The 60,948-nt window shown below is 42.2% G+C and overlaps 1 protein-coding gene across 1 annotated transcript; it reads left to right on the forward strand.

Moving 5' to 3' along the window:
- The first annotated feature begins 22,179 nt into the window (after positions 1–22,179).
- On the forward strand, positions 22,180–60,445 carry GORASP2 (golgi reassembly stacking protein 2). Its single transcript, XM_003824279.5, has 10 exons — positions 22,180–22,614; positions 41,557–41,637; positions 42,746–42,949; positions 43,406–43,492; positions 44,530–44,660; positions 47,846–47,978; positions 49,625–49,748; positions 54,855–54,941; positions 56,031–56,138; positions 59,100–60,445. The coding sequence occupies exons 1-10, from the start codon at positions 22,552–22,554 to the stop codon at positions 59,438–59,440; spliced, it is 1,359 nt and encodes a 452-aa protein (XP_003824327.1). The 5' UTR covers positions 22,180–22,551; the 3' UTR covers positions 59,441–60,445.
- Positions 60,446–60,948: the final 503 nt, after the last annotated feature.

Below are 60,948 nucleotides of genomic sequence, written 5' to 3' on the forward strand. Positions count from 1 at the left end.
TTTATCCATTACTAATGTTTTTTCTTTTCAATTCAGTCTATTACTCTTAACAATATACCTTAGGTAATTTATCTCTAGAACTCACTTATTATTTCCTGCCCCATACCTAGCCTTGACCATGAAAAGGATTTTTTTTCTGAGTAACAAAATAATTTCAGATTTCAAATAAGGTAATGATAATCTTATGGAAGGTCTGAGCTCAACTATTTGCCAGAAATCTTTTCTTGGAATGAAATACTACTGTCACCTGACCAGAAGTTTTGTTAAAATATTACTTGAGAATTGTTAGTGTACAGAGAAACCTTTAGGTTGAAAAAAAAAAAAAAAGAATTGTTAGGGCATTGCCTCCATAAATATTTGGCCTAAAATTTGGATAACTTGTTATTAAATTATTGGCTCTTTGTTAAACAGCTATACCATCACTAGGTGTCATTGTCTAAGAAAAATAGATCAGCATTCATTACCATTCAATTATCTTTGTCTTTAAAAACAAAACACTGGAGCTGGTTGTTCAATTTCCATGTAGTTGTGTGGTTTTGAGTGAGTTTCTTAATCTTGAGTTCCAATTTAATTGCGCTGTGGTCTGAGAGACTGTTATGATTTCAGTTCGTTTGCATTCGCTGAGAAGTGTTTTACTTTCAATTATGTGATCAATTTTAAAGTAAGTGCCATGTGGTGCCAAAATGGGCAAAGGACATGAACAGACGCTTCTCAAAATAAGACATTTATGCAGCCAACAAACATATGAAAAAAAGTTCAACATCACTGATCATTAGAGAAATGCAAATCAAAACCACAATGAGATACCACATCACACCAGTCAGAATGGCGATTATTAAAAAGTCAAGAAACAACTGATGCTGGCGAGGCTGTGGAGACATAGGAACGCTTTTACACTGTGGGTGGGAATGTAAATGAGTTCAACCATTGTGGAAGTCAGTGTGGTAATTTCTCAAAGACCTAGAACCAGAAATACCATTTGACCCAGCAATCCCATTACTGGGTATATATCCAAAGGAATATAAATCATTCTGTTATAAAGATATGTGCACGTGTATGTTCACTGAAGCACTATTCACAATAGTAAAGAAACGGAATCAACCCAGATGCCCATCAATGATAGACTGGATAAAGAAAATGTGGTAAATATATACCATGGAAATACTATGCAGTCATAAAGAGGAACAAGATCATGTCCTTTGCAGGGACATGGATGGAGCTGGAAGCCATTATCCTCAGCAAATTAACGCAGGAACAGAAAACCAAACACTGCATGTTCTCACTCATAAGCGGGAGCTAAACAATGAGAACACATGGACACAGGGAGGGGAACAACACACACTGGGGCCTGTCTGGAGTGGGGGAAGAGCGGGGAGGGAGAGCATCAGGAAAGATAGCTAAATCATGCAAGGCTTAATACCTAGGTGATGGGTTGATAGGTACAGCCAACCACCATGGCATATGTTTACCTATGTAACAAACCTGCACATCCTGCACATGTACCCTGGAACTTATACTTTTTAAAAAGTAAAAAAAAAAAAAACTCTGTAAAGAAAATGGTAATATAAACAGTAAAGAAGCTGTGTTTATATTTACTATCATATTTTTCAATAGAACAAGATTTTTGAAGCCAGGCACGGTGGCTGACACCTGTAATCCCAGCACTTTGGGAGGCTGAGGCAGGTGGATCACTTGAGGCCAGGAGTTCGAGACCAGCCTGGCCAACATGGCGAAACCCCATCTCTACAAAAAATACAAATATTGGCGGGGAATGGTAGTGGGTGGCTGTAGTCCCAGCTAATTGGAAGGCTGAGGAAGAAGGATCACCTGAGCCTGGGGTCCAGGCTACAGTGAGCTGTGATCTCACCACTGCACTCCAGCCTGGGTGACATAGTGGGACCCTGTCTCAAAAAAAAAAAAAAATTTTTTTTTGGAAATATGACCCATGAATGACAACTGCATCCCTCACTGATCCCTATTGTTACCACTGTGTATCTAGTTTATTGTTCTGCAAATTGGGGTAGACCTAACTCTAGAAATTTTGCAACAGTTTAAACTCTCTCCATCAGTAGTGCACATAATTTTGCTAACGCTGAGTTTATCACTAAAATGGTAAGCCAAAGCCGGGCACGGTGGCTCATGCCTGTAATCCCAGCACTTTGGGAGGCCGAGGCGGGTGGATCCTGAGGTCAGGAGTTCAAGACTAGCCTGGCCAAGTTGGTGAAACCCCGTCTCTACTAAAAATATTTTAACAAAATTAGCCGGGAGTGGTGGCAAGCACCTGTAATCCCAGCTACTCAGGAGGCTGAGGCAGAGAATTGCTTGAACCCAGGAGGCAGAGGTCGCAGTGAGCCAAAATCATGCCACTGCACTCCAGCCTGGGCGACACAGTGAGATTCCATCAAAAAAAAAGGTAAGCCAAAAAAAGGTAGTATCTATTTTTAAAAATTTATTGTGATATATATCTATGAAATAAATGTATATTTTTCTATTTTATATATATGTAAATTTACCACTTAAATAGTTTTAAGCATACAATTTTGTGGGATTAATTACATTCACAATGTTGTGCAACCCTATCACTATTTCCAAAGCTTTTATCTCATTAAGCAATAACTCTCCATTCTCCCCTCTCCCAAACCTCTCATTTACTTTGTCTCTATAAATTTGTCTATTCTAGATTGTTGATATGAGTGAAATCACCCAATATTTTTTTTGCATGTCTGGTTTATTTCACTTAGCATAATGTTTTCAAGGCTCATCCATATGTATCCATTCATCTGTTATGATCAATTGGGTTGTTTCCACCTTTTGGCTATTGTGAATAATGCTGCTATGAACATTCATGTACAAGCATCTGTTTGAGTCCCTGTTTTCAAATCCCTTGGATGTATACTCAGGAGTAAAGGTGCTAGGTTATATGGTAATTCTTTTTTTTGAGACAGAGTCTCACTCTGCTGCCCAGGCTGGAGTGCAGTGGTACTATCTCGGCTCACTGAAACCTCTGCCTCCCAGGTTCAAGCAATTCTCTTGCCTCAGCCTTTTGAGTAGCTGGGGAGTTGCCTTTGCTGAGGAGTGTGTGTGCACCACCATGCCTAGCTGATTTTTGTATTTTTAGTAGAGATGGGGTTTCGCCATGTTGGCCAGGCTGGTCTTGAACTCCTGACCTCAGGTGATACACCCACTTTGGCCTCCCAAAGTGTTGGGATTATAGGCATGAGCCACTGCGCCCAGCCGCAGGGTTATATGGTAATTCTATGCGTAACTTTTTGAGGAACCACTACACTGTGTTCCACAGTGGCTACACCATTCTACATTCCCAACAGCAACTCATGAGAGTTCTAGTTTCTCCATATCTTCAAGAATATTTGCTATTTATCTTTCTTTCTTTTCTTTTTGGCTTTTGGTTTTGGGGTATTTTAAATAATACCCACCCTAACTGGGTGTGAAGTGGTATCTTACTGGGGTTTGATTAGCATTTCCCTAATGACTAATGATGCGGAATACCTTTTCACATGCATTTTGGCCATTTGTTTACCTTCTTTAGAGAACTGTCCGTTTAAATTCTTCATCTATTTTTTATTGGGTTGTTTGTCTTTTTGTGATTGAGTTGCAGGAGTTCTCTATATATTCTGGATGTTAAACTTTTATCAGATATATTATTTTGTTTTCTCTTACTCTTTTTCTTTTCTTTAAAGACAGAGTCTTGCTCTGTCACCCAGCCTGGAGGGCAGTGGTACAATCATAGCTCATGATAACCTTGGGCTCACTATAACTCTTGGGCTCAAGGGATCTTTCTGCCTCAGCCTCCTAAGTAGCTAGGACTACAGGTGCACACAACCATGATCGGCTAATTTTTAAATCTTTTGTAGGGGTCTTGCTATGTTGCCCAGGCTGGTCTTGAACTCCTGGCCTCAAGTGATCCTCCCATCTCAGCCACCCAAGGTGTTGGGATTACAGACATAAGCCACTGAGCACAGCCCATTTTCTCCTATTGTATAGGTTTTTTCACTTTTTTTATAACATCCTTTGAGGTGCAAACGTTTTTCATTTTGACAAAGTGCAATTTATTTTTTTTTTGTTGCCTGTGCTTTTGGTATCATATCTAAGAATCTATTTCCAAATCCAAAGTCATGAAGGTTTCCCCATATGTTTTTTTCTAAGAGCTTTATGGTTTTAACTCTTATACTTAGGTTATTAATCTATTTTGAGTTAATTTTCATATATAGAGTGTGGTAAGAATCCAACTTCGTTCTTTTGCATTTGGTTATCCAGTTGTCCCAGCACAATTTGTTGAAGACTATTCCTTTGCCATTGAATGAACTTGGCATCCTTATCAAAAATCAACTGGCTATAGATGTATGGGTTTTTTTAGGGAGTCTCAATTATATTCCATTGGTTTATATGTCTATCCTTATGTTAGTATCACATTGTTTGATTAATGTATTTTTGTAGTAAGTTTTGAAATCAAGAAGTATGAGTCCTCTGATTTTGTTCTCTCTCCGTCTCTGTTTTTGAGACAAGGTCTCACTCTGTCACCTAGGCTGGAGTGCAATGATGCAATCATGGCTCACTGAAGCTTTGACCCTCTTGAATAGCTGAGACTATAGGCATGTGCCACCATGACTGGCTAATTTTTAAATTTTTTTTTGTAGAGATGAGGTCTCATTATGTTGCCCAGGCTGGTCTTGAACTCCCAGGTTTACACAATCGTCTACCTCAGCCTCCCAAAGTACTGGGATTATAGGCATAAACCACTGCTCCCAGCATTTTTTCTCAAGAGTTATTTGGCTATTGTGGGAGGTGGGATATGCAATGCATATGAATTGAATATCAGCTTTTCCATTTCTGCAATAAAAGGTTGTTGGAATTTTGATAGGTATTGCAGTGAATCTTTAGATTGCTTTGAGTAGTGTCGCTATCTTAACAATATTGTCTTCCAAGCTATGAACATGGTATTTTTTTCATTTAATTAGGTCTCCTTTAATTTCCTTCAGCAATATTTTATAGTTTTCACTATAGGTAGAACCTATTTTAATTGACTTTAAAAAATTTTTTCTGGAGATACTTGGGTTTTTTCATATTTCTATTGGGTATCTGATTTCATCTTCTATAATTACTTGTTTGAATTATTTGTCCTACTGCCTCTTGAGATGGCATCTTTTCCTTATTAATTTGCCTTCCCAGTCTTTCTCCTTCAAGTCATTTATTGTTTTGTCATCTGTGGGTTTCATATATGTATTGAGAATATTTCCTCCCATTCTGTGACTTTCCATTTTTAACAATTGTCTTTTGAAGAGCAAAAGCATTAAATTTTGGTAAGTCCAATTTACTGTGTTTTTGAAATCTATTTATAATTCTGTGCCAAATCCAAATTGCTAAGATTTCTTCTATTTTTTTTCTTGCAGTTTTATAACGTTTGTTTTTACACTTGGGTAAGAAAATGGTCTAGGACCCATTTCAAGTTAATTTTTATATGGTGTGGGAAGAGTTGAGGTTTATATTTTGCATTTGCCTATCCAATTGTTCCAGCATGATTTCTAGGGAAAAAAAATATTTCTTTTTTTTTTTTAGATGGATTATCTCTGTCTCCCAGGCTAAAGTGCAATGGTGCAATCTCGGCTCACTGCAACCTCTGCCTCCTGGGTTCAAGTAATTCTCCTGCCTCAGCCTCCTAAAAAGCTGGGACTACAGGCACCCGCCACCATGCCCGGCTAATTTTTGTATTTTTAGTAGAGACGGGGTTTCACCATATTGGCCAGGCTGGTCTCGAACTCCTGACCTTGTGATCCGCCCACCTCAGCCTCCCAAAGTGCTGGGATTACAGGTGTGAGCCACCGCACCCAGCCTGGAAAAAACATTTCTTTCCATCTAATCGCTTTGGTAACTTCATGCCATAGCTGAAAGAAAGGCACTAAGGTCACCCTTCCCCAAACAGGTTGATGTCCAGCCTGACAACATCTCTGTAGACATTATCTTAAATGCTCAAAGAGAAGTCCTAGGCACAGTTCCACTGACATGGTACCAGTGTGCCCTACTGTGTCCTGATCAGCCTCAAGGAGGTAGGGCCTGAGATGATCAGGTCAATTCCATTCTTTACCACCAGCTAAATAATTTTCCCTTCCTTAGTTCATTCTTTTTCTCCCTTTCTCATTCATTCTATCCCCAACATTGCCCTCATTTTCCCCTAGGTGCTATGTGGCTGCACTGTGAACATTTGTACCATGGATGGTCAAGCAATCCCTTGCATGCAATGATGGCATGAAAAGACTCCATAGGGAAGAGCTTCTTTTCCCCAGGATACCCACCCAATGGGAAAACCTCACTGTGGAGTTTAGTTTACTTCCAGACAGATTAACACTAAATAGACAACAAAGCTGCTATAAACAGTCATATATAGGTTTTTGTATGAACATTTTGGATGGACATTTATTTTCTGTAAATATCTAGGAGTGAGATCACTGGATCATATGTTAAGTGCTTGTTTAACTTCAAAAGAAACTGCCAAACTGTCCTCCAATGTGGCTGTACCATTTTGCATTTCCACCAGCAATGTTTGCGCATTCTAGGTGCTCTGCATCCTTGCTAGTGCTTAGTATTGTCAGCTTTTTAATTTAATTTTATTTTTTGAGACATGGTTTCCTGTCACCCAAGCTGGAGTGCAGTGGCACCACCATACCCAGCTAATTTTTTTTTTTTCGTATTTTTAGTACAGATGGAGCTTCACCATGTTGGCCAGGCTGGTCTCGAACTCCTGGCCTATACAGTGATCTGCTTGCCTCTGCCTCCCAAAGTGCTGGGATTACAGGCAGGAGCCACCACACCTGGCCATGATTACTGATATTTTTTAAATTGGTTGATTTCATAAGAGTACTGTAAGTTTCTAGATCTCTTGAAAAACAAAATTTGACAACACTAGACTCCAATTCCTTAACGTCCTCAATCAGGTGGAGATTAGCAGTAGCTAGCCCTTTTATGAGGGGCTTGAGATTTCCTATTTCCCACGGCCCCCACCACTCCCACATACTCAGCCCAACTTATTTCCCTCCGTGGACATATGAGTTTGTGACTCCTGGTTATGAAGCCATTCTCACAAGATTAGCAAGAATCCTGAACAGAAATGTACTTTTAATTGTTAATCAGAGACTGCACTTTGACCCACTTTTTAAAAACCTAAATAACACTAGATACTGATCATTTGCATCCCCATTGGTCCTAGAGACAGGATTCCTGATGTTAGAATCATGAGGCTTTTGTTTAAGAATTACTTAAGATGTACTTCAGGATTCTGAATTCTAGTGACCAGCTGACACCAAGTTTAAAGATCCCCACAGAGGAACCAAATCAGGATGAGAATACAGGTTCTTCATCTCCCTGTCCCATGACTTCACCCTGCACTTTTTGATCAATCAATGATCTCCACACTCCAGCCCACTCCAAAATCCTAGCCCCAAAATTCCTTGAGGAGATGAATTCGAGGTTTCCTCCAGTCTCCTTATTTGGCAGTCCTACCGCGTCTGCAATTGGTGGGTTCTTGGTCTCGCTGACTTCAAGAATAAAGCCACAGACCCACGTGGTGAGTGTTACAGTTTTTAAACATGGTGTGTCGGGAGTTTGTTCCTTCAGATGTTCAGATAGGTCCGGAGTTTATTCCTTCTGGTGGGTGCGCAGTCTCGCTGACTTCAGGAGTGAAGCTGCAGACCTTCGCGGTGAGTGTTAGAGCTCTTAAAGGCAGCGCATCTGGAGTTATTCATTTCTCCCAGTGGGTTGGTGGGTTGGTGGTCTCACTGGCTTCAGGAGCGAGGCTGCAAACCTTCACGGTGAGTGTTACAGCTCATAAAGGCAGCACGGACCCAAAGAGTGAGCAACAGCAAGATTTATTGCAAAGAGCCAAAAAAAAAAACCAACCCTCTACAGCATTCAATGGGAGGCTAGCCGGTTGCCCAGCCGGCCTGGGCAGCCTGCTTTTATTCCCTTATCTGACCCCACCCACATCCTGCTGATTGGTCCATTTTACAGAGAGCTGATTGACCCATTTTACAGACAGCTGATTGGTCCGTTTTGCCAGGGTGATGATTGGTGCATTTACAAACCTTGAGCTAGACACAGAGTGCTGATTGGTGCCTTTACAATCCTTTAGCTAGACACAAAAGTTCTCCAAGTCCCCACTAGATTAGCTAGACACAGAGCACTGATTGGTGTGTTTACAAACCTTGAGCTAGACACAGGATGCTGATTGGTGCATTTACAAACCTTGAGCTAGACACAGAGTGCTGATTGGTGCCTTTACAATCCTTTAGCTAGACACAAAAGTTCTCCAAGTCCCCACTAGATTAGCTAGACACAGAGCACTGATTGGTGTGTTTACAAACCTTGAGCTAGACACAGGATGCTGATTGGTGCATTTACAAACCTTGAGCTAGACACAAAGTGCTGATTGGTGCATTTACAAACCCTTAGCTAGACATAAAAGTTCTCTGGAGTCCCCACCCAACTCAGGAGCCCTGCTGGCTTCACCTAGTGGGTCCCGCGCCAAGCCAGCACCATGGGCGGTGCTGCCTGCCAGTCCTGCACTGGGAGCCGCACTCCTCAGCCCAAGCACACTCCTCAGCCCTTGAGTGGTCGATGGGACTGGGTGCTGCAGAGCAGGGGGCGGTGCCCATCGGGGAGGCTCAGGCGGTGCCAGAGGCCACCATGGGCAGTGGGGGATGGGTAATTGGGCATGGTGGGCTGCAGGTCATGAGCCCTGCCCCGCGGGGAGGCAGCTAAGGCTCAGCAAGAATTCAAGCGGGGCGGGCAAGCCGGTAATGCGGGGGCGGGGGGGACCCGGCACACTCTCCACAGCTGCTGGCCCGGGTGCTAAGCCCCTCACTGCCCGGGGTTGGGTTGCTCCGAGTGTGGGGCCTGCCGAGCCTGTGCCCATCTGGAACTGCGTGCAGCCCCATTCCTGCCCACGCCTCTCCCTCCACACCTCCCCGCAAGCAGAGGGAGCTGACTTCAGCCTTGACCAGCCCAGAGAGGGTCTCCCACAGTGCAGCGGTGGGCTGAAGGGGTTCTCAAGCGTGGCCAGAGTGGACGCCGAGGCTGAGGAAGCGCCCAAAGCGAGCAAGGGCTGTTAGCCCGTTGTCACTTCTCACTATGATTAAACCTCTTTCTCTGTTGCAACCCATATCTCAGCTTACAGATTTGCAATGTGTGGGCAGCAAGCCACCCAGATGCCGAGGCAAGAGACCAAGGGCATGAGCTGTTCCAGTATAATAAAATATAAAATAAGGATAGTTATACTAGATCTAGATCATAGACATGATTATATATGAATATCATTAATCATTAGTTTGTAGCAATTACTCTTTATTCCAATACTATAATAATCCTCGCTCTATAATCATAACCTAGGAAAAACCAGGCCATACAGAGATAGGAGCTGAGGGGACATAGTGAGGAGTGACCAGAAGACAAGAGTGTGAGCCTTCTGTTATGCCCAGACAGGGCCACCAGAGGACTCCTTGGTCTAGCGGTAATGCCAGCATCTGGGAAGACGCCCGTTGCCAAGCGGACTGTGGTCTAGCGGTAGTGTGTCTAGGAAAAACACCCACTACTTAGCAGACCGGGAAAGGGAGTCTCCCTTTCCCTGGGGGAGTTTGGAGAAGACTCTGCTCCTCCACCTCTTGTGGAGGGCCTGACATTAGTCAGGCTCACCCACAGTTATCTGGAGGCCTAACCATCTCCCTGTGATGCTGTGCTTCAGTGGTCATGCTCCTAGTCCGCCTTCATGTTCCATCCTGTACACCTGGCTCTGCCTTTTAGATAGCAGTAGCAAAATTAGTGAAAGTACTAAAAGTCTCTAATAAGCAGAAATAATGGCGTAAGCTGTCTCTCTCTCTGTCTCCTCTCTCTGTCTGCCTTGGCTGCCAGGCAGGGAAGGGCCCCCTGTCCAGTGGACACATGACCCACGTGGCCTTACCTATCATTGGACATGGCTCACTCTCCTTATCCTGCCCCTTTGTCTTGTATCCAATAAATATCAGTGCAGTCTGGCATTTGGGGCCACTACCAGTCTCCGCATCTTGGTGGTAGTGGTCCCCTGGGCCCAGATGCCTTTTCTTTTATCTCTTTGTCTTGTATCTTCTACACTCTTTCGTCTCCGCACATGGGGAGAAACCCACTGACCCTGTGGGGCTGGTCCCTACAGCAATGCACATAAGGCAATGGATCTATTACAGTTACAGTGACATCAGTAATATATTACTACTTAATAATGCATCATTTGCAAATGACATTTTCTCCACACTAAAGCAGGTTCAAAGTTTTCCTGTAATAATAGTATTATCATCCAGTTACATTACAATACATTTTTGATGCAGGATTTTTCTCAGTCGCTTTGCTAGCCAGAGACCACCAGCCAGTGACACCCCTGCCCAGGCCTTGCTTGGGCCTTGGTCTGCCACAGGAGATGCTCCATTTACTCAGCCACCTGGGCCACACCTGGCTTGCATTCCAGCGCAAATTCCATGGCTGCCACAACTGCGGGCTCAGCCCCTGGTGGGAGAGGGTGTGTGAGCAAGCAAGTACAGGATCCAGCCAGCCATTCCAAGTGCCAGCACAGGAGCGGGCTCCGTGCAGGGCTTGAGGCTGGACCAGGCATGTTGCAAGCCACCTCCACGGTGGACTCCAGTATCCAGATGAAAGGAAGTCGGTGACACCCAGGGAGGGATGCCTGCAACCCCAAAGCCCTAGAGGGGGTGTTACAGCATGCTAATAGCCCTTTCAGTCTCACCATCCACAGCCCAACAGATGGCGGCATGTTAACAGCTCTGTCAGTTCTGTTGCCCTGCTCCGGCCCATGGCTCTGGGGCTGGCTCCGCCCTACCGCTGCTTCCTATCACGTGGGGCAGCTGCCTTCTGCTGGCAGAGGGCAGAGGGTCACAGTGTTACAGGCTTCTTTGTACCTATGTTCTGCGGGTCCTGAGCTCTTGTCCCATGTCAAAGAAGAATGAGGATAGGCTGACAATCGAAGGGTGAGGAGGGCAGAGAAGAAGTTTATTGAGTGACAAAACAACTCTCAGCAGAGAGCAGATGTGAGGGTGGCCCCTTACCCAAAGTCAGATGGTTTCTCCCTCAGTGTGGCTAGGTCCAGGGCTTTTACAAGCTCAGAATGGGGAGTGTGTGCTGATTGGTTTGTGAGTTTCAAAAAAGGCTAAAACAAAGGCACCACTCAAAGATGGGCATGACAGTGTAAAAAAACAATTAGAGAAGGTTAGGTATATGTAAAATAGGTAAAGCAGGGGGATCAATCAGAGGAAAGCATGCCAGGCGGGAAGAGGCATTCTCACCAGTCCGTGGATTTATCCAAGACTTGTAGCTTGGCTTTCAGGCTTTAAACTGTTTTTGGTCTCACTGGGGGCCCCCCCATCTGCCTAGGATTTGTCTGCCTCCTGCTGCTATCACTTTCTTAAGAAAGGACTTGAATCACAGCTATCAAACTGAGAGTTTTGCATAATCCTAGATATGCCCCAGATGTGTGTGTCTTCCAAGTGAAAACCATCTGTTAACAGTGTCATGGAAGGGGAAAGAATTTATCTTAACATGAAACAGAGCTCTCCCCTTGGGGCAATTTCCAGGAGAAGTAAGGAATAATGTGTTACCAAGCCTTTTGTAGGCCTGGAAAGCCTCTTGAAATATGTGACCTTTAGACAAGAGACCTTTAGCAATCACCTCTTAACATCACATCACTGTATGTATCATGCTTTAACATGATTGACACTGTCCCATGATACAGCAGAGGGGGCAAGGAGAAATAAATTGCCTGAAATGGCAAGATAGGCTCCTCTCTATTGCCCAGAACCATATGGAACTACGCCAACTTCTTCCACATTCTGAGGAAGTAATTTGGTGCAGCTCATGGGTTTTGTAAACCAAAAAGTATCGGAGACAAGTCTCAATCAATTTATAAAGTGGATTTTGCCAAGGTTAAGGATATGACCATGACACAGCCTCAAGAGGTCCTGAGGACATGTGCTCATGGTTGTTGGGTTACAGCTTGCTTTTATACATTTTAAAGAGACATAACACATCAATCAATATATGGAAGATTTACATTGGTTTGATGTGGAAGAACAGGACAACTCCAAGGGTGGGGCTTCTAGGTCACAGGTAAATTTAAACATATTCTGATTGGCAATTGCTTGAAATAGTTATTTTCAACAGGAAGGAAATATCTGGATTAGGAAGATGTTGTAGAGACCTAGGTTTTATCAAGCAGATGAAGTCTCCAAGTAGCAGGCTTTAGAGAGAAGACTAAATGTTTCTTATCAGACTGAAGGTCTGTGTTGATGTTAATGCTGGAGGGGAATAATGAGGCATGTCCAACCCCCACTTCCAGTCGTGGCCTGAACCAGTCTTTCAGGTGAAATTTTGGAGTCCCCTGGCTAAGGAGGAAGTCCATTCAGATGGTTGCAGGGGTTCAAATTTTATTTTTCGTTTACATTCTCTATCTCTTCATAATATCAAGGGGAATTAAAGAAGTATCAAACAAGTCAGGCAGGCATCAAAAGGTGAATAGTGTTCTTAACTGCAGTAATTACTGACCCTACCAATATCTTTCATCTTCACAGGACCCACAGGTAACAATTAACCCAAGCAATTATTCCCTAAAATTAGGCACCTGCAAAGTTGCTAGAAGGACTCAACTGCAAGGAGACAGTTTGAGGCAGGTCCAGGAAGGCTGTGTTAAGAAGATTATTTTATCTGAAAAAAAAACAAAAAACAAAAAAAAAAACCCAAAAAACAGATGGGCAGCCTACCTTGAGTAATAGAGGTTTTAGTTAAATATATATATGTGTGGCCAGGCACAGTGGCTCACATCTGTAATCTCAGCACTTTGGAAGGCCAAGGCGGGCGGATCACAAGGTCAGGAGATCAAGACCATCCTGGCTAACATGGTGAAACCCCATCTCTACTAAAAACACAAAAAATTAGCCAGGCATGGTGGCGCACGCCTGCAGTCCCAGCTACTTGGGAGGCTGAGGCAGGAGAATCGCTTGAACCCGGGAGGCCGAGGTTGCAGTGAGCCAAGATTGTGCAACTGCACTCCAGCCTGGGCAACGGAGGGAGACTCTGTCTCAAAATAATAATAATAATTATATATATATGTTAATGAAGATGATGGAAATGTCAAAGAAATACAAGAATATCAGTAAAATTTGGGCCTTTTATTGAGTTTGCTTGCTGGGAAGATTGTATCCAGCTCCAGAGATTCTCTTTGACAGGAGGACAAAGACAATTCAATGGAGGAAGGATTGTCTTTTCAGCACATGGTGCTGGGAAAACTGGATATCCATCTGTGAAAGTAATCCACCTAAACACATATCTCACACCTATACAAAAATTAAGTCAACATGGATCATAGGCCTATAAATAAAATGTAAAACTGTAAAACTTCTAGAAGAAAACTTAGAAGAAAATCTGCATGGCCTTTGGTTTGGTGATAAGTTTTCAGATATAAAACCAAAAGCACATTCCATGGAAAATATTGATAAGTTGGACTTCATCAAAATTTAAAGCTTTTGCCCTGTGATTTACACTAAGAGAATGAAAAAATAAGCCAAATCTTGGTTTCTAAATACCATTCTCCATTCTAAGGAATTCAGGGTGCCTTAAAGAAATGGCTAACTCTAGGGCTAGAGCAAGAAAAAATACAAGATGAACCTGAGCATCCTATAGTGCCAGAAAGTACAGGCGTGCTCAAAATACAAAAGGATAATTGCACAACAATGTGAATGTATTTAATACCGCTTAACTGTACATGTAGAAATGATTAAGCTATTAAATATTATGTATGTATATTTTACCACAATTTTTTTTTTTTAAAAAAAGAATGGTGGTCTGTCAAAGGGACACAAAAGCCAACCTGAAAAGTGCTTCCCAGGTCAAAGCCAGTACCATTTAGCTACAAAATATTGCATTACCACCAGCAATGAGAGAATCTGTCTCAAACAACAACAACAAAAAACCAACAAAGGACAAAATACATATACATGAACCCGTATTGATATACAAATAAGTGATTTAATTAATTAATAAATGGGAGAGACGAGGCAAAAATCTTTACAGAATTCCAAATTATTTTTGTCATTGTTGTGTTTTTGTTTGTTTTGTTGTTGTTGTTGTTTTGAGACAGAGTCTCGCTGTGCTGCCCAGGCTGGGGTGCAGTGGCGCGATCTCAGCTCACTGCAACCTCCAACTCCCAGGTTCAAGTGATTCTTCTGCCTCAGCCTCCCAAGTAGCTGGGACTACAGGTGTGTGCCACCATGCCCAGCTAAATTTTTTTTGTATTTTTTAGTAGAGATGGGGTTTCACTATGTTGGCCAGGCTGGATTTGAACTCCAGACCTTGTGATCCGCCTGCCTCAGCCTCCCAAAGTTGGGTTTTTTTTTTTTTTTTTGGAGATTGGGTCTTACTCTGTTGCAGTTTGGAATGCAATGGCACTGGTCACGGCTCACTGCAGCCTCAGTCTTCCAGGCTCAAGTGATCCTCCCACCTCAGCCTCCTGAGTAGCTGGGACTACAGGTGTGTGCCACCATGCCGGGCTAATTTTTAAATTTTTTATAGAGACAGGGTCTTCCTATGTTGCCCAGGCTGGTTTCAAACTCCTGGCCTCAAGTGATCCTCTCTCCTCAGTCTCCCAAAGTGCTGGGATTACAGGTGTGAGTCACCACACCCCATCCCAAATTATTTGCATAGATAACCCCCTTCAGGAGGTGCAGCTTAATTCCCCTCCCCCAACACACACACACACCCTCTAGGATGCCTAGACACGGTGACTTGCTTCCATAGGAAAAAGGGGAACATAGTAACTTTACTATTAAAATGGACAGCATCTTAATGATCAAGGTTAAAATCACCATTAATAAGTCATGTTAATAGCACATACTCCTGATATGACCTGATAAGCATGGGCATTTCACCTCTGTGGTATTCCTCCCCAAAATCCATAACCTCAGTCTAATCATGACAACAGGCATACCCAACAGGAGGTATATTCTTTAAAATACCTGAGCAGGGCCAGGCGCGATGGCTCACATTTGTAGTCTCCGTACTTTGGGAGGCCAAGGCAGGTGGATCACTTGAGGTCAGGAGTTTGAGCACAGCCTGACCAACATGGTGAAACCCTGTCTCTACTAAAAATAAAAAAATTAGCTGGGCATGGTGGCGCATGCCTGTAGTCCCACCTACTCAGAGGCTGAGGAAGGAGAATCACTTGAACTCGGGAGGTGGAGGTTGCAGTGAGCTGAGAGATTGAGCCACTGCACTCCAGCCTGGGTGACAGAGAGACACTCCCTCTCAAAAATAAACAAACAAAGAAACAAAACCTGAACAGTGCTCTTTGAAACTCTCAAGGCCATGAAAAACAGGAAAGATTGAGAAACAGTCCCAAACCAGAGAAGACAAAGGAGACATGACAACTAATTGTGATGTAGGCCTGGACTGAATCCTGCAACAGAAAAAGAACATTAGTAGAAACACTTGTGAAATTTGAATAAAGTTTAGAGTTTAACTAATAATGTACAAATGTTGGTTTCTTGGTTTTAACAAATATACTGTGGTTGATGTAAGATGTTAACAATAGGAGAAACTGGGTAAAGGGGACCTATGGGAACTCTCTGTACTGGCTGCAACTTTTCCTTAAATCTAAAATTATTCCATGCTGGGGGTGGTGGCTCATGCCTGTAATCCCAGCACTTAGGGAGGCCAAAGCAGGAGGATCACTTGAGGCCAGGAGTTCGAGACCAGCCTGGGCAAACTAGCAAGATCCCTGTCTCTACCCAAATTTTTATTTAATTGAAAATTATTCCAAAATCAAAATTTTGTCTAGAAAATAGATAAAGACAAAGAAAAATTTGACAATAAAGGTGATGGAAACAACAAAGATATGTAAGAAACTGAGCACAATTTGGGTCTTTGTGGTCAAGTCTGATTGCTAAGAGGATTCCTCCCAGCTCTAGAGATTCTTATTCATTATCTGATTACCCACAAAAAAGCAGAAGTTTATTAAACATTGCTCTAATGGGGAAGTTCTCAAACGTGTGTATCAGAATCACCTGGAAACTAATGACAAATACTGGGACCAGGGTCATCAAAGTAGACTAGCACTGGGACTTCTGTATTTTTACCAGGTTCCCTGGTGAACCTGATACATACCCCAGCTTAAGAACCACTGTTCTAGTGCTTTTCTGTTGACATTGTCACAGGATCCTTAGGGTGTTGCTTTGCCAGCTGGAAACCTCTGTGATCAGCAGCACCTCTGCTTGAGTTTTGCTTGCGCCTGCTGGGCTTGTCCTGCCCACTTGGCCTGGCAGGCTACACTTGCTTTGCTGCCGGCCTGGATCCCACACTTGACAAGGTTGAGGCAGGTGTGGAGCAGTGAGGGGTATGTGAGCGAGTGAGCACAGGTTCTTGCCTCTTTGCACAGCCAGGCACACTGGCTGCTGTGGCAGGGTGGGCAGCTCCAGGCACTGGCACAGGCGCTGGCTCCATGTGACACTGCAGCTGGACCCGATATACCACAAGCGGCTTCCACTGTGGGCACCAGCATCTAGACAAGGGGAGTCCAGTGGCACCTAAAAGCTCAGAGATGCCAGGAACTACAGAGTGCCAAAGAAGGTGTTACAGTGTGTCACAGCCCTTGCTCAGGGAGCCCCAAGGTCTGGGCATCCAGAAGGGCCACAGCTCTTCTCTCCTTCTCATTGCCCGCAGCATGGTGAGTGGGGGGGTGTGTTTTGGGGGGCATGTTTCAGCCCATTTGTGTTACAGCTCTTTCAGTCCTGCTGCCACACTCTGGGCCACAGCTCCTGGGCTAGCCCAGCCCCACTGCTGCTTCCCATCGCATGGGGCAGCTGTCTGGTGCCAGCAGAGGGTGGGAGAGCTATAGTGTTGCAGCCCTTTAGCTCCCACCATAGCTCAGGGAACCAGCCAGGGAAGTGTTACAGCTCCTTTTGCTCCTGCCATTTGGTGGGTCCCAAGTTCTTGTCCCATATCCAGGAAGAATGAGGTTGCATGGGCAACTGGAGGGTGATCAAGGCAAAGAAGAGCTTTATTGGGCAACCAAACAGCTCTCAGCAGACAGGATACCCAAACTGGGTAGCTCCTATTCATAGGCAGGTATTCCCAATGAGTATAGAGGAGACCCAAAGTGGGTAGCTCCTATTCATAGGCAGGTATTCCCAACGAGTAAAGAGGAGACCCAAAGTGGGTAGCTCCTATCCACAAGCAGGTAATCCTGATGAGTCTCTGAGTCTGGCTGAGTCTGGGGTTTTTATGAGCTCGGAAGGGAGGAAGTACATGCTGATTGGTTCATGGAAAAGGCACCATCCAACTGGCCAAAAGGCATCAAGGAAGTTCTCACTCTGGGTCATGAACTCCACCTGGAACTGGGAGCCAGGCCCCTAGGTTTTAGGCCTGGCCTGAAGATGGGGTTTCACCAGGGACCTGCTTCTTCCCATCTAGGAACCTGTCTGCCTCCTGCCACCATCAACAGGCCATTTGCAGTGCCCAGGCTGTCTGCAGGCCCACGTCAAGCTGCCCTCAGCACCCCAGCCTTCCTCCCATGCTCATTAGTGCCCAAAGTCTGAAGGGGCCGAGGTAGCAGAGGGCTGGTGCCTCAGTACTGCCCCAAGCATACACACACCTGGCTGGGTTGCACCAGTACCTGGGCTCGGCCACAACTGTGTTCCACACCAGAGTGGGTGCTAGGGATAGGGAGAGGCCAGGGAGTGGGAGCAGGCACTTCTGAGCTTGTGGGGGAAGGAGGCTTCCTGAGCCCCTGAGAGCATAGGGATGCCTGGGTCTGGAGCCATAGCTGGGCAGCTGCAGCTGCACCCAAGAGTTGATGGGCTCCCACCCCACCAACTCGGTAGGGCATGGGGGCTCCCACTGGGATTCAACTGTTCCTGGCCCCCACGGGCCAACGAGTGCACAGCCCTGGCCACACCTCCCCCGCTACAGCTGGTGTCCTTGCAATGGCCACTCCATACGGATCGCCACTGCCATCAACATGACTACAAACACGACCATTCATACGTTCAACAGCCATTTATTAACTATTATGTGCCAATTCTTTGTCAGTACTAAGAGCACAGTAGTAAACACTCAGGCAAAGTCCATGCCCTAATGGAGCTTACATTCTAATATGCAAATAAATATACACTGATGGAGTCTCTCCTTGTATTTCCCAGTTCCAAGTCCCCAGAGAGAAAACCTGATTGGTGTAGCTGGTCACTACCATCCACTTGTGGGGGGAGAACCTTTTCTAAAGGCCACCTCATTCAGTGTGGGTATTGGCTGCCTGTATATCAGGGTTCCCCTCTAGTCCAGTCAGCTGTGACTGAGAGTGCATGACACATAACATGGTCTCTCATGTGGTCTCATGTGGTTAGCTCCCTCAGCAAAACAGGCTAGGTTAGGAGATCCTCATCTGCCCTATCCAATGTGGTTCTTATTCAAATATGGTAGGAACCAAACTTTCTCAGGGTAGTCTGAAGGCAAAAAGATAAGGCTGTACTAACCAATACCAAGCTGAGTATTACTAATCTAAAAATCCAAAATGCTCCAATTGGAAACTTTTTGAGTACTGATATAACACTCAAAGGAAATGCTCATTGGAGCACTTTGGATTTTGGATTTTTGGATTAGAGATTCTCAACCAGTAATGTTCCAAAATCCAAAATCCAAAACACTTCTGGTCTCAAGCATTTCAGATAAGGGATATTCAATGTGTATGATAAAAATGATCCCTCCATCATGAACAACTTATTTACAAGAACTCAGAATTGGCCAGGTGTGGTGGCTCACACTTTGGGAAGCTGAGGTGGGCAGATTGCTTGAGGCCAGGAGTTTGAGACCAGCCTGGCCAACACCGCAAAACCCTATCTCTACTAAATATATGAAAATTATCTGGGCATGGTGGCGCATGCCTGTAATCCCAGCTTCTTGGGAGGCTGAGACACAAGAATTGCTTGAACCTGGGAGGTGGAGGTTGCAGCAAGTTGAAATTATACCACTGCACTCCAGCCTGGGCAACAGAGAGAGACTCTATTAGAAGGAAAGACGGGAGGAGAGGGGAGGGGAGGGGAAGGGAAGGGAGGGGAAGGAAGAACTCAGAATTAATGTTAATGGAACTCAGAACACACACAAAATTGAGTACCAGATACTTCTTCCAGAAGAATAGATTACTTCCGGTTTTTTAGCCTGTAGACATTTGCTTCTGTTGGACTTCACTTTTCTGCTGCCTCTGATGTTTCAAAATACCAACCTGCCTGCAGCAGATTCTTACTCCAATTGAAGCTGACTTGACAATAATCTACCACGTGTTCCCTCCATCATGTTGTATTATTTATATTAGCTTTGGCAATATCCTTGAGATTTTATTCTTTGCCTTCTGTTGGAGCGTATTCTCCAACTAAAAGAGGAAACAACTGGCACCAGGAAAAATGGGGCAATCATTCTCACATTTTTTCAGTCCCAAACCAGGTGGGCCCTGTACCTCACCCTCACACCCCCCACCAACTGCTGCTAAAGAAATAACATGGGTTTTTACCATCACCCTGGGAATTAGGAAAAAAAAGAAAAAAAACCCACAGATTTTGATGAGACACAAATAGTAGCCACAGAGGTCACTTATTAACTGATTCTGAAAAAAAGGCTTTGAAGCTATTCATTACACACATTCAATTCAAATCAATAAACACTACTACCATGTTCCCAATACTCAACCACGAACTGGGGATCTCAAGATGAAAACACATGATTGGCTGGGTGTGGTGGCTCACACCTATAATCCCAGCACTTCGGGAGACTGAGGTGGGAGAATCATGTGAGCCCAGGAGTTCGAAACAAGCCTGGCAGCATAATGAGACGTCGTCTCTGCAAAAAATCAAAAAAATTAGCTGGGTGTGGTAGTGCGTGCCTGTAGTCTTAGCTACTCGGGAGGCTGAGGTAGGGATGATTTTGAGCCCAGGAGGTGGAGGCTGCAGTGAGCTGTGATCACACCCCTGCACTGCAGCCTGGGAGACAGAGTGAGACCCATTTCACAAGAAAGAAAGGAAAAAAAAGAAGGAAGGAAGGGAGGGAGCGAGGGAATGAGGGAAAGAGAAAGAGAGAAAGAAAAGAAAGAAAGAGAGAGAGAGAAAGAAAGAGAGAAAGAAAGAAAGAAAGAAGAAAAGAAAGAGAGAGAAAGGAAGGAAGGAAGGAAAAAAAAAATATGATCCTTGCTCTGAATGAATGGACCACGAATGGTGGAAGACAGGCCTGTGATGATGACGATGATGTCATAGAAATGAAGGAACTGTTTCATGGCAAGGAGAGAGTCACACTGACCTTAAGGATAAATAAGTAACATTTGAGATGGGACTTAAAGGATTAGGATTTTTTCAAAGTTAGGATTTTTTAAGTGGAAAATGTAAGGAAGGGCATTCCAGAAGTAGAGAATAGCATGAATAAAATCAAGAAGATAAGAAAGTAAATGGCTTGTGTGGAGAATAACAAGCAGCCACTCATGAGGCTGAAACATACACTACAGCTCTAAGGAAGGGCTGGACTTGCCCATGGACCACCAACGATCCATAGCCTGGGTTCTACAGGCCGCGGCTGCCATCAGACATATGGGAGACAACTGGTCCAAAAATTTTGACCACTGAACATGGCAGCAGCTTCCATCATAAAGAGGGTTATAATTGCCAAGCAGAATGAGAACATTATAATTAGATCTAGTTCTTCCATTTATTCTCTTGCATTAAATGTATTAATTTGTTGAATTAGCTGCTAGGCATTCTGGTAAATATCAAGAACATAGAGCCAACTCCACTGCAGACCCTGTCCTTGAGGAGCCTAATAACTGGAGATTTCATTTATGGATTTATGGATTCATTAGGCCTCCTAAAAATCTGCTATTCACTTACCGATAGCAAAGAAAATTATTTTTAAATTTTAAATAATATTTTCTTATTACAAAAGCACTTCATGAGCATCATAGAATATGGAACCAGCCAAAACAAAAAATAAAATATCTCTGTCACCACCCAGAGATCACCACTGTAACCCTTGGTTCATATTCTCCTCCCACATCTTCATATGCATACATACATATTAATCTGTATTTTGAGGACATGTTTTTCATTTTGTCTACAGACACATCCCGTCTTGTAACCAGCTTTTTAAAAAGACAATAATTTCCACGTTTCCATGTGAATAACTACTCTTCTAATACTCAGTACATATTCAAATTTCTCCAAATGAACCAAAAATGTCCTTTACGCTTATTTCTCCAAGTTGGCCCCCAACTCAAGCCCTTGCAATGTGTCTCTTGGTTATATTCTTCGGGTTCCTTTTAATCTGGCATAGGCCCTTTCATAGGACTCTGACTCGACAAAGAGAACTGGCCAGCTGTCCTGAAGGAAGGCCCACTTCCTGTATTTGCCTGGTTCCCTGTGGTGTCATTTTACTTGCTCCTCAATTCCCCTTACTTCCTGTAAACATCAAACTCAAGATGCCATAGAGGCAAGTTAACCACCTTGGGCTAGAATACTTCATGGGCGATAGCACGTACTTTACGTTGCATCACATAGGAATCCACATAATACCTGGTTGACGCAACATCAGTCCAACTGACCACAAAGCAACTAGGGGTTTCAGAGGGAGTACACGTAAGGGGCAAAAGCAGCAACGGAATACGACAACGGAATAAGCATGAATACGACCTGGCTACCTGAAGGAGGTAGGACGGGGAACCGAGCAGCAGCAGGTGGTGGAATGCCAGGGAAATCCAACCGTGCTTCCCACGCTGGCATCGCTCTGATTATGACCAATCCTCTAATCTTATTCTCACAATTAGGGAGGAAGAAAAAAAAAAACAAACCCAAACCAAAAAAGAAGTTGGTAGGTGACTCTGTGAGACTACTGTTTTATAAAGGGAGCGTTTCCTTTTATAAAATTTAGCTGAGCAGATGCTAGGCAGCCCACAGGAGGCCACTATTCCCCTCAGCTGTACAGTTTGGGAAAACACCTACACACCCGGAGAACACAGAGCTTGGTGTGTGTTGAGTTCGCTCCTGTTCATCAGCAGCCCTTTCCCCGCCTCTGGCCACCAGGGGGACCTGCAACCAAGTATGTGTTCTTTCAGGCGAGCGGGAACGCGTCTGCATAAATCTAGTCCAATCCAGGGCCCCGTAGCAAGGCGCCAAAGCTGGGGGAAGCGCATTTCTGTTCTCTCGCGAGCACGACGCGGTGCCTCCCAGTCCTCCTCCGGCCCTCCCTCTCCGCCCTCCCGGCCAGCGCGCGCTCGGGCCCCTTCCAGTGGCTCGCGGCAGGTGGCGCTGTCTGCGGCGTCGCAGCGGCCCGGGCTGCAGTAGAGACGATCTCCCGGCGGGCTGTGCGGCCCGGCTCTCCGGCGGCAGCGAGTGCCACGTCCCAAGTGCTACGCGGAGGATTAGAGCAGGCGGTGCGCTGGGGGCGGGAGCAGCGCGGAGCCCGGCTCGGCCACACCGATCGCCCGCCGCCATGGGCTCCTCGCAAAGCGTCGAGATCCCGGGCGGGGGCACCGAGGGCTACCACGTTCTGCGGGTAAGGGCTCCGACGGCGGCCGGGGAGCTGCGGGCTGGAGGCGGGGCCGGCCGCGGGGAGGCGGAGGCCCCCATGGGCTCCTTCACGGGGCAGCCAGGCCCGATCCCGCGAAGGAGCGGCGGTCGCGGGTGCTGCCTTGGTCGAGGCTGGTTCCGGAGGCCGCTCGCATCCCACCTCCGCGGAGCGCCCTGGGCACGGGGTCCGCGGCTGTAGGAGGACGGGCTGGAGCTGGAGGCGGCTGCCGGCGACTCGGCCGGGGGGCGGCCCTGGGAAGGGGGGACAACCTTGCTCTTTTTCCGCACGGCCTTCTCTCTCCTCCAGCCCCCCTCATTTTTAGCTTCCAAAGTTAGGAAGGGCGCGGAGGCAGCGTCTCCAAAGTGGTGACTGTGAAGGCAGCCTTTGCGCTTTCCTAGGAGAGGGATCCCGACCCGCAGTCCGGAGGCGGGGCCTGCGGCGGCAGGTGTTAAATCACCTCGGCGCCGGCCGAGTGGCCTGAAAGACCAGCAGGGCAGGAGACGGAAAACGAAATGGCCTGGAAGTAGGTTCGACGGACTTAAACAGACTTCATTTTGACCAGACTTTTCCTTTCCCGTGCCACTCCTGACCCTCCCAAACCTTCTCAAGATTTCCTGGAGTGGGAACTTCCGTTCTGTTCCGATTGCTGAGGGTGTGGTTTAGATTAAGGTTTAGATCCACAGTGGTAAAGAGGTAGTGCAGAGAAATTTTTTTTAAAAATCGGAGTATATAAAGGAAAACAACCCTAGCTTAACTTCCAGGACGCAGAGAAACATAGTATCTCAAAAGGCTTCAGCTAAGCCCCTACCTATGAACGGCCTGGGCCTGGGTGGTACAAAGCATGTGGTCTTTTCCTCGTGGAACCGGGCGACTTTAGAAGTAGCATTGATGGTTGTTTGCTGTGACACCTGTGTGAGTGTTAACATGAACTGTCAACAGAGTGGCCGCAGCGTGTAGCGCCATTTAGGGGTGTAATAGAGTGTCACTCAATATTAGCTCCTCACAGGCAAGAACGTTTTCACTGAAAGTAAGAGAGTGCACTTCCTGGTGCTACCTTCATTTCCTGCCCTGGGTCCCATGTTTTAGGTGAGACACATTCTTAAATTGCCCAGCTGTCTAGGTGATAGGGCTGAGACAGATCATCTTTCTGATCTTCCGGATTATTGTGTCTATTGCCTTTCCATTACAGTAAAAATCCCTCCTCTGCCATACTCTTAGTAGGAAAGGGTGATTTTTTTTCCCCGAAAGGAAAAGGGAGCCTATAAATAAACCGTATTATCTTCCTATCCCCTTCTGCTAACCAAACACCCAAGAGCCGCACTGAGAGAGGAAATGGAAGGAGAATTGTCAGTTCCCAAATGTGAGGTGAAAGCTGTGCTTTTCTTTCTATTATCTGGTCTGATTTTGAGTTCTCTACCCTGGGATGTTACCCAGTATTACCAGCTGTTTCTCACAGTGACCGATTGTGGTCATGAATCCTTGGGGATTCGTGATATTTTTATAATACATGCACTCAGGGAAACTCAGTAAAACACATTAGTGTTAATAAGCAAAAAAAAAAAAAAAAAAAAAAAGTCGCGTGTTTGAAAGAAAGCCATACACATCAAAAGGATTCCAACTTAGTGACTGCATTCCGACATAAAATGAGTTTGTATTTTCTTTATGTAAGTGCAGTCAAGTGAAACAGCATTCATACATATTCAGTAGTGCAGATGTGTTATTAATCTATAAATCTGATTTTTAGAAAAACGAGGGACAACCTTAGTTACCAATCTGCATCTGGAGCATTAATGTTGCACATGATGAAATAATTCTTATTTAGTTAGACTTTTACTAAAGAGAGCTTTAAAATAGTAATGATCTAGTTTAGGAGAATTTTGTGTCTGCCTTCCTAAGACCCTCTGCCCCTGATTCTGTAATTGGTTTTCTTATCTTTGTTTTTAGAGGGAAAAGTGCTGTGTTAAATCTTAACATGTAAAAATGTCTTCCTTTCATTTGTTATTGCCTAAATGGACAGCGATATATTTCATTGTTAGATTACCAAGCTTGTAAACTGGAGTAACTGTGGCAGGAAATTTTTGAATAAAATCACCCATATTCAACAAGTTCTAGAACGATTTAATTAGAAGTTAGTTTTCTTGAATAACCAATTCCCTGGCCAATCTTGTTGTAGTAAAAACTTAATATGATTGACTGGGTTTTGAAATACCAATTATAATAACGTTTATATCCTCTGCTGTCTTTTGATTTCATGAGTCCCTATAATTCAGATAGATTGAACTTTCCATTTTTTTCATTATTTTTCAATATCCATCTAAAAATATTTAGGGGACAGCCTTTAAATGGATTCAGAAGTTCTGCTATGAGCAGTGTAGTTCCTTTTTATGTATTCTGTATGTATGAGTGCATATTTTCAGATTGTGATCATATTGTGTACCCAACTTCTTATCCCCACTCCAGAGTAACCACTGTGGACAGTTTTTTACATAGCCTTTCAGATATATTTTATGCTTATAAAAAAGTCTCTTTGGCCGCGCACAGTGGCTCACACCTGTAATCCCCACTTTGGGAGGCCGAGGTGGGCGGATCATCTGAGGTCAGGAGTTCGAGACCAGCCTGACCAACATGGTGAAACCCCATCTCTATTAAAAATATAAAAAATTAGCCGAGCATGGTAGTGCACACCTGTAATCCCAGCTACTTGGGAGGCTGAGGCAGGAGAATCACTTGAACCTGGGAGGCGGAGGTTGCAGTGAGCTGAGATTGTGCCATTGCACTCTAGCCTAGGCAAAAAGCGTGAGACTTCGTTTAAAAAAAAAAAAAAAGAGTCTCTTCTTCTTCCACCCTTCTCTCTTTCTTTTTGTTACCTTGTAATCATGATCCATGCTGTTGCACACCTCAGTCTTCTCAGTTGTTGACCTATCTTGGCAGTCTTTCTGTAGTAGCAAGTGGCCATCTGCTTCATGCTTTCAGTTAGCTCACGGTAGTCTGTTGTACCATAGATTGGTTAAGGAGTACCTCCTGGTGTTGAACATTTGGTTATTTAGTCTTCTGTTATTATAAGTACATATTTACAACCTTAAATCCTACTTTTTGTTTTCCCATAACATACATCCTTTTCCCAGATTACTGTATTGAATTTTAATGGTAGCTGTCTGTATAAATGTTGATCTTTATTTTAGTAAATAACTACATTGTTTTCTGATCATCAACATGTGTCCATTAGAGAACATTTGGATGTGGTAAAAAAGTACAGCAAAGAACCTGAATTACCTGTAATCCCACCATCTAAAGGCAAATACTGTTGAAGTATTTCTCTTAGTCTCCTTTTTTTCCTGGGCCTAACATTGCCCCTTAGCCATGTTTCACAAAGATTTTGAATAATATGACGTATTCAAGGACTATATGGCCAAAAGTTATCTTAAGAGGTTAACATTACAACCAAAATAGCCAACAGCTGAGAAATTGTTAAACAAATCAGGGCCTAACCACAGATAGAATGCTATACATTCACTCAAAATTGTGTTTCAGACACCCTGTGTGTGTGCAGGTACATTTGAGTGCTTAGGAAAATAAAGCTGAAAGGTAATAAACAAGGTTGTCTAAAAAATTATTAGTGGATGGTGACTTTTTTTTTTAAACTTTAATATATTTTCTAGGATTTCTGAAGTGATCATTAAATACTTGTATAGTCACCCAAAGTGTAGATATGCAAAATTACTTTTAAAAAAGAAGTGGACTCCTAGTGGAGGATTTAAAAATTTGTGTAGAAGTCTTTTTTTAAAAAATAGCATTTCAGATTTCCTTATATAGTGGGTCAGATTTGTGCTCACTATGAATGGCACTTTTATTTTGGTCCTCCAATCCTAATGTAAGGCAGGAAAAATGTTAGGGCTTCTCAGTTTTTGAAGTTATTGTAAGTTACCCCCTACATGTGAACTATGTTTAATATCAAATTTTTGCCTATATTTTCCATTAATTATCCAGTGAACCCAACAAGACCATTTTCAAAATTAAATTAAACCAAAATATCCAACAGGTGAGAAATTGTTAAACAAATCAGGGCCTAACCACAGATAGAATGCTATACATTCGCTCAAAATTGTGTTTCAAACACCCTGTGTATGTGCAGGTACATTTGAGTGCTCAGGAAAATAAAGCTGAAAGGTAATAAACAGGGTTGTCTAAAAAATTATTAGTGACATAGTTCACAAAATTAAATTTTTGGAGTGACCTCACAGATGCCTATTATAGGATCTGCTTTTAAATTAAAATATTCATATTCTGTTCCACACTTAAAAGAGATGGGGAATAGCTGAGGGCATACTTTCTGGAGCAAGTATTCAGTGTGGAGACTGTGTGGAGTGTGGAGACATGGAAAATCGCATTTTCATTCTTTCTCATGCTTTCTTCTGGGAGAGATTTTGAGGTGATGGATATTTTGAAGGAAGGGTCATTGACATGAAGTGTGTCACGAGTGTAATAACAGGTTTTTATCTTCTGAGCTATTTGCTGCAGACTGGGTAGCATTTAGGTGTTCTCAGAGAAGCAAGTGACTGCAAGTGGAATTACTTCTATAGAAAATGCAATGCCTACACCATATCTTCTATCATATGGAACTGCTCTTTTTATATATTTTTTTCTATTTTGTCAGAGATGAGGTCTCCCAAAGGTACTGCTCTTTTTAAATGGTGCCTAACTAACCTACCTGCAATCCTGTTGTGATGGGATTTCAATTTAGTACTTATTTTGAAAAAATTAATTTCTGATATTCAATAGTCATTGTTTTCTTTATTCTTCTAACACTGTCTTTCTCAAACTTTTGAAACTCATACCCTGTTTTTTTTTTTTTTGTTGTTGTTGTTGTTGTTGTTTTGAGATGGAGTTTCGCTTTTGTTGCCCAGGCTGGAGTACAATGGCGCGTCTCGGCTCACTGCAACCTCCCGGGTTCTCCTGCCTCAGCCTCCCAAGTAGCTGGGATTACAGGCACCTGTCATCACGCCCAGCTAATTTTTGTATTTTTAGTAGAGATGGGGTTTCACCATGTTGGCCAGGCTGTTCTCGAACTCCTGACCTCAAGTGATCCTCCCGCCTCCACCTCCGACAAGTGCTTGGATTACAGGTGTTAGCCACCACGCCCTACCTCATCCCCTAACACAGAAATCTCACTCTGGCTCCCTTCTCACTCATTCTGGAAACAATGCGTAAAAAGAAAACAGTAGGGTTATTTGGTATTGTTTTCTATATATAAAGTTATAATTGTGAAACCTGAAGAGTCTGACCCTGCCCCCAGAATTGATCTCTCCTTTTCTTTCTTTTTTGTTTGTTTGTTTGTTTGTGAGATGGAGTCTCGCTCTGTTGCCACGGCTGGAGTGCCGTTGTGCAATCTCAGCTCACTGCAGCCTCCGCCTCCGAAGTCCAAGCAATTCTCCTGCCTCGGCCTCCAGAGTGGCTGGGATTACAGGTGCCTGCCACCGTGCCCGGCTAATTTTTGTATTTTTAGTAGAGATGGGCTTTCACCCTATTGGTCAAGCTGGTCTCGAACTGCTGACCTCAGCTGATCCACAGGCCTCGGCCTCCCAAAGTGCTGGTATTACAGGCATGAGCCACTGTGCCAGGCCCAAAATTGATCTTTTCTAATAAAAGGCCCAGAAGTTGTTTAATAAACATTCTTTTAAATTGCTTTCAAATGTAGGAATCAGGATGTCTCAGTTTATTAAAGCCATGGAATACAAGTATATAAATCTTGGGATACTTTTAGGAATTATATCATTGAACATAAACTTTTTCTAATATTAATAGGCCTTGAACCAATTAGTAGTTTCATGTTGATTATATACACTTTTTTTTTCCTTTGAGATGGAGTCTTGCTCTGTCACCCAGGCTGGAGTGCAGTGGCGTGATCTCAGCTCACTGCAACTTCCGCCACTCCAGTTCAAGTGATTCTCCTGCCTCAGCCTCCCAAGTGGCTGGGATTATAGGCACCCACCACCACACCCAACTAATTTTTGTATTTTTAGTAGAGACGGGGTTTCACCCTATTGGCCAGGTTGGTCTAGAACTTCAGACCTCAAGTCATCTGCCCACCTCAGCCTCCCAAAGTGTAGGGATTTCAGGTGGGAGCCACTGCACCCAGCACCCCCAACCCCCCACCTCTTTTTTTTTTTTTTTCTTTTTTTGACACAGGGTCTCACTCTAGGCTGGAATGCAGTAGCACAGTCTCCACTCACTGCAGCCTCCAACTCCCAGGCTCAAGTGATCCTCCCCCCTCTCAGCCTCCCCAGTAGCTGGGACTACAGGCACACACCACCATGCCCAGCTAATTTTTTGTATTTTCGGTAGAGATGGGGTTTTGCCATGTTGCCCAGGCTGCCCTCGAACTCCTGAGTTCAAGCAATCCACCCACCTCAGCCTCACAAAGTGCTGGGGTTACAGGCATGAGCCACTGCGCCCGGCCTGTATATGCTTTCGTACCTATGTGATGAGGTGTGTTTTAATGCCTGCGCTATCATCCTCAGGATTCTCACTGGGGGAGATCTGCTGTTAGTGGTTAATTATGGTTTCAGTAAGTAGTAGAGTGTACAACACTGATTCTTCTGCCTTCTGGGTCAGATACTAACAGGGCTTTTTAATAATTCCTCTGCAAATTTTATAAAAGTTGAGCTTAGAATAACCGTTAACATCAGTGTGTTCATTTTGCTTACTTTAATATTCTATTGAAAGGATTATATATATTGATTGATTCACTATAAAATACTAATGTAAACTAGGAAATATAAAGTTTGATATGTGCTTTTGAAACTGACTCTTTTTTTTTTTTTGAAGCAGGGTCTCACTCTGTCACTATGGCTGCAGTGTTGTGGTGTGGTCATGGCCCACTGCAGCCTTGAACTCCTGGGCTCAATTAATCCTTTCATCTCAGCCTCCTGAGTAGCTTACAGGCATATGCTGCCACGTCTAGCCAATTTTAAAATTTTTTTGTAGAGAGATCTTTCTATGTTGCCCAGGCTGGTCTTGAACTCCTGGGCTCAAGCGATCCTCTCGTCTTGGCTTCCCAAAGTGTTGGGATTACACTTATGAGCCACCACACCTAGTCCTAAGTAGTTACTTTGAGAAACTGTACATTTCCCTGTTGGCATTGCAAATAAATTTACTGTAGCATGAAGATAATTATTCTGGGGTTTTGTTTTCTCTTTTAAGCATCAATGAGAGAAGGCTCAAGCACATTGTCAGAAATAAGGAAGCTTAAGCCGGGCATAATGGTGTGCACCTGTAATCCCAGCTACTCCAATCAGGAGACTGAGGTGAGGTGGGGGCCCAAGAGTTTAAGACCACGCTGGGCAACATAATGAGATCCGGTCTCAATAAAAGCAAAATTGTCACTTGACCAAGGACTTTGAGGCTGCAGCGAGCTGTCCTCACACCACTGCACTCCAGCCTGGGTAACAGCAGCATCTCTAAAATTAGTTAATTAATTCGTTAATTTTTTTAAAAAAATTTTAAGGCTAGGTGCGGTGGCTCACGCCTGTAATCCCAGCACTTTGGGAGGCTGAGGCGGGTGGACCACCGAGGTCAGGAGTTCAAGACCAGTCTGGCCAACATGGTGAAACCCCCTATCTACAAAAAATACAAAAATTAGACCGGCGTGATGGCGCATGCCTGTAATCCCAGCTACTCAGGAGGCTGAGGCAGGAGAATCGCTTGAACCCTGGAGGTGGAGGTTGCAGTGAGCTGAGATGGTGCCACTGTGTACTCCAGCCTGGGCGACAGAGTGAGACTCCATCACAAAAAAAAAAATTCTTTTAGAGACCCGGTTTTGCTCTGTTGCCCAGGCTGGAGTGCAGTGTCACAGTCCCAGCTCACCGCAGCCTCGACTTCATGGGCTCCAGCAGTTCTCCCTCCCTAGCCTTCCAAGTAGTTGGGACTACAGGTGCGTACCACCACAGCTGGCTGATTTTTTGAAGGGACAAGGTCTCGCCACATTGCCCAGGCTGGTCTCAAACTCCCGGGCTCAAGTGATCCTCCTGCTTTAGCCTCCCAACGTGCTGGGACTATAGCTGTGAGCCACATCCCAGCCCTAATTAATTAAATAAAAGTAAAATCCAGGCTTTGTGGCATGTGCCTGTAGTCCCAGGTACTCAGGAGGCTGAGGTGGAAGGACCGCTTGAGCCCAGGAGTTCAAGAGTAGCCGTGGCAAAATATTGAGAGCTTGAGAAAGAAAAAGAAAGAGAGAGGGAAGGAGGCAGGGAAGGGAAAGAGGGAAACAAAGGAGGAAGCACCTGGTACAGTGACTGTCACCTGTAATCCTAACACTTTGGGAGGCCGAGGCAGAGTATTACTTGAAGCCAGGAGTTTGAGACCAGCCTAGACAGTAAAGTGAGATCCTGTCTCTAAAAAAAATAAAGACAGAAGGAAAGAATCTTGTTATCTTTGTGGACATGAGTACACTGAGAAACTATCATAGTCAACCACCAGAGACCACCTTTGGGAACTGGATTCTAGTGCCAGCTCTATCACTTCATTCTGTTTCCTTGAGCAACCCTTTGAACTGCTTTGAAAAGCTTCAGTCTTTGTATCTGAAAAGTGCAGATAATAGCAGAGCCACTTCTACCTTTTCCACTAAAAAACACTTTAGATACTGTGTATGAAAATAATGAAAACAATTGAGCATTATTAAATCTCTTTCTTAAAACAACACTATCTACCTCCTTGATTATCCTGTGGGTTAAATGTGATATTCCATGTAAAGCACTTAACTTAGAATGTGGAATATAATAAGGATTCAAATGTTAGCTGATGCCTTTATTACTAGCATTTGCATTATTGTGTAGAACCAGTATCGTGGCAATACTAGCTAAAATATACTACTGTAGTTGTAAACATTTTTAGTATTTTTATTTGATTAAGCAACAGTTACTTTTTGTCTGTGTACCTAACCTGTACTTTACTGCTGTTTAAAACGTAAGTTTGAGGTCAGATCTGACCCATTAATTTTAGTCATATAGGCACACACATAAATGGTGCCTGTTAATTTCCTCCGATCCTCATTTTTAAGGAAATTGTTTTTTAATTTTAAATGGGGAGTGCCAGTATCCTTTTCATTGCATTGCTACAGTGTTACTACACACATTAATTAAAATGGCTGAAAGAGTCTATGCAATTAAAATGATCTTGCTGTATTTGATTTTCTTCATTGTAGAATCTATAGATAGCTTAGCAACAGTTAGACTTACTTCATGGTGGGTCATTCAGGCTTACAGATTACATAGTTAGCCTCCTCATTTTTGCAGCTAAAGAAAAGAAGCACAGGCCTGTAATCCCAGCACTTTGGGAGGCCGAGGCGGTGATCACCTGAGGTCAGGAGTTTGCGACTAGCCTGGCCAACATGGTGAAACCTTGTCTCTGCTAAAATGTACAGAAACTTAGCCAGGCATGGCGATGGGCGCCTGTAATCCCAGCTACTTGGGAGGCTGAAGCAGGAGAATTACTTAAACCCAGGAGGCGGAGGTTGCTGTGAGCTGAGATTGCATCACTGTACTCCAACCTGGGAACAAGAGGGAAACTCCATCTCAAAAAAAAGAAAAAAAGCACAGAGAAGTCAATCTGATTTGCCCAAGGTCACAGAGCAAGTTTTCTTTCCCTAAGAAACAAATCCCTAAGTTATTTGAAGAATATAAAATGTGTTCAGAAGTTGTCAGAGTTTTTGCTTCTTTTAGAGCAAACTTCAATTTCTTTCGATGTTGTTTTTCTAATGTACAGATCTTTTCTGGAAAACTATTATGCAATAATGGGTTTTTATTTCCTTTTAGTTGCCATTACAATTTTATTTTAAATTGCTTGAATGTTAAAAATTATGTCAGGGTTAGTGTCAGGAGAACATGTACTTTGCTTTGTTTTGGAAGAACATGTGAAGAAAATGTTTTAGCAGGTGAGGCTTGAACTCTTCTAGTCTACTGCAAAATTATTTACCACACATTTGTGTCAAGACCCAAATAAGGAAACTTACCCATTTGCAGACATAGAATATAGTAGTCTCTCCTTATCCACAGTTTGACTTTCTGTGGCTTCAGTTACCTTTGGTCAACTGAGGTCCAAAAATATCAGATGGAAAATTCCAGAAATAAACAGTTCATAAGTGGTAGATTGTTCTGTTTTATATTATTAGTTATTGTTGTTAATCTCTTACTATGCCTAGCATATAAATTAAGCTTTATGATAAGTGTTTGCATATGGGAAAAAATATAGTACAGTATATGTAGGGTTTGGTACTCTGCAATTTCAAGCATCCATGGGAGGTCTTGGAACATATCCCCTGCAGATAACGGGGACTACTATAGCTCCCTCACCCTCCTCACTAAAAAAATGCTTATTATAACCACGGAGGATTTAGGATTTCTTTTTATTATATCACATTCCCAGATCTTTTCCCATCATTTTGATCACCTACGCACACATATAGTGCATGAGGATTTATGTTTATAGTTGAGGTGGGTCATCATTTAGGTATTGCTTGGATTGAATTTATTTTCTAGTCTTGTTTAACATCTCCACTGTTTTTAAAAGCAGTACAAGAGGGAGAGTGTTAGAAGAGATGATAGTGTAGATAGTCATTCAATGGGGCTTTTCTGCATTTTATGTGTGGAAAAGGAATATATGGTGTAGTAATAAAAAGGAGACAGTTATACATTCTAGTAAGCCAATTTTATGGTAAAATTTTCATTGTTAGAAAACTTAAGGAAGATAATTTACATATCAGCCAGAAACATGGATAAGTGTGTCTTTGTGTATCACCTAGTGCAGCATGTAGTCTGGTGATATCCTGTGTGCTGCAAGTTGCCTTGTGGTTTACTTTCTTTGTTACTTTAAGGTAGAAGGTCTGTATACCTCAACTGAAGGTATGTAAGTCAGTAGACCAGTGCAGTTGGGAGAATGCCCCCTGACACCCAGCTCCACCCAAACACTTCTTCCCTCTTACTCTGCCATTCCTCCCTCCCCCAAGTGAAGAATTAAAGAGAGAAAGAGATAATGTGAAATGACCCAAACCTAGCATAAGTAGTAGTAGTTGAACATTCTTAATCCTGGAAGAAGAGATGAATGCTTCACTGGAAAGCAATAGTTAGGTCTGTGTGTTAAAAGAAAAGAAAAGTTTAGGCTAAATCTGGTAAAACTTTTAATGATACGGGATCAGAAGTGGAGGGAAAAGTCAAGAAGTGAATTGCTTTTTTTTTTTTTTTTTTACCAGGAACTTGATGGAGCAAAAGTATTAACGGTATCTTGTAGGACAGCTTTTCCTAACTTTATTTTTATTGTAGCTCAAACCAAAAAATGTATTTTCCATTGCAACCAGTACATACTACATTTCATGAAGAATATAGGCCTTTATTATATCATGCATTTTTGACAGATTTTCTATTGTGATATTGTGTTTTGATACTTGTCTTTTGTGACACACTAAATTGATTTCAGAACCTACTGAAATCATCCACTGTAGTTGAATGACACCACTTTAGGGATTATTTCTATAAAGTTGGTGATTAAAAAATCCAGCTTCTAATCATTGATGCAAATTTTTTTATGTAATAGAGATGCCCCTTTACTGTGCAGTTTCATCATAAGCTTCTCATTTTTGCTTGTTGTCTAGCAAATATCATCTTGTTTATTGCAGCCTTTTTTTCTAGAATGTTAGGAGAGAAGCATTTCTTTCACGCTGCTGTAGTTTTTATTTTGTAAGCTAACCTCAGATGTATAGTTTGAACCTTACAACTGCCAGTTAGTGTGTTCATAATTTCTTCTACCTGTCCATGTTTTGGTAATATATCTTTTTATAATTATTATTTTGTAAGCATAATTGCTCTTTAGTATTTTCAGCTGCTTTATTATGTTTCTTAATTGTCAAAGTAAATCGTGTGGCCCTAAGAAGAATTGGAAAAAAAGGCATTGGAAAAAGTGTAACCTCAGTATACTTGTTTTGATACAGGGAGCATCTTTTAAGGCTTTATATTAAAAGAGTGCACACAAGTGTATAGCTTGGTGAATTTTCACAAGCAACACACTTAATGTAACCAGCCTCTTATCCCTTTCCAGTGACATCCTGCACAACTCCCACCTCCGCAGGATGAATATCCTGATTTCTAACAGCATAGATTAGTTTGGCCTGTTCTTGTACTTTGTATAAGGGGAACCATGTGCTAGGTACTCATTTGTATCTGGCTTCTTTTGCTCAGATATTGCTTGTGAGATTGATTCATGTATATTATTGTAGACCTTTCATGTCATTAATGTATTTGGTGCCATTGAGAGAATATGCCAATATTTATTAACCTGTTGATGGGGATTTTTGTAGTTTTCAGTTTGGGGCTTTTATAAATAGTGCTACTATGAACATTATAGTGTATTGCTTTTAGAGAACATGTGTATACCCATTTCTGTTGGGTATATACCCAAGGTTGGAATATACGATCAAAAGGTGTGCATATTTTCAATATTAATAGATATCGCCAAGTCATTTACTAGTTTGCATTCTAACTAGCAGTAATTGAGGTTTCTAAATGTCCTACGTCCTCACTAACACTTAATATTTTTCATCTTTTTAATTTCATTCATTCTGATAGATGTGTAGTAGTGTTGCATTGTGGTTTTAATTTGCATTTCCTTGATGACCATTGAAGTTGAGCACATTTTCATATTTATAGATCACTTCAGTATCCTGTTTGTTTAGTGTCTGCTAAAATCTTTTCTCCATTTCTCTATTGGGTTGTCTTTTTTTCTGTTTTAAGCAACTTTATTGTGATAAAAGTTACATACCAGAAAGTTCAGACTTCTAAAGTATACAGTTTGGTGGGTTTTTAGTATATTCATAGAGTTCTGCAACCATCACCACTGCCTAATTCCAGAATCTGTGTATTACTCCAGAAAGAAACCCGTATGTATTAGTAGCCATTCCCCCATTCTTCCACCCACAACCCCTCATAACAACTAATCTGCTTTCTGTCTCTATGGATTTGTCTATTGCGGACATTTCATATTAATTGAATCAAACAATATGTGGTCTTCTGTGCCTAGCTTCTTTCACTTAGCATAATGTTTTCAAGATTTATCCATGTCATAGCGTGCATTGGTACTTCATCCTTTCTTATGGGTATACCACATTTTCTGTATCCATTTATCAGTTGGGGGACATTTGGGCTGTTTCTACGTTAGGGATATTATGAATAATGCTGCTATGAAATTTGTGTACAGGTTTTTGCATGGAGATATATTTTCATTTTCCTTGGTTATTTGTATACCTGGAGTGGAATTGCTGGATCATGTGATAACTTTGTGTGTAACATTTTGAGGATCTGCCAAACTGTTTTCCACAGCGGCTACACCATTTTACATTCCCACCAGCAAATGTATGAGTGTTCCATTTTCTCCACATCCTTGCCAATGCTTGTTACTCTCTTTTTAATTATGGTCATTCCAGTGGACAAGAAATAGTATCTTGCAGTTTTATTGTCTGTCTTTCTGAACGCTTTACAGTAGTTCAAGATTTCTTCTGGATACAGATCCTTTGTTGGATATGTATTATATCTTTTTACTTTCTTAATTATACCTTTTGATGAGCAGAAGTTCTTAGTGTAGTTCACTTTATCAATTTATTTTAGTTTATGGTTAGTGCATTTTGTGTCCAGTTTATTAGGAAGCCTTCGCAAACTTGAAGGTCTCAAAGATATTCTCTTATGTTTTTCTCTACAGCGTTTATTGTTTTACCCTTGACCTTTTAGAGCTACCATCCATCTGGAATTGATTTGTGGGAGGCAACATTTGAAAAAATGGTTTGTCTCTCTTTCCTGCTAACACTTTACAAGTTTTATTTTTTCTTTTTAAGAGTAAAAGGTATTTAATATGGTTGTAAAAATAATGTCGTGTCCAGGAATTGGTTAGCTATAAAGATTTACCCTCAGATGGTGATTGCAGAGTTAGGAGGATGAGCTTAAGATTTCTTGGCCTTCTATCATAGGCTTGAGACTTAGCTAGGCATTTCATAAACTTAACTCATTGAATCTTTACAACATTCTTGTGAAGAAGATGGCGTTATCCCTTACTTGCAAATGAGAAAATTGAGGCCCAGCGTGGTAAATAAACTTTACCAAGCTCACACAGCTAATAACTGGACAAAATCATGGCTTAAAACCAACTCAGTCTGGCTCTAAAAGTCTATTATTTTTTCACTGTATATAATCTTTTAAAATCTTATTTATTTATTTATTTGTGAGATGGAGCCTTGCTCTGTCGCCCAGGCTGAAGTGCAGTGGCGTGATCCTGACTCACTGTAGTCTCGACCTCCTGGGCTCGAGCAATCCTCCCGCCTTAGCTTCCTGAGTTGCTGGGACTACAGGCACTTGCCACTATGCCTGGCTAATTTTTTAAAAAATTTTTGTAGAGATGGAGTCTCACTTTGTTGCCCAAGCTGGTCTTGAACTCCTAGCCTCAGGAGATCCTCTCACCTCTGCCTCCCAAAGTGCTGGGATAACAAGTGTGAGCCACCGTGCCTGGCCTTAATTATTAAATTTACAAATTTAACCTGTTCATTGTAAATTGCTTTGATATTTGGCCCAGTAATAAATGTTAAATGGTCTGTGGAGCCAAGTATATATAGACTTTTAGTTAAGATGACTTGAAGAAAGCGAAGATAAATTAATAATCAGGAGATCTCATAGGGGATAGAAAGTATTGAAGTGGTAATCTGATGCTTGAGAGATTACGTGCCAGGAGATTCTTGTCAGTGGATAACATTGCAAGAGAAACTTACCTGTGTCAGTGTTTGGTTTGCTATGTTGTAGATCATATTTTCCATGCTACAAAATATAGGAAATTTCCTTTAGGTATATGAGGGTCAAAGAGAGGATTTTTCTAGGGCACTCTCTGCTGACTTCCTAGCAGTAATTAAGATACCTACCTATGTAATTGTGCAGATACTAATGATGTAAATAAATTTAGGAAAGAAGTTAATTTCAAGGGCCATTAGAAACAGAGAGGAAATCGATGTTAGTAACAAATGAAATAGAAAAATAGAGCTAGGGAAAGGATCAAGTTTATTTTAGAATTCAAATTTAGCTATTGAATCATTTTTGAATTATAGGAAAAATACTTCTGATATTGGAAAATTTCCATTTCAGACAAATAGTTTAAACTTTATACTCTGAAGTTTATACTTTAAACTTTATAAGGGTGGCCTAGTAAGAATCAGTATGCAGGGTCAGCTTTCTACATGAGTGATTACCTTATAAAAGTGCTGTCTTTAGCCCTTTTTAACTAAAAGGTAAACTTCTGGCAGTCTCAGTGGCAAAGTCTGAAATTGATCAGTGACCTAGTTGAGTTCTAGATAAAATGCTATTAATAGTTTTTTAGAAACATTCAGATTCAGAGAATTAGATGATTAGATGTGGGCTTTATTAGATGAGAAACTCCACTCTGAGGAGGCGCCTAAGGATCTGTGCTGTTCATTCCCTTTCACACCTGAGGCCTTTCACATCTAATTGATAACCACCTAATAGGCATTTCACATCTAGTTGATCTGACTTTGTCCCCAGTAGCTGTGACTTGACCTCACTTTTCTTGTGACTCCAGGCAGCCACTACTTTACCTTTCAGAGTTGCCATTTGAGAAGAAATATGCTATTTTGAGCCCTAGACATTTTATTTGATAACATACAGAATATGAAATAACCCCCATAGAAAACTGAGTATACAGAAACTAAAAGCTGGGTATGGTGACGTGCCCCTGTAATCCTAGTGCTTTGGGAGGCTGAGATGGGAGGATCACTTGAGACTAGGAGTTCGAGACCTGCATTGGCAACATAGCAAGACCCCCATCTCTATAAAAAATTAAAAAATTAGCTGAGCATGGTGGTGCACTAGAAAAAATTTAAAAATTAGCTGCGCGTGGTGGTGCACTAGAAAAAATTTAAAAATTAGCTGGGCATGGTGGTGCACACATGTAGTCCCAGCTGCTTGGGAGGCCAGGAGTAAGCTATGGATGCACCCCACTCCACTACAGCCTGAGTGACAGAGTGGGACCTTGTCTCCAAAAAAAAAAAAGAAGAAGAAGAAGAAGAAACTGAACACCTTTAATAGATCCCTTTGATATTTAACTTATTTAATTTACAAAATGATTTGGTCCCAAATTTGCAGGGAAACATAAAAAACATGATCAAACAGTTTTAGGGAGTTAGACATTGAACCGTCTATATAGGGCAACTATTCTTTACTGTTATCAAAAGAAGAATATCAAGTTTTACTTCTTCTGAGACAATACTATAATTTGGCTTAAATAAAAGGTAACATTAAGAGGTAATGAACAATTCTGATTGACACTGGTATTAGAAGGATGTATTTTAGGAACAATCTGGGTTCCATTTTGAAAGTATTAAAATGACTTGTTACTGTATAAATAGCTGTAGCTTTGTGTATGGTTGAAAGTGTATCTGTCATTTGCTGCTGTTATTTGCAAAACTGACTATAGAACTATTTGGACTATTACAGAAAGTCAACCTATAAATATCAATGCAAACTTTTGTTCTTGTGGAATAGATTTTTTTTGTTTTGTTTTATTTTGAGACAGGGTCTCGCCCTGTCGCCTATGCCGGAGTGCAGTGGTGCGACCTGGACTCATTGCAGCCTCAATCTCCTGGGTGCGAGTGATCCTCCCAGCTCAGCCTTCCAAGTAGCTGGGACTACAGAAGCATACCCCCATACCTGGCTAATTTTTTTGTAGAAACAGGGGTCTCCCTATATTGCCCAGGCTAGTCTCAAACTCCTGGACTCCAATCCTCCTGCCTTGTCCTCCTAAAGTTCTGGGATTACAGGCATGAGCCACTGCACCTGGCCATGGAATAGTTTTGACAGCACTTAATAATATCAAGCAGAATAAAAATTCCTTAGGAAAATATTTTGGAAAAAAAATGTGGAGTGGATTATATTTTTTACTTTTTTGTCATATTTCTGTTACTAGCTACTAACATTTTACTACTGTAAATTTTGAAAATTTGACAGTCCATTATCAAATATGGGATGATAAACATTTGAGTTGTTGAGAAGCTAAGTAATCTTTTTTATTCTATGAACCTATGAATTATATTAAAAGTAATCTCACTCTTTCATTTAAAGGCCAGTAAATGTAGCTCTACCCCTTCTTTCCAGCCTTTTGTTAGACTAATAGTTTCAAGATGGACTTTTGGCCGGATGCAGTGGCTCACACCTGTAATCCCAACACATTGGGAGGCCGAGGCGGGCAGATCACTTGAGGCCAGGAGTTTGAGACCAGCCTGGCCAACATGGTGAAACCATGCCTCTACAAAAAAAAAAAAAAAAAAAAAAAATTAGGCGGTGTGATGGTGGTGCACACCTGTAATCCCAGCTACTTGGGAGGCTGAGGCACAAGAATTGCTTGAACCCGGGAGATGGAGGTTGCAGTAAGCCGAGATTGTGTCACTGCACTCCAGCCTAGGCAACAGAGCAAGACTCTTGTCTCAAAAAATAAAAATAAAAAAGATGAATTTTTGAGTTTAACTTCCACCATTAGGCAGCTATGGAATCATAAGCAAGACATGATAATTTTTTTTAACCTATCAAATGAAAGAATTGCACAAAATCCCTGGTTTTTAAACCTTCTTGGAGTTATGGAGAAACCCTTTGAGAATCTGATGAAAGCCACCAATATTTACACCCTGAAAACTGCTTATTCATATAAAAGATAGTGTGTAATTTCAGGAGCTGTAGTATTCTCTGAAGCCATCCACAGACCTCAATTTAAGATCCCTGGATTAGAGGATTTCTGGGTTAATCCTAGTTTTCAAAGTCTATAATTCTCTATTTCTGTCCACACTACTCTGTTGTCTAGCTACACATGCTGTGATCCTCATTCTTCAGACTCCTGCTTCGGGTGTTTACTCATACTGTTTTGTCCATTTTCAGATGTCCTTCCTACCCCCTTGACCATCTTTACCTTTGAATGTTCTACCCTCTTTTTAAACCACAATTCCTTATCACTTTTTATGTCTGAAGCTTCTTCAGTCAGAATTAATCTTTCCCTTAGAACCTTATACCAAATAGCCTTTAGCCTGTTTGGTTTTACATTATAGTGATTAGAGGGCTGTGTATCCATTGCCCCTTCCTCTTCTCACCTATTCCTCAACAGATTATAAATGTCTTGACATAGGTGACTATGTGCCTGTATTTGCTTTGTAACTGAGTGGTGCCTTGCTAGTAGTAGTCAAGGAATAATTGCTTGAATTTGTCACTTAATTGTAGTGACTAACTGTCTGCTGTGTCCCCTGCTAATTGCTGAGAGGATTAGCCCCTTTCTCCCAAAAAAGGAGAAAGTGGTGCAGAAATAGAACCACAGAGGGAAAACCTCATGTAGAAGATGAACTAGGCCCGGTGCAGTGGCTCACACCTGTAATCCCAGCACTTTGGGAGGTTGAGGCGGGTGGATCCCTTGAGCCCAGGAGTTCAGGACCAGCCTGGGCAACAAGGCGAAACCCTGTCTCTACAAAAAATACAAAAATTAGTTGGACATGGTGGTACGCACCTATAGTCCTCCCAGGTACTCGGCAGGCTGAGGCACAAGAATCGCTTGAATCAGGGAGGCAGAGGTTGCAGTGAACCGAGATTGTGCCACTGCATTCCAGCCTGGGCAACAGAGGTGGAGTCTGTCTCAAAGAAATAAAATAAAAATATAAATAGAAGATTAACTTAAAGAATGGGTAGAGTTTAGGGAGCTGGACGGGCATTATCTGGGAGAGATGAAGAGAAATGAGAGAACTAGCGTGTACTGTATTTCATTATCAGTGAAATTGGTCTATTTTTACTGAAAAGAGAGATTCGGCTTACAATTTTCACCTAAGCTTTACATTTTTTATTTTTGTCGTTTTTGTTTCCGCAGGTACAAGAAAATTCCCCAGGACACAGAGCTGGTTTGGAGCCTTTCTTTGATTTTATTGTTTCTATTAATGGTTCAAGATTAGTAAGTTCAACTTTTTGTAGTTTTGTCTATAGTATTTGTAATCTCTCAAAAATGGAATTTTTCAGATGACCTGAGATGGGTATTTATTAGTTACAATCATTATGTGTAGTATGCCAATTTATAGAAATAATCATGTATTAATAAACATTGAAATATCTAGAATATTATACCTTATGCTCCACTGATTATCTTAGGGAAGTCTCTAGAATCAGTGGAGTCTTTTATATGTTAAATATTTAATTTTTATAAGCAGAAAGAAATAATTAAGATGTAAAAGATTGCTTTTTAAAGATGTCAGACTTCTGTTGGTTGTTGACAAATGGATTACTAGAAAGATTCATTCTCTCATCTCATTCTCTCAAACTTGTCAGTTTTCTTGGTGCTAAGTTTCACAATATATGAATAATGTTATTAGAACCAGACAGAGAGATGTGCTCCAAAGTACCAAATTAAAACCACTTTTTATACCTTGTTTAGAGTTTACCTGTAATAAAGTTCTAAGATAAAGAAATTATATAATCTCAGCAAATTCTTAGGACAGTAGCCACTTGGTTGGTTTAATTTTTCATAACAGTCTTAAGTTTTCGTTCATTACTTACAACATCTCTGACATATAAATAAAGGCCAACATCTGGCCTTTATTTGTTTATGAAATGAAATATTTAATATGCTGTTTCTACTTTCTTTTCTATCCAGCTCTTAATAAAGCATGTATTTAGAAATAGAGTCCAAAATTAAACGTTAACCCCAGTAAATGTTTTAGATTTTTATAATCAAAGTCATCACAACTTCGTTAGTAATGTGACTTCTTATGGCATATTTTGTTTTTACACATTGAAGCCCTAGATCATTCTAAATAATGTTGGGTTGTAAATTCCATAATCCATAATGAGCTATTAGAAAAAAGTCAGTTTCAAGTTGTTGCTAACATAAGAGTTCTTAATTTCTTGACATTCTTTTACATAGAAGAAAATTTAAATGTTGGTGAAACCTTTGTTGAATGTTTTATTTATGTTGATTATTAATATTACTCTTATAGGGCCATAGGATGCTTAAGCTAACATTAAATTTTTATTTACTAAGGAATGTGATTTCTATGTGTTCACAGAATAAAGACAATGACACTCTTAAGGATCTGCTGAAAGCAAATGTTGAAAAGCCTGTAAAGATGCTTATCTATAGCAGCAAAACATTGGAACTGCGAGAGACCTCAGTCACACCAAGTAACCTGTGGGGCGGCCAGGGCTTATTGGGAGTGAGCATTCGTTTCTGCAGCTTTGATGGGGCAAATGAAAATGTTTGGCATGTGCTGGTACGTATCAACTGTGAACTGTTACTGGAGGTTCATGAAGCAGTGTGGAAAGATGTTTTAACAATGGTTGTTTCTGGCTTAATAAGATTGTAAGGATATTATTAATAGGCAATTTTTGCCAAAAATCAGCGTTCATTGCTTTTTAAGTATGGATCAATTTTTTTTTAAGTTGAGAAAGAGAAGCAAATGTACAAGTTTAAGAACTTTTTCTAATGATTTATTCATTATAAGATATGTTAGAGTAGATAGCTACAAAAATATTTTAAATATTTGTTAAATATGTAATTTTTATGCTCAGAAGTTTAAAATATATTCTGTAGTTTCTGACATCTGACACATCTCTAGCAAGACAGAAGTATACAGATTTTAAAAATCAACATAATTAAAAATTGGACTATAAACCTTGGAAGATTATTTTATATACATTAATTTGAGGGTGTGTTTATGTCATTCTAGGAGGTGGAATCAAATTCTCCTGCAGCACTGGCAGGTCTTAGACCACACAGTGATTATATAATTGGAGCAGATACAGTCATGAATGAGGTAATTCGTGTGTTTATTCATAGTGAGAACTATATAAAATTTTCTCATTGAGGTTTGAGTTGAGAAAGATATTTGCATGCTTTGCATTTAGAGTTAAAATTTCAGTCTTTGCTGATCAAGAATAACTTAAGCCTCAGGGTGTTAAATGGAACATCTGGTAGGTGTCTTATTAGGTATAGCTGTGAGGAAAAACACATACTGTGCGGCAATTGCACAGATTTTATGTGTAATATACAGAAATCTTTGCATACCTCAAGTCTAAATCAAATTCTCATTTTCAATTGTTCATTGATTTCATTTTCTCTTCCCCTTTTTGTTCAGTGACAGCATTAGCTCAGCTATATTACATCCTTTTCCTTGTCTCTTAGCTAGCGGAAGTATACATTGCTAAATCAAAAATGAGAGAAAAGGCTGGGCACAGTGGCTCATGCCCATAATCTCAGCACTTTGGGAGGCCGAGATGGGAGAATTACTTGAGCTCAGGAGTTCGAGACCAGTCTGGGCAGCATAGTGAGACCTTGTCTCTACAACAAATACAAAAATTAGCCAGGCATGGTGGTGCATGCCTATAGTCCCAGCTACCTGGGAGGCTGAGGTGGAAGGATCACTTGAGCCTGAGAGGTTGAGGCTGCAGTGAGGCAAAATCATGCCACTGCACTCTAGCCCAGGCAACAGTTAGAGAGACCCTGTCTCAAAAAAAGAAGAAAAAAAAAAGAGTGAGAAATGAGGTGCCCAGACAACCAGGTCTTAATAATGGGAAGTAAAAGCAGAATATGTAGAACTCGGGTGTAAAAGAATTGTACTAAGAGTGCCAACTAGATCTTAAGGAACTGGCCATAAAGCCTTGTATGTAGTAAGTAGGCTTTGCTTGAATTAATATATTGAATTAAACCTGCTTGTGATTTTTATGTCTGGGGCAGGGCCCAGAATCTGTATTTTTTTCTTAGATTTCTCAGGTGATTCTGATAGCCAGGTTTGAGACACACTGTTCCAAAGTATGGTAACGTGAAACATTTTCTCCTGTGACACTTTTGCAGTCTGAAGATCTATTCAGCCTTATCGAAACACATGAAGCAAAACCATTGAAACTGTATGTGTACAACACAGACACTGATAACTGTCGAGAAGTGATTATTACACCAAATTCTGCATGGGGTGGAGAAGGCAGGTAAGGTCATTTTTTAGACTAAGTTATGACTGCTTAAACATACCAGTCAGATATGTTGCAGACATTGATTGTTTTTATTTTGAAAGAAGTTACTGGTTTATTTTAAGACTCCTCTTAAAAAAAAGGGAAGAGCTAGTCTAGAATATTGAAACCAATTTTTTTGAAGTACATATCTAGGGAACATAGTATATATACTATAGTCCTTTTCTTTACTAACCTAAGAGCTAACAGCATTTCTTTTTAATTGAGAAATTATTGCGCATAAGCCATAATTATAGAAAAGCCTAGAATTTGGAAACTTTCCACATGTTTTCAAAAGTTCTAATCCCATGCTGGGAAAAGGATAACTTAGTTGCTGCAGGCAGGAAAAGCCTCCGTTTGCTCACAGTATCTTTACCCACACTACCTGAGATTCTCCAGCTGAATGTTTCGCCACAAGTATTCTAACTTGTTGCAGTTTGAGAAAAGTAAGATAGATGTGTCATCCAAGAGTCTGGCCTATATGGGGCAATACTTGATCAAATTATCATTGTCCATTGCCCAGGTTTGTAAATGCCCAGAAATAGGATCTATTCGAGGCATTCAAAATTTATTCATTACAAGAGGCACTTCCTCATATAAACTACATTTGCAGAGAAGCTGCTGTATTTGAATGACAAATTTTCAGTTTGCAATAGAAAAATACCCCCTCTCTAGTTAGAAGAATACTCAGGTCAGATTAGTACCACAAGAGTGCCTGCTGAGCATGGAATCAAACTGGAGGAAGAGATTCTGTGGACAGTGAAGACCAACAGCAAAGAACATCACATATTCTTTCATTTTTAATTATGTTAACTAAATTTGGCTACATTCTTTGGAAGACATTTTTTCTTTTGATGTGTTTAATACTGTCAGTTGGCCATTGCATTAGCTAGGCCCATACAGAACATTTTCGTCAGTCTGCCTCTGACCATGCATTTGGTCTTTTTGTGCTTCTGTTTTTATTCCTTCCTCAGAGGCTGACCACATTTCATTTATTAAATCTTATTTCTCTTAATTTCATTCTTAGGCTGTCTTTAAGTTTGCCCAGGGTCTTGCTGTTGCCTCAAGTGCATTGTCTATTACCACTTAATTACTTTGACCAGTAAGCACCTTGTTTTCAAATGTAGCTACCTCTGAAAGGCCATAATTGATCAATATAAATTATTTAATCTTTATTTCTCTAAATCCCAGTCCAGTGAGAATTGCAGGGTTTTGTTTGTTTGTTTGGAGACAGCGTCTTGCTCTCTGGGCTGGAGCACAATCATAGTTCACTGCAGCCTTTAACTCCTGGGCTCAAGCTGTCCTCCCGCCTCAGCTTCCTGAGTACCTGGGACTACAGGTGTACACACTGTACTCGGCTAATTTAGAAACTCTTTTTTAGAGATGGGGCCTTGCTTTGTTTCCCAGGCTGGTCTTGAACTCTTCGCTTCAAGCAATCTTCCCACCTTGGCCTCCCAAAGTCCTGAGATTATAGGTGTGATCTTCCATGCCTGGCTGAATTGCAGTTTTGATTGTGAGGGAAGAAGGGAAGAAGGAACAAATAATTGTGAGATGAAGCATCATTGTGCATATCAGACTGGTAAAGGAGGAGCTAGGCCTGGCATGGTGGCTCACGCCTGTAGTACTACCGCTTTGGGAGGCTGAGGCGGGTGGATCACTTGAATTCAGGAGTTCAGTACCAGCCTGGGCAACCTGAAGAACCGTTGTCTCTACAAAAAATACAAAAATTAGCCAGATGTGGTGGCATGCACCTATAGTCCTAGCTACTCAGGAGGCTCAGGCGGGAGGATTGCTTGAGCCCAGGAGGCAGAGGTCGCAGTGAGCCAAGATCATGCCACTGCGCTACAGCCTGGGCAACAGAATAATAAATTGTCTTAATAAATAAATAAATAAATAAAATTAAAAAGGCTGAAGTTGGCCACTGCCTGCTCACCCAGCTTTTGGTGGCAGTGGAGATAATAGATGATGTGGCAAGAGAAAGGCACAGAGGTATTCATGCATGGCCTACTCTGAAATTGTCAAGTTGTTTGGGAAATAAAAGACATCATGATGGAAACATAAGTTGGAACCTCATTATGGAGAGCCTTAAATACCACGGTCAGGACTTCTGATATATTTTGAGCAGTTGAGGCTGTGATAATTGTATCAGTAAGGGGTTTTGGGTTCAAATGGTAAAAACTAGCTGTCACCATCATAAGCAGATAACATACTTAATGATATGGATTAGCTCATATAATCAAGGAAACAGCTGAAGAACCAGATGTAGAAAGGACAGGACTCAGAAAACCTCTAGGGATTTAGATAGGAAGAAGTATTTGGCAATGTCATCAGCATTCATTCTACTAAACCCATTTTTGTTTTTTCTCTGACTCCCAAGGTTTGCAGCCATGGGCAAGAGAAATTGGCCTGGCTTTGACCATGAGCCATTCCCTTGGTTTGGGCAGGGCAGACACTCTGATTGACAATCCTACCAGCACTGCACACAACAGCAGAGAAGTAATTCCCCAAAGGGAGGAAAGAGAAAGGAATGTTGAGAAGACATCAGACTAGAAAGAAGCAATGTGATCACATCTTACTAGAAAAATGCCTCTGGTGGCAGTGGGAGGATGAAATAGAAGAGATCTGGGTTGAACATACATGACTGATTTGTGTCAGGTTCTGAAAGAGAACTATGGAATGTGTAAATGATGTCATCATACAGACGAGCTTAGAGCTCTTCAGTGGAAAGGCTGTATCGATGTCATTTGTTTAGCAAGTAATCATCAAATGTCTGCCATGTGCCGGCAGCTATGAAGGCAGTAAACAGTCAAGGTCTCTGCCCTTCAGGACCTTAACATTTTGTTGGGGGAGAGAGATAGTAAATAAATATGTAGTGTGTTGGATGGTGATGAATTCTTGAAAAATAAAGGAGTAAGGGTGATATCCACAGTGGAGGGCAGGGTGTTGTTTTCTGTGGGGTGGTCTGGGAGACCTCTGCTTAGATGACATTATCTAAAAGAATAGAAATTTGTTTGTTTTTATCTTTTAAAATCTCAAAGAAGGGAGTGCATGTTCAGGGCAACTTGAATCTATGCTCTTGGGTTACCCCCTCCCCCAAAAAAAAACACCTCAAAGAAATACAAGCTGTGATAGATAACAATGTTAAGAAAAAAATGTTTTTATAGCCTAGGATGTGGCATTGGATATGGTTATTTGCATCGAATACCTACACGCCCATTTGAGGAAGGAAAGAAAATTTCTCTTCCAGGACAAATGGCTGGTACACCTATTACACCTCTTAAAGATGGGTTTACAGAGGTAAGATCACGTTCCTACCTGAGTATATCATAAAGTTTTTACCAAAACGAGTCACGTGTTTCAGTGCTACTATATGGCAGTAGCACTATGAAAATAGGGTAGACGATGAGTTAAGTATTGATTGTGTTACATTTGAGGTTCCTGTAAAATACCTAGATAGAGGTTAGATATGTGAGTCTGGATTTTAGGAAAAAGGACAGGGCTAGAGATGCAGATTTGGGAATCATCAGCAAAGAGAGGGTAATGTAACCCAATGGCTGTTAGGAAACCTGTACTGCTAGGGATTGGGTCTGGGTGGGTCGCCATCTTGAAAATCTGGATGGGCAGAGATCTAGCAAAGGAAGCTCATCAGGAGGCCAGAGGGAAAACCAAGCTTCAAGAAATCGAACACAGTCAGCCATGTCAGGTAGTGCAGAGAAGTCAGGTGAAAGGAGTGAAAAAAACCATGTCCTGGGCGAGAGCAATTTCAGAGACTTGCCAGGGGACAAACACAAACTGCAGGTCAGCAGAGTGAATAGGTGAAAAGGTGCTGCTAGCTGTTGCTTATTGTTTCAAGAAACGATTGAGAAAACAAGGAGAGCTATGTGTGTGGGGGTCATGAGGGGAGTGAAGGGGCTATTACAGAATCAAAGTAAGACTTTTTAAGGAATAAGAGATATTTGAGCAGGCTTACAGGGCTTTTGAATGTTTCTTAAGGAGGTATCTCAGGGCAGTTAACTCTTGTCTGCACAACTAAATAAAAACCAAATACCCAAAAAGAAAATGCTGCTGTTGTAAAGACAAGGCTGCTGCCACTGTGGTTTTGTCTACACAGTTTGGCCATCTTCAGTTCTAGAGGAAGGAAAGAAGAGCTGCTGGGAAGTTTCACCTCCAACATTGGCTCATGGCCAGAGCCAATATAGTTACATGTTCAGACCCCAACCACCATATCCACTGGCCCTAATCAGGGCTTTCCCAGTTGAACCTCTTTGGGTAGTCTGAGAAGATGACAGTGACTAGCAGCTAGGCAAAGGGCCAGAATACAGGTTGTCTCGGAATGTACTGAAGGGCACTGGAGCTGCAGAAGGTGGGTTATTCAGAAATGAAACCACCCATCTGTAGAGTCCATATAGACTCCTTTTTTTCTTCTCTTGAAAAGTGGAGATCTGGCTGCCACATTTATTCACTGATGAGAAAATATTAAATGCACTCATGAGGTTGGAAATCTTGAGAAGTCTATCATGTATTAAGACTTCCAGCTGATTTCTTTCCTGAGCAATGAAAGTTAAAACAAATAAACCAGCTGGGAATTCAGGAAAGCAGTGGTGGTTTAAAGGTTGAATAAAATGATTTCCAGGTGGTGAGGAAAGAGGAGAGAGTAGAATCTCTTCTAGTGTGGAAGTATGAAGAACAGCATGTGCAACTTGGGGTAGAAGCCATGTGTCTCAAGACTAGAAGTGACAGGACAGAGGGATGCTTACAGTGCATGGTCCGTGACATGTACCAAAATTAGGAGGGAGTGTCTGGAGGCAGACATGCCAGATGAAGCTTGTGACAGCTCATGTGTGAACAAAATATGTATCTGCAGGGCAAGTAAGAGCCAATATTTATATTTTCTTTTAAATAAACTTAAGTAATCTCTGTGTTTTTTTTTCTTTTTTTGGAAGGTCCAGCTGTCCTCAGTTAATCCCCCGTCTTTGTCACCACCAGGAACTACAGGAATTGAACAGAGTCTGGCTGGACTTTCTATTAGCTCAACTCCACCAGCTGTCAGTAGTGTTCTCAGTACAGGTGTGCAGAAAAATATATTCTGTTTTCAGTCTATTTTATGTAATATTATTGCATAGAATTTTAAAAATTGACCAGACACAGTGGCTCACACCTATAATCCCAGCACTTTGGGAGGCCAAGGCAGGATTGCTTGAGCTCAGGAGTTCTAAACCAGCATGGGCAATATAGTGGAACCACGTCTCTAAAAAAAAAAAAAATTTTTTTTAATTAGCCAGGTGTGGTGGTGTGCACCTGTAGTCCCAGCTCCTCGAGAACCTGAGATGGGAGGATTGCTTGAGCCTTGGAGGTTGTGGCAACAGTGAGCCGTGATTGTGCCACTGCATTCCAGCCTGGTCAACAGAGTGAAAAATTTAAAGAATTTTAAAAAATTATTTAAAAAAAATTTTTTTTAAAGAATTTAAAAAATTAATGCCAGTGTACCTTGAAAACTGCATATGTACTCTGTGTTGACAGGTCCTGGCTGTGAAAGCTTGTTCTAAATCACCATGTGGATACACACGGGGTTTAAACTTCTTCCCTGCATATTTTAGACCCTGAGCTTTCCTTAGATTCTACAACTTGTAAAGCCAGGACTCTGAGTTGAAATTCTGTTTAACTGCTCTGGTTACTCAACACGTTTGCGTGTTTCTGAAGTAGTAGGCACTGAGGATGCAAAAGTGAGTAGGAACTCCTTTCTGAGGAGCTCAGTCTTGCTTAGGGGACATGTGCCTGTCTCCTTCCTTTTCTTTTTTTTTTTTGAAACAGAGTTTCACTCTTTTTGCCGAGGCCGGAGTACAATGGCATGGTCTTGGCTCACTGCAACCTCTGCCTCCCGGGTTCAAGTGATTCTCATGCCTCAGCCTCCCAAGTGGCAGGGATTACAAGCACGTGCCACCATACGGCAGCCAATTTTTGTATTTTTAGTGGAGACGGTTTTGCCATGTTGGCCAGGCTGGTCTTGAACTCCTGACCTCAGGTGATCTGCCCTCCTCGGCCTTCCATAGTGCTGGGATTATAGGCGTGAGCCACTGCACCCAGCCTCCTTCCTTTTCTTCATCCCTTGTTCTACCTGATATAGTCCTTTTTGTTTGTTTTGGGTTTTATTTATTTATTTTAAAGCTTTCTCAAGATAAAATGCATATTACCATACAATTCACCTGCTTAAAGTATACAATCCAGTGTTTTTTTAGTGTATTTGTAGAGTTGTACAACCAATAACCTCAACCAATTTCAGAATATTTTATCACACCAAAAGAAACCCTGTACGCATTATCAGTTTTTCTGAAGTTTTAGTTTTTATGTTTTTGTAGGGCTGGGGTCTCTCTGTTGCCCAGGCTGGTCCCTAACTCCTGGCCTCAAGTGATCATCGTGCCTTGGCCTCCCAAATTGTTGGGATTACAGGTGCGAGTCATGGCTCCTAGCCTCATTAATACCTTTTATTTCTGGGCTGTCTTAAATATTCACAATTTGTTTATATCCCACTTTGTTCTGTAATGGACTTAAAACAGCCTACCAAGATGCAGTAGTAAGGTTGACAGTTTGGTGTCTAGAATTGGTCTCCTAGGTTCTCATCCCAGCTCTTTAGTCCTGGTTTTATTTCTCTAGATGAAATTTAAAATTTCAAACATACACAAAAGAGCTGGAATTGTATAATGAACCCCATCACCCAACTTTATCAATTATCAATATTGGGATATACTTCCCTTTGCCTTCTTTGCTGGTTTTCTTTTTTTCCAGCTTTATCGATAAATAATTTGCCTACCATAAATTAACTCACAATAAGTAAACAACTAAATGATTTTTAGTAAATTCATAGAATTGTGCAGTCATCACCACAATCCAGTTTTAGAATGCTTCCTAGATGAAATTAAGTATTAATGTCATCAGTCTCTAATCATAGAGTTGGAAGGGAACTTAAAGTTTATTTCATTCAAGCAGTATGAGTCCTTTTTATGATATTATGATTTTTTGCCTACATCTCATCACATAATTCTCTAGTTTATTCCTGAATAGACTTAGTAAGGGTAGGGTAGTGTACTTCCCAAGGCAGCAGCCCATTTGAGTCTGAATTGTTCATATTTGTTTTAGAGTAAGCGTGTTTCCAGATGCTCTTTTTTTTTTTTTTTTTTTTAAAAAAAACAGACTCTGTTGCCCAGGAAGGCTAGAGTACAGTGGCACTATCTCTGCCCACTGCAACCTCTGGCTCCCAGGTTCAAGCAGTTCTCCTGCCTCAGCCTAACCAAGTAGCTGTGATTGATTACAGGCACGTGCCACCACACCCAGCTAATTTTTGTATTTTTAGCAGAGATGGGGTTTTGCCATGTTGGCCAGGCTGGTCTCAAACTCCTGACCTCAAGCGACCCGCCCGCCTCTGCTGCCCCAAGTGCTGGGATTACAGGTGTGAGCCACTGTGCCCGGCCCTTTTTTTGAGGCAGAGTTTCACTCTTGTTGCCCAGGCTGGAGTGCAATGGCGCTATCTCAGCTCACTGCAACCTCCGCCTCCTGGGTTCAAGCGATTTTCCTGCCCCAGCCTCCCGAGTAGCTGGGACTACAGGCGCACGCCATCATGCCCGGCTGATTGTTTGTATTTTTAGTAGAGACAGGGTTTCACCATGTTGGCCAGGCTGGTCTCAAACTCCTGACCTCAGGTGATTCACCCGCCTCAGCCTCCCAAAGTGCTGGGATTACAGGCATGAGCCATCGTGCCCGGCCCCAGATGCGCTTCTGATTTTAGGCGATAGTTGACATGTCTCTTCAAGCCCCAGTTTCTCTTCGACATTTTAAATCTTTCCTCATTACGTTGTAGTTATACTTGTATTGTCTGATAAACACATGCACGGAGCTCCCTGGCTTATGGCACTGCAGAGAAATGGCTTCTTGACTGTTAAAGACAAATGTAAATAAAGCACTAATTGCTCAAAAGAGACTGAAAGAAATTGACATCATCACTTTTGAGTAAATAAATTTAAAAAGACTAAAATGTTCTAGCATCACAACACGTGAGAAACAACTTTTTGATGGGCATTTTTCAGTTTTCACTTTTCATTATATTGTTTGCAAAGTAGCCTATACATTGTAACAGTGTAATATAGTAGCCTATATAATGTAACTGTAGAGACATAAAAGTAACTATAGAGAAATAAAAATATATGTATTTTTAAACTTTTTTGTGGATTTGAAGATTTTTGGATTATAAAATTTTTAGAAAAGATTTTGATGTGGCATCGATCATTGTGACCTGCTTGATTTTTGTGCAGTGTATCACCTTTTTCTTTTTCTTTTTTTTTTTTTTTTGAGATGGAGTCTTGCTCTGTCGCTCAGGCTGGAGTGCAGTGGTGTGATCTTGGCTCACTGTAACCTCCACCTCCTGGGTTCAAGTGATTCTCCTGCCTCAGCCTCCTAAGTAGCTGGGATTATAGGTGCTCACCACCATGCCCAGTTAATTTTGTATTTTTAGTAGAGACAGGGTTTCACCATGTTTTCCAAGCTGGTCTTGAACCCCTGACCTCAGGTGATCCACCTGCCTCAGCTTCCCAAAGTGCTGGGATTACAGGCATGAGCCGCCGTGCCTGGCCCAAGTGTATCACCATTTTACATGCTATGTATTTTACTTATTTGATCTTTCTCCTTTTTCCTGCCCCTCATTAGAACGTAAATTTCCTAAAGGTTCTGATTTCTTCATGTTGTAAAGTGCCTCAGTGCCTAGAACAATGTGTAACATACAGTAGGTGCCCCCCAAAAAACTCGAATGAATGACCACACTCAACTATCCATTCAACTCCACTGAGAATCTGATGAAAGCAAAGAACCTGCCTTCCAAAAATTGTTGTATACAATTTTAGGAGCTTCACAGACCCCCTGAAGCCCACTTGTGGGCCCTAGATTTAGAATTCCTGTCTTAGATTGAGTCTTCCTGGCTTAGATTTAGTCAGTTATTTTTGAAACTTGTGAATGTATCTCTCCTTTAAGAATGAAAAGAAACTTATGTGAAAGACTTTATTGGGAAAGAGAAGAAATTGGCTTAACCAATCCAAGCTGCTTCTGTTTTCTTAAAACCGAGATTTCAAAACAAATGTAAAAAAATTATAGCATTGCTATTGTGTGTGACCATTAACAAAGCACACACTCACTAACATTTTGGTACAGAGTAGAGAACAGCTTCTTTTATTTCAGTGAAATTATGCAGTCTGGGATCCAGTAGAGCATTTGCCAGTGCTTCAGTTAGACTTTTCTTATTTTTGCTTGCCTCTGAATTCCGCAGAAAAGTAGATAAATGAATAAATAATAGACTGCCTGCATGGTTGGTTCATACTTTTAGGCATAATTTATTCCCGCTACCATATGTAAGCAGATCTGTAAGACAAAATCTGGAATCTGTATGCTAGATAAATGAAAATGAGTGCTAAATAAGTGAAAGGTGTGCTTTCATTTATTGTTTCGACGTCAGCAAAACGTCCCACTGGGGTAGGTGGTAAACGTGATTAGGTGGTATCCTGAGGCTTACTTGTACATGAGGAACGTAACCTCCTCAAGCTAATGTTAGTACACGTTTGTGTTAGACTTCAAAGGACTGTCACAGAACCTAAGGTCAAAAGGAAATGGACATTCAGGAAGCCAAGTCATTCTCTCCATCCTAGAGGTTCATCTGCTCTTTTGTCTCTTTCAGGCCATCTATGTCATTCTTTTCTTTCACAGACTAGCATTCACTGTTTCACAGGGCACATGGTCCCCCTGCAACCCCTGGCTTACGTGGCATCTTAGTTTAGGAGCCCAGTTGAGATTGACTAGAATCCTTGTGTCCCATATACAAATTTCTAAGACAGTTTTCTAATCTAGCCCTGCTTGGGTCAGGTGTAAACCTCTTGTCCAGTGAGCTGGGCTGGGGTGGGACTGCACGGCCTCCTGCCCTCTTGTCACAGGCTCTGGTAACAGCCTTTGTTGAGAGCTGTGGGCAGAGTTAGTGAATCTGCCGTAAAGGGTGATGGACAGTCAGTTGCAGCTGGAAATCGGGACCAAATGAAGACCTGACCACGGGGCAAGGAGGGACTGCAGATTGTCCTAATGTGTTCTGTTCATTTCTTGTCGAGTAAATTTGTTAGAAATGAAAAGATTGTGCTTTCTTTTTAGGTGTACCAACAGTACCGTTATTGCCACCACAAGTAAACCAGTCCCTCACTTCTGTGCCACCAATGAATCCAGCTACTACATTACCAGGTAACCACCAGGGGACTAGAGATGTGGCTAATAATAACAGTATTACTGATATTTGCATCTTAAAAACAATGAAAAATATTATACCTATGTGGTAACTTTTTATGTCTTTTAATCTCAGTTTATCTCTGCAATAAGTTTGTGATAAATGAGAGCTAGGGCAACTCTCCTTAGTAAACAAGGAACCAGAGATGTCATTTACCATCTAGTTAGCTGCCGAGCCTAGTGCTCCTTACCCCCAGCCAGCGGCCACCTACTGCCCCTGCAGCTCTACAGTGCAGCATCGGCCAGGAATAAGGAATCTGCAGAAGTCCATTCTCCACTGTCTCCTTAGTGAGGACTTCCTGGCAGTCATTCGTGTGAGCCTGAAGAGAAGGCTTCTTATTTGGTCTTCAGTAGCTCTAACATTAAATTAAATTTTTGTGGTTTTCTCTTCATATTCCCAGTGAAGACCAAGTCCCTTTATCCAGCCAATAATAATCAAATACTATTTTAGTGATCAAATATACTTTCATTGTGAGGGCTTTTAATGTATGGCTAAAAATGTCATTATCCAAGCATATTAAGCCATGAACCAAATGTGTGCACACACAGAATGATGAAGCAAGTGTGCTGATATGTGGACATGTGGGAATTTGGGTGAAAGGTGGATTCTTTTTACTACTTTTGCAACTGTAAGTCTGCAATTATTTTTCAGAATAAGAAATTTTAAAAGTCATAGAGACTGTAAACCTCAACCATCAAAGAAAAATTCAGTTTCATTATCTGCCATATCTACTGAAACAAATCAGCCTTTTCTCCAAGGCACTCGGGCCATCATCGTTCTTACTCCAGAGTGTTAAGAGTATTAGTTATTTATTTTCATCTTCACCCAGTTAGCCACCTAATCTATCTAATCACTTAGGTAGATAAATATATTTTAATTAAGTGAAATTTTGTTATTTATATTGTTATGATACACAACTGCCACACATTAGGTGGACTTCTGGTACTGTCACTTAGAAGTGGCTGGGATTGTTTTTAATACACGAGGATTTATTTCTTCCCCAGGTCAAGTGATTTCTCTTTTTTTCTTTTCTGCCTTCTCTTCAGGTCTGATGCCTTTACCAGCGGGACTGCCCAACCTCCCCAACCTCAACCTCAACCTCCCAGCACCACACATCATGCCAGGGGTTGGCTTACCAGAACTTGTAAACCCAGGTATGTTGCAGATCTCACCCTCCTAGGACTCTAATAAAAGTTTTATTCAGGAATGCCCATCCTCTTCAGTTTTTTCTGGAGAGAGCAAATCAGTTTAACAGATTTCAGCTACTTCAAATAAATATTCATCTTTTTTGTTTAAAAAGCTTAAGAGGATCACGCCTGTAATCCCAGCACTTTGGGAGGCCAAAGTGGGTGGATCACCTGAGGTTAGGAGTTCAAGACCAGCCTGGCCAACATGGCAAAACCCCATCTCTACTGAAAAAATATAAACATTAGCCAGGCATGGTGGCAGGTGCCTGTAGTCCCAGCTACGCAGGAGGCTGAGACAGAAGAATCGCTTGAACCCAGGAGGTGGAGGTTGCAATGAGCTGAGATCACACTACTGCACTCCAGCCTGGGCAACAGAGCAAGACTTCATCTCAAAAAAAAAAAAAAAAAAAAAAAAAGCTTAAGAGGAAAGAAGAATGTCTCAGTCCCCGGTGCTGCTGCTGCTGCTGCTGCTGCTCCCCCTCCTCCCCCTCCCCCTCTCCCCCTCCCCCTCTCCCCCTCCCCCTGTCCCCCTCCCCCTCCCCCTGTCCCCCTCCCCCTCCCCCTCTCCCCCTCCCCCTGTCCCCCTCCCCCTCCCCCTGTCCCCCTCCCCCTGTCCCCGTCCCCCTCCCCCTCCTCCTCCTCCTCCCGCCCCAGAGTAGCAGTAAAGCACAGTGGAGTGGCCCTGCTGCACTGACTTTAATGAAAGTGTACAGGCTGCCTAGTGGAGGCGAATGAATTCCCCACCATTCTCATCACCCCTGCTCAGCTGGCTGGGCTTGTATTTTTTGTTTTGTTTAGTTTTTTTGAGACAGAGTCTTGCTTTATCACCCAGGCTGGAGTGCAGTGGCACCGATCTTGGCTCACTGCAATCTCTACCTCCCAGGATCAAGCCATCCTCTCACCTCATCCTCCCAAGTAGCTGGGACTACATGCACATACCACCACACCTGGCTAATTTTTTTGTATTTTTTGTAGAGAAGGGGTTTCACCATGTTGCCCAGGCTGGTCTTGAACTCCTGGGCTCAAGCAATCTTCCTGCTTTGGCCTCCCAGTGTGCCGGGATTACAGGCATGAGCCATCTCACCCAGCCAGTATTCTTCTTTTGTAAAAAAAAAATATATAAAAAAAAAACGTGAATATTCTCCATTATTTACAAATGCTTTTATACTCAAAACTATGGGAAATTTTAGCTGGAGATGTCTACGGTAGCAGATATTCCAAGTGTCTGCACTCAGATTTTCTGTCTGAAAATGAAGCAGCAGCGTCCTACAAGTCCATACAGTTAATGATCAGCATACCTTAACCTTTGGGAGGGCTGACTTTTAATAGGTCATCTCAGTAGTTTAATAGGCCCGTCAGTGATGTCAGTGAATGATCTTACAGCACCATGGTGTGCATCGTCACCATCTTGTTTCTGTCTAGATGATAATTGTCCCTCTTGTAACACTCACCATCTGTGTATATTCCTTAACCTACTTAGTTTTCAGGCCAAAGGTTTAAAAATGAAGTACTAGGCCAGGCACAGTGGCTCACGCCTATAATGCCAGCACTTTGGGAAGCCAAGGTGGGTGGATCACCTGAGGTCAGAAGTTCGAGACCAGCCTGACCAACATGGTGAAACCCTGTCTCTATTAAAAATAGAAAAAGTAGCTGGGCATGGTGGCAGGTGCCTGTAATCCCAGCTACTCGGGAAGGTGAGGCAGGAGAATCGCTTGAACCCGGGAGGCGGAGGTTGTAGTGAGCTGAGGTCGCACCACTGCACTCCAGCCTGGGTGACAGAATGAGACTCCGTCTCAAAAAAAAATAAAAATAAAAATGAAGTACTAGTAGTAGTCAAACTACCATTTACTGTCGCAGCGCTCACCCCACCTTTTGTGCCCTGTATTCTTGGCTCCTCCTCTGCCCTTTCCCTAAATTTGACAGGCTCTAAGTAGTGAGGATTTCACCAGCTGGTGGTTGCCCTGAACCTGTGCTTTACACCCTGCCTTTCCTTTGTTTCTTGAAATAATTCTCCTTTCCTTCATATGCATTTTAATTTTTTTTTTTTTTTTTTTTTTTTTTTGAGACAGAGTCTCACTTTGTCATTCAGGCTGGAGTGCAGTGGTGTAATCTCATCTCACTGCAACCTCTGCGTCCTGGGTTCAAGCAGTCCTCCCACCTCAGTGGCCTTGTAGTCTCTAGTAGCTGGGACCACAGGTGTGTGCCACCACGCCCGGCTAATTTTTGTAATTTTTTTTAGTAGAGACGAGGTTTTGCCATGTTGCCCAGGCTGGTCTCCAACTCCTGGGTTCAAGCGATCCTCCCACCTTGGCCTCCCAAAGTGCTGGGGTTACAGGCGTGAGCCACCACGCCTGGCCTTGCATTTTAAAGTCATCATCATGAGCCCACTGAGTGTAATATAAATAGTTATCAATCACAGGTTTTAAGCAAATGCTGAGTACTCCTGGTGAGGACAGTGGAAAGGGCGAGAATCCAGGCCCCTCCCTTCTGCTGCCTTCGCAGGAGGGTTGCGGCCTACTTCTCCCTGTTGTCTGTCAAGAATGCAGCTGTAACTCAGCTTGCAGCTGGCATGGGTGAGCATGAGTCCCCCTGTCTGACATCCAGTGTAGCTGTGTCACCTGCTGGGTGGGCTGCTATCTCTTCTGACTGGAAGGATCCTATCTTTCTTCCCTGAGCCAGTTTCCCCCAGTGCTGGGCCAGGTTACATGGAGCCTAGAAGTTGAGAACCTATTCCTTCAGGCAGCTGCGATTGTAGGGAATAGTTAACCCTGCCAGGGCCTCTATCTGGAAATCAGCCAAGGTTGTGATTTGTGTTACCTCCTCAACTTCAGTTTCCTTAATGAAATGTAAATAAAAATAGCCCTTTGACAATGCCTGCTGTCCTTTCAGTGCTGGGAGGATGTATGATCTATGCCGTTTTTGTCCTAGGTCTGCCACCTCTTCCTTCCATGCCTCCCCGAAACTTACCTGGCATTGCACCTCTCCCCCTGCCATCCGAGTTCCTCCCGTCATTCCCGTTGGTTCCAGAGAGCTCTTCTGCAGCAAGCTCAGGAGAGCTGCTGTCTTCCCTCCCGCCCACCAGCAACGCACCCTCCGACCCTGCCACAACTACTGCAAAGGCAGACGCTGCCTCCTCACTCACTGTGGATGTGACGCCCCCCACTGCCAAGGCCCCCACCACCGTTGAGGACAGAGTTGGCGACTCCACTCCAGTCAGCGAGAAGCCTGTTTCTGCGGCTGTGGATGCCAATGCTTCTGAGTCACCTTAACTTTGAACCATTCTTTGGAATTGGCGTGGTATATTTAACCACGGGAGCGTGTCTGGAAACGCAAACTATCATTAATTTCATACTAGTTTGTACCGTATCTGTAGGCATCCTGTAAATAATTCCAAGGGGAAAACTAAACGAGGACGTGGGTTGTATCCTGCCAGGTTGAGTGGGGCTCACACGCTAGGGTGAGATGTCAGAAAGCGCTTGTATTTTAAACAACCAAAAAGAATTGTAAGGGTGGCTTGCTGCCAGGCTTGCACTGCCGTTCCTGGGGGTGTGCATCTTCGGGAAAGGTGGTGGCGGGGCGTCCACTAGGTTTCCTGTCCCCTGCTGCTCCTTCCGTAAGAAAATGAAATATTCTATGCCTAATACTCACACGCAACATTTCTTGTACTTTGTAAGTCGTTTGCGAGAATGCAGACCACCTCACTAAACTGTAAACGGTAAAGAGATTTTTACTTTTGGTCTCCGTGAGTCGCATCTCTACTAAGGTTTACACAGGAATTCCACCTGAAGACTTGTGTTAAAGTTCTACAGCGCGCACTGTTAACTGAACGTCTTTTTCTTCAGCCTATACACAGATCCTTGTTTTGAGCTCTCAGAATCACTCAGACAACATTTTGTAACTGCTGCTGTTGCTTTCTACATACACCTTATAAAGTGACATTTCAAAAGAAATAAGGTGCCACAGTTTTAAACCAGAAGGTGGCACTCTGTGGCTCCTTGTAGTATTATAGCTATACTGGGAAAGCATAGATACAGCAATAAAGTACAGTAATTTTACTTTTTTTCTTGTGTTACATCTAAATTACAACCCTTAATTGCCACGTGTGCACTTACTACTCTCCAGTATGTCTTATTACTCTCCAGTATGTCACGCATCTTTAACTTTTCACGTCCTATGTTTGCTTTCTCCTGTTTTTAAGAGATGGTAAGTTAACTGGAATTGATTTACTGAATGAAATTAAATGCAGATATCCCTGTTTTTGAAATAAGACAAAAGTGCTTCCTCAGTTATTGCCCTGGTATGAGTCTGAAGATGCTCATCCCCTGCAGGGAGGATGTGGCTGAGGTGGCAGCACCCTCACATCACCCTCATGTCACTCACCCCTGGCCGCCCTGCTGGACACTCGAGGTCAACGCCAGCCCAGCACTCTCCCAGGAGGCCCAGTACCAGCCAGTTTTGGGAGTAGATCCGTTTCTGGGGCCAGGTTTGTACTTAAAACTGAATGATGAAAGAAGGCCCCAGCCCTAATCATAGCTGCTTCTGTTTACACTGTGTAAATGTTTCTAGAGTATTTCAGTTAATCCCATTTTTTGAAAAGAAGCTTATAACAGGTGAGGAAAGTATTCACAAGCATATTTAAATGTTATGATTTTTGACTTTCCAGGATAGGAAAAGTTGAGAAAGTTACTACTTTCTAAAAGATTTCTTAAATATTAAGATCTCCTTAATATTTGTTGTTTTTACGTTTAAAAACAAATATTAAGGAGATCCCTTAGTG

Source organism: Pan paniscus, chromosome 13, assembly GCF_029289425.2.
Source record: "Pan paniscus chromosome 13, NHGRI_mPanPan1-v2.0_pri, whole genome shotgun sequence".
NCBI classification, from domain to species: Eukaryota; Metazoa; Chordata; class Mammalia; order Primates; family Hominidae; genus Pan; species Pan paniscus.

Coding starts and splice junctions, on each gene's coding strand:
- GORASP2 (XM_003824279.5), top strand. CDS start 22,552: ATGGGCTCCTCGCAAAGCGTCGAGATCCCGGGCGGGGGCACCGAGGGC. Junction 42,950..43,405: donor AAAATGTTTGGCATGTGCTG/GTACGTATCAAC, acceptor ATGTCATTCTAG/GAGGTGGAATCAAATTCTCC. Junction 44,661..47,845: donor GCATGGGGTGGAGAAGGCAG/GTAAGGTCATTT, acceptor ATGTTTTTATAG/CCTAGGATGTGGCATTGGAT.